The sequence below is a fragment of the Oryx dammah genome, unplaced genomic scaffold (genome assembly GCF_014754425.2).
Source record: "Oryx dammah isolate SB20612 unplaced genomic scaffold, SCBI_Odam_1.1 HiC_scaffold_29, whole genome shotgun sequence".
NCBI classification, from domain to species: Eukaryota; Metazoa; Chordata; class Mammalia; order Artiodactyla; family Bovidae; genus Oryx; species Oryx dammah.
In genome coordinates this window covers 21,657,018-21,729,106 of record NW_024070213.1, presented here as the reverse complement: position 1 = coordinate 21,729,106, position 72,089 = coordinate 21,657,018, and the positions used below count along the sequence as shown (strand labels likewise).

The window sequence follows — 72,089 nt, the reverse complement described above, 5'->3', positions numbered from 1 at the left end:
TTCGTGAATGTTTCTTGACATCTTCCAGCGGAGATGTTTCATGCCTTTCTGAGACTTTCAAGGACCTTCAACTCGCTCATGATTCAGAATGACTGCTTTACAGATTTATTATAAGCCTCCAGATGTTAAGATACTCTGTGAAAAGAACAAATATTATGTAACTAATATGTTCTAATATTAGTAACATATGAACTAATATGTAAACACATAGAATTCTCCTGTTCTTTGTTGCCATCTATCATGGAGGCATGCCATGACCTTGGGGAACAGAAGTACCCTCTCCCGCTTTCATTCTCCCCTCTGCTCGAGGAGCGTCAATCTGTTCTCGAACAAAAGGACTGGTTATCCAAGCTACTCCATCTAAGGCCCTTGACTGAGTTGGAAGGCTCAGAAACTGACTGACCTCTTCTTTAGCCTCATTCCCTTGGTACTGTTGCATGTGTGCACGCCAAGTCACTTCAGTTGTGTCCAACTCTGTGTGACCCCATGGACTGTAGCCCACCAGGCTCCTCTGTCCATGGGATTTCCCAGGCAAGAATACTGGAGTGGGTTGCCATGCCCTTCTCCAGGGGATCTTCCTGACCCAGGAATCAAATCCACATCTTTTGGGTCTCCTGCACTGGCAGGCAGGTTCTTTACCACTACTACCAAGCCGTTACTCCTCAGAAATCACTGTTTAGTTTGTGTCCTTGGTAGACTGCCTTGAGTGAAAGGAGTCATCAAGCTAAGCAATTTTAAGTACATACACACAAATACACACACAGACACACTCGCGTACATATTGTAATTTAAGTCAGCAGACACACTGTTTAGCCATTCGGTTCATTCATGCATGCATTTAATCAACATTTATTGTCTTATCTGGAACCAGGCTCTGGAGTTAAGGACAGAAGTCAAGTAAGTCCTGGTCCTTAAGGCTTTCACAGTCTACTGAGAGACAGACATCTAAGCATATGACTTATGAGACAGTGGGTTAAATGCAAAGAAGTAAATAATTGGGAATTCAAAAGGAAGAGGGTGATTTCTCCTGGAGGGATGAAGGCAGGAAAGGCTTCACAGAAGTGACTTATGAGCTGAAATATAAACGAATGAAAATGGGTCATTTGTAGAGACATGGATGGCCCTAGAGTCTATCATACAGAGTGAAGTAAGTCAGAAAGAGAAAAACAAATATTATATATCAACACACACATGTGGAATCTAGAAAAATTGTACAGATGAGCCTATTCACAGAGCGGGAACAGAGAGGCAGACATAGAGAACGGACGTGTGGGCATGGAGAGGAAGAAGGGGAGGGGCGGGCGGACTTGAGACAGTCGCACTGACATAAACACACTGCCGTGTGTAAAATGGGCAGCTCGTGGGAAGCTGCGGCGCAGCACAGGCAGCTCAGCTCGGTGCTCCGTGATGACCTGGAGGGGTGGGGTGGGGTAGGGGGGAGGGAGGTTCAACAGGGCGGGGACATAAGTATGCATATAGCTGATTCATTTTGTTGTACAGCAGAAACTAACACAACATTGTAAAGCATTTATACTCCAATTTAAAAAAGAGAAGTGATTTACGAGCTGAAGAATAAGCTAAGACCAGACGTAACAAAGAAGACACAGTGTGTTTTGCCCCCCACAGAGGGGCATCTCCTCCTTGGAAACACTCAACACTAGCTAATCTAACACCCGTGGGTGCTGAGCACTAAACACCCAGTCTTCCACTCTGCAATGGCAGTAACACATAGTCAAAGCATCCATGGGCCTTGCTCCTTTTCCCGGAGTGAGAAAAGCAATTTGCTTTGCAAACATCTCGGCTGGGGTGGAGGGCACTTTACAGCAGGTGTTCCCGAGCCTAAGTATTTTATAATCCAATTCAAGTCTGCTCCCATCTCTGGCTAAGTGAAAGCCAGCCTTTGACATGAGCTGTGTCAGGAAGGCCCACCTAACCCCCAAATCTCCTGCCAGAAAGAACCCTGTCATCTGCCTGGAGGTGGACCACGAGCATCAGTCAGAGTCTTACTTTGAAATGCTAGTTTGCTGTCAAATGCCCCCTGCACTGGAATCAGAGTCTTAATCACAGGACCCCAGGGAAGTCCCCTCCTCTCCTCAGTTCAGTTCAGTCGCTCAGTTTCCAACTCTTTGCGACCTCATGAATCGCAGCACGCCAGGCCTCCCTGTCCATCACCATCTGACGGAGTTCACTCAGACTCACGTCCATCGAGTCAGTGATGCCATCCAGCCATCTCATCCTCTGTCGTCCCCTTCTCCTCCTGCCCCCAATCCCTCCCAGCATCAGAGTCTTTTCCAATGAGTCAACTCTTTGCATGAGGTGGCCAAAGTACTGGAGTTTCAGCTTTAGCATCATTCCTTCCAAAGAAATCTCAAGGCTGATCTCCTTCAGAATGGACTGGTTGGATCTCCTTGCAGTCCAAGGGACTCTCAAGAGTCTTCTCCAACACCACAGTTCAAAAGCATCAATTCTTCGGTGCTCAGCCTTCTTCACAGTCCAACTCTCACATCCATACATGACCACTGGAAAAACCATAGCCTTGACTAGATGGATCTTAGTCGGCAAAGTAATGTCTCTGCTTTTGAATATGCTATCTAGGTTGGTCATAACTTTTCTTCCAAGGAGTAAGCATCTTTTGATTTCACGGCTGCAGTCACCATCTGCAGTGATTTTGGAGCCCAAAAAAATAAAGTCTGACACTGTTTCCACTGTTTCCCCATCTATTTCCCATGAACTGATGGGACCGGATGCCATGATCTTCGTTTTCTGAATGTTGAGCTTTAAGCCAACTTTTTCACTCTCCTCTTTCACTTTCATCAAGAGGTTTTTTAGTTCCTCTTCACTTTCTACCATAAGGGTGGTGTCATCTGCATATCTGAGGTGATTGATATTTCTCCTGGCAATCTTGATTCCAGCTTGTGTTTCTTCCAGTCCAGAGTTTCTCATGATGTACTCTGCATAGAAGTTAAATAAGCAGGGTGACAATATACAGCCTTGACGCACTCCTTTTCCCATTTAGAACCAGTCTGTTGTTCCATGTCCGGTTCTAACCGTTGCTTCCTGACCTGCATACAGATTTCTCAAGAGGCAGGTCAGGTGGTCTGGTATTCCCATCTCTCAGAATTTCCACAGTTTCTTGTGATCCACACAGTCAAAGGCTTTGGCATAGTCAATAAACCAGAAATAGATGTTTTTCTGGAACTCTCTTGCTTTTTCCATGATCCAGCGGATGTTAGCAATTTGATCTCTGGTTCCTCTGCCTTTTCTAAATCCAGCTTGAACATCAGGAAGTTCATGGTTCACATATTGTTGAAGCCTGGCTTGGAGAATTTTGAGCGTTACCTTACTAGCGTGTGAGATGAGTGCAATTGTGCAGTAGTTTGAGCATTCTTTGGCATTGCCTTTCTTTGGGATTGGAATGAAACCTGACCTTTTCCAGTCCTGTGGCCACTGCTGAGTTTTCTAAATTTGCTGGCATATTGAGTGCAGCACTTTCACAGCATCATCTTTCACGATTTGAAATAACTCAACTGGAATTCTATCACCTCCACTAGCTTTGTTCATAGTGATGCTTTCTAAGGCCCACTTGACTTCACATTCCAAGATGTCTGGCTCTAGATGAGTGATCACACCATCGTGATTATCCGGGTCATGAAGATCTTTTTTGTACAGTTCTTCTGTGTATTCTTGCCACCTCCTCTTAATATCTTCTGCTTCTGTTAGGTCCAGACCATTTCTGTCCTTTATCGAGCCCATCTTTGCATGAAATGTTCCCTTGGTATCTCTCATTTTCTTGAAGAGATCTCTAGTCTTTCCCATTCTGCTGTTTTCCTCTATTTGTTTGCATTGATCGCTGAAGAAGGCTTTCTTATCTCTTCTTGCTATTCTTTGGAACTCTGCATTCAGATGCTTATATCTTTCCTTTTCTCCTTTGCTATAGTTGCTAAATATTGTCCCCATTTGGAGTCTGCTCTGCCTACACCTGTGAAGTGCCAGCCATATCAGGGCACAGACATCCCCAAACTGAGAACCCAGGCCTGGCTGCCCAGGGTTCTGGAAAGATGAAACAACACATGGAAGGGAGCTGTTTAACTGGGGATCCTTCTGCTCAGCTCCTGAACCCAGGCCAGCCTTTACAACTTTGAGCAGGTGGCTTAACCCTTTCCTCCTCGGCTTCCCAGTCTGCAGGTTGGGACTAACACCTCCTCCAGACTTCTAGATCTGTCCATCCACAGTGGTTGGCTGGAAACTCTGAGAGGTGCTGTGGGGACGAGGGATGGAAAACCATCGGCCCTCAGGGGACTTCAGTAAAGCTGGGAGATGCTTAGAGTAGTGCCCTGTTGGATGGAGATCTTACACAGAGTGTGAGAAAGTGCTGCTATATGGCGCCCACTCTTCCTCTGGGGTTCTTTAAAGGTTGGGGGGATGGAGGTCTGGGGGAGTGACCCACAGTGGCTAAAAGAGTGAGGAGAGGCTCTTGCAGATCTGAGACATGAGCTGTGGACTTTGCCATTCAAGGCCCCATGTGGAATCGGGAGCAAGCATGGGGTGTTCCTGGACAAGAGGTTAGCATGGGTCCTGTCAGAGGTCAGTCATTTAAAACATAATCTTAGGGCTTCCCTGGTGGTCCAATGGTTAAGAATCCACCTGCCCACACAGGGGATGTGGGTTCAATCCCTGGTTGGGAAACTGAGATCCCACATACCACAGGCAACTAAGCCCATGTATGGAAACTACTAATCTTATGAGCTCTGGAGCCCAGGCACCATCACCAAAGATATCTCATGACGCAATGAAGATCCAGTGTGCTGCAGCAACCAAGACCCAACACAGTCAAATAAATACCAGTAAATAAAAATAAAATGAAGCATAATCTTAGAACTTCAGTTCAGTTCAGTTCAGTCGCTCAGTCATGTCTGACTCTTTGCGACCCCATGAATCGCAGCATGCCAGGCCTCCCTGTTCATCACTATCTCCCGGAGTTCACTCAGACTCATGTCCATCAAGTCCGTGATGGCATCCAGCCATCTCATCCTCGGTCGTCCCTTTCTCCTACTGCCCCCAATCCCTCCCAGCATCAGAGTCTTTTCCAATGAGTCAACTCTTCGCATGAAGTGGCCAAAGTACTGGAGTTTCAGCTTCAGCATCATTCCCTCCAAAGAAATCCCAGGGTTGATCTCCTTCAGAATGGACTGGTTGGATCTCCTTGCAGTCCAAGGGACTCTCAAGAGTCTTCTCCAACACCCGAGTTCAAAAGCATCCAAATAGGAAAAGGTGTACGTCTAGGCTGTATATTGTCACCCTGCTTATTTAACTTATATGCAGAGTACATTATGAGAAGCGCTGGACTGGAAGAAACACAAGTTGGAATCAAGATTGCCAGGAGAAATATCAATCACCTCAGATATGCAGATGACACCACCCTTATGGCAGAAAGTGAAGAGGAACTAAAAAGCCTCTTGATGAAAGTGAAAGAGGAGAGTGAAAAAGTTGGCTTAAAGCTCAACATTCAGAAAATGAAGATCATGGCATCCAGTCCCATCAGTTCATGGGAAATAGATGGGGAAACATTGGAAACTGTCAGACTTTATTTTTTTGGGCTCCAAAATCACTGCAGATGGTGACTGCAGCCATGAAATTAAAAGACGCTTACTCCTTGGAAGGAAAAGTTATGACCAACCTAGATAGCATATTCAAAAGCAGAGACATTACTTTGCTGACTAAGATCCATCTAGTCAAGGCTATGGTTTTTCCTGTGGTCATGTATGGATGTGAGAGTTGGACTGTGAAGAAGGCTGAGCGCCGAAGAATTGATGCTTTTGAACTGTGGTGTTGGAGAAGACTCTTGAGAGTCCCTTGGACTGCAAGGAGATAATTCAGGAGATGAGACACCACCAGGCTCATTCTTTGCCCAAGGTCCCCTTTGCAGCCACTGGAGTCCCCTTTTGCCAGCTGTTCCCAGAACTTCTAAGAACTGTGGGCTACATGGCCAACATGTGTCCCCAAAGAATATTTGAGAAACACAGCACCTGAAAGGCCAAGGATGCCCCAGCAGAGTAGCTAACCAGATCTTCCTAGTGTTTTACACACCAAATAAACCAGAAAAAGCAAATAAACACTCCCAGTCTGACCCATAGGAGAACAGATGAGGCAGTTATGAAAGATGGGGTGTGACTCTTCCGGTACAGCTGGGGAAAAAACTCTCTCTCAGAGAGAATCATTATTTAGCTTGCTTGGTTTCCCTGGCGAGTAGGGGTAGGGGGTGGGGGGCAGGGAGGTGGGAGGATACATCAATTAATGATCAGTAATTGCAGGCATAAGCAGTGGAAATGGGACCTATCCTTCCTAGCTAAACTATCTCTACCCAGTTACTTGTAGCTACTCATCTGCTTCTATCAAATTGTACCCTTTTAACTGGTGCCTAAATAAACAAGCGGAAAAAGTTAATTTCCTGACAGGAAATTCCTGTGTAATTAGTCAGCAGCTTCAGCCCCTGCCCTGTCACTCACCAGCGCCGTCTCCTTTATCAGGGCCACTCTCTCCATCCCTGAAACCGTCACCTTAAGCCAGGTCCCTCTCCCGGGCCACACAGCTTCCTATTGATCTCTGTCTCTAGTTCTCTTTCCTCAAGTCTCTGCCACTCTGGAGATCTTCAGTATAGAGACCTTCCTAAATCCCAAATCTGGTCCACCCTCCCGTGTTTAAAATCTGCAACATCTCTTCATTTACTCTAGGATAAAATTCAAACAACCTTGCACAACTTACAAAGCCATGCTCTAGCCCCTGCTTACCATTCCAGACTCCTATCCCCCCTTCCCCATCTGGAGTCTATGGGGTCGCAAAGAGTCAGACAAGACTGAGTGAGCACACACATGGCTAATTACAGAAAAAGAATACAGTCCAACAATAACCCGAGCTTGTCAGCCTTCTTGTCAAACTCACACAGTAGAAAATTTCCTCTAGACATGTGACTTTACAACCACATTGTATATTTTGTGACTGAATTAATTTATTCATTATATTCCATTTACTAGAAAATCCATTTTGTCTTTGCTTTGGGACAGCATGAGAGAGAAATTATTCCTTAGACTTTGCTGCATATTAAACTGTAGACTGGCTTGCCTTGGTGGCTCAGTGGTAAAGAATCCCCCTGCCAAAGCAGGGGACATGGACTCAATCCCTAATTCAGGAAGATCTCACAGGCCAAGGAGCAACTAAGCTCGTACATGCTTAGTCAATCAGTTGTGTTCAACTCTTTGTGACCCCATGGACTGCAGCCCACCAGGCTCTCTGTCCAGGGGTTCACCAGGCAAGATTGCTAGAGTGGGTTGCCATGCCCTCCTCCCAGGGATCTTCACAACCCAGGGATTGAACCCAGGTCTCCCACCTTTCAGGTGGATTCTTTACCATCTGAGCCACCAGGGAAGCCCAAGAATAGTAGAGTGAGTAGCCTACTCCTTCTCCAGGGGATCTTCTCAACCCAGGAATCAAACCAGGGTCTCCCGCATTGCAGGCGGATTCTTTAGCAGCTAAGCTACCAGGGAAGCCCAACTAAGCTCATGCGCCACAACTACTGAGCCTGTGCGCTAGAGCCCAGGAGCCACAGCTATTGAGCCAACGAACCCTAGAGCCCCTGCTCAGCAACAACGACCCAGCACAACCATAACTAAATAAAAATTATCAACAGTAGACTGGACTAGCCACTCTTTGAGGGCAAAAGTGAATCTTGTTCAGCCTCATATCTCCATGCTGATAAAAGCACCTGGTATGAGGTAGCTGCTTATTAAGGATGAGCTGAATGAATGAATAAAGGAGGAGGTTAACTCACACTACAAAGTGCAAGAACTAGGCTGAGTGTTTTACCTAGAATACCTCACTTACTTCTCACAACCATCTGTGATACAGGCGATGTAGCTACTTCTGATTGAAACCACTCTCTAGCATTCAAACGTCGTTTCTTTCTCTTTCATCAGCGAGCGAACCCAGACCTTCGGCCGGGAAAGTGCAGAGCCCTAACCGCTGAACCACCAGGGCATTCCCTCAACACCTTGCCTCTCACTACTTGCATCATGGAGTCAGGCTGATCTTTCACAGAAAGGGAAATTGTGGTATCATTTAACTGGCTAGAGAGAAGACTTTCACTGCCACACAGAATTTATCTTCCAATCATTACAGAAATATGTAAATAAACTTTGAAAGGTAAGATAAGCTGGTGAAGGCAATCTAGCTGAGATAACCGTTGAACAACAGGAGCAGAATGAGGGCCAGGTACGCAGATGCCTTCAAGACCATAACTGAATATTTGCAATTCATGGATGAAAGGAATCCTAGTCTGGGAGATCAAACAAGATGTCAGGAGACAAAGAACCTCTGTTGTAAAAGAGAAGGCTCTGCATTTTAGCTCCCTGTCAAAGAGATGTATGTATATCAACCTAGGTCCCATTAGGAGGGAAAAACCGATGTCAACAGGAAATGTTTAACATAAAGAATTATGAGAACTTCCTGGTGGTTCAGTGGTTAAGTCTCCGCACTGCCAACGCAGAGGGTGCAAGTTCAATCCCTGGTCAAGGAACTAAGATCCCACATGCTGTGCATCATGGCCAGAAGATTTTTTTTTTAAAAGAGTTATGAAGCTATGACAGGAGTGCAACTATAAGTTGTAAAAAGACCTCTAGAGTATACTTCAAGGCTGAAGGAGAATACCCAAGGAAAGACAAAGGTGGAGGGGAACTCCCCACCAAAGGCTGGGCTTCTGATCTCATTGGAGAAGCTGTAATTGCAGCCCATTGGGTGGTGAAATTCACCAGGCTGATCAGACCAGAGTTGGTCCACAACTGCTGGGCAGGCAGGAAACAACTCGCCAGGGTGCCGGCCCGCTGAAGCTGGTGGACAGGAGAGCAGAGGGGGTTTGGGCACCACTGCAGGCCTGGAGTGGGCAGAACCACGTAGGAAGGGCTGCAAGAAGGCAGTCACTGGGCTGGAAGTTCTCCAAGAGACCAAATGTTCTGGGCACACTGCTGAGGCCCAGCACCGCTGTGCTCTCAGACCTGCACCACTGACCATCCATGTAACAAGAGACAGAAAGGAGGGAATTCCCTGGAGAACCAGTGGTTAAGATTCTATGCTCTCACTACAAAGGGCCCAGGTTCAGTCCCTGGTTGGGGAACTAAGATCCTGCATGCTGCAACTAAGAGTCTGAACGTGAAACTAAAAAGGTCCCATGTGGCAAAGAAGATCCTGCGTGCCACAACTAAGACCAGACACAGCCAGCTAAATAAAATAGATAAATAAATATTTTTAAATAAAAAAAATTTAATTAAAATAAAAAGAAGAAGTGAGGTGGATGAAACTGGAGCCTATTATACAGAGTGAAGTAAGCCAGAAAGAAAAACACCAATACTGTATACTAATGCATATATATGGAATTTAGAAAGATGGTAATGATAACCCTGTATGCAAGACAGCATAAGAGACACAGATTATAGAACAGTCTTTTGGACTCTGTGGGAGAGGGCGAGGGTGGGATGATTTGGGAGAATGGCATTGAAACATGTATAATATCATATATGAAATGAATCGCCAGTCCAAGTTCGATGCATGATACAGGATGCTTGGGGCTGGTGCACTGGGATGACCCAGAGGGATGGTATGGGGAGAGAGGTGGGAGGTGGAAGGGGGGTGCAGGATGAGGAACATGTGTACATCCATGGCAGATTCATGTTGATGTATGGCAAAACCAATACAATATTGTAAAGTAATTAGCCTCCAATTAAAATAAATAAATTTATATTAAAAATAAATAAAGTACATTATAAAATTGAAAAAAAATAAAAAGAAAAAGAAGAGCAGATGCCAGAGTGCACTTAGAAACTAATGCTCAGGACCCAGAAACAGAAATCATCATCATCATTAATATGTACTGGTGTCTGTTCTTGGGCTTCCCTTGTGGCTCAGACAGTGAAGAATCTGCCTGCAATGCAGGACACCAGAATTCGATCCCTGGATAGGGCAATGGCACCCCACCCCAGTATTCTTGCCTGGAGAATCCCATGGACAGAGGAGCCTGCTAGGCTACAGTTTATGGGGTCATCATTATCATTAACATTTATTGGTGTCTATTTTTGGTTAGTTGTTGTTTATTTGCTAAGTCATGGTCCGACTCTTTGTGACCCCATGGACTGTAGCCTGCCAGGCTCCTCTGTCCATGGGATTTCCCAGGCAAGAATACTGGAGTGTGTTGCCATTTCCTTTTTCAGGGGATCTTCCCGACCCAGGGATCAAACCCATATCTCCTGCATTGGCAGGTGAATTCTTAGCCACTGTACCACCAGGGAAGTCCAGCCACCCCCATTTTATAAGAAAGAAAGGCACAGCAGTGCATAGAGCTTAAACACCCAGTGTGACATAACCCACACGTAGCACAGCCGTGTCACTGAAGCATAGAGGACTCGTGGTTTCTGTCACCGCCTTAGATCCTCACAGGACTCTGTTCACCTCTCACAGGCAGCAGTGTGGCCCAGGGCAGTCGAGGTTGTGCTCTGCTCCTCTTTGCTAGAGGTTTAAGGCAACGCACCTGAATTCTCCACTTGCTGTTTGCTAATTTGAAAAACAAGAGGTGAAAAGAAGGGATATCATCAGAAATCGGCAGTTCCACAGTGCAGAAGTGAGCCAAAGCTGCTCTCCATATTTACCTCTCAACCATCGGGGTGGGCTCAGACAGGCTCTGGTGCCATCTATTTCCAGAATTTCCCAGCTTCCATAATCCCACTGCATCCCCTGCAGCTAGTGACTGGGTTTAGTGCTCTGCTTTGGCATCTGATAAAAGTTAAATCCGAAAACTCTAATGTGGCATCATTGTATTTATTTTGGCTTCTAACTTACAAAGGAGAGACTCATTTTATTTTTCCAAAGTCAGGTGATGAGGAGGAAAATGAGCCAGATCACTCCAAGCTGAATTAACAGAGAGTTGGAGGTGGAGATGAATGAGTAGTATTAGCACCCACTCAGGCAGCTCTTCCAAAGGAAAGTGGGAGGGTCACGCACCATTTAACATGGCAACAATCCCAGGTTCAGGTTCAACATCAGCCAAACCTATCCTGACTCACAAGGTGTGGCAAAAGAAGAGGCTGCCTACAGGATAAACTGAGTTGAAAATAACAATATGAATTCAGAATTTTTTCCTCTTTAAAAAATATGCAAGGAAAGGCAAACTGATAGAAACAGAAGGCAAATGACTGTAAGGAAATCTATGGGGGTTGTAAGTGTTCTAAAACTGAATTATGGTATGGCTACACAAATTACCAGACTAGAAAGGAGAAGGATGAGGTAGGGCAGGAGGTGGAGTGAGGGGAAGGGGTGTCTGGAACAGAGCCAAATCAGCCTAAGCTCCTAAATCTGCTAATCAACCAAAGGTAAATGTCCCAAACCATTAGCAAATGGATCATATAACTAACCCACTTCTAACTAGGGCTTCCCTGGTAGCTCAGACGGTAAAGCATCTGCCTGCAATGCAAGAGACCCTGGTTCAATTCCTGGGTTGGGAAGATCCCCTGGAGAAGGAAATGGCAACCCAGTCCAGTATTCTTGCCTGGAGAATTCCACAGACAGAGGAGCCCGGTGGGCTACAGTCTATGGGGTCACAAAGAGTCGGACATGACTGAGTGACTAACTTTCACTTTCATATAACTAACAATAAGCCATTTGGGAGACTTTTGCCTCTATAGTTTTTCATCTTTCTTTGATATAGCCAATTATCACTGCATCCACTATATTACAGTAACTTGCATACTTATCTTTTTACTCTCACTAGGCTGTAATCCTCTTAAGTGTAAGCACTGGGAGTAACTGGGTTTTATTATTATTATTATTTATTTGGCTGAGCTGGATCTTAATTGCAAAGGATCATTAATCTTTGTTGCAGCGTGCAGGATCGTTAGTTTCAGCATTCAAACTCTTGAGTAGCAGCATGTGGTATTTATAATAATTCCCTGACCAGGGATTGAACTCAAATCCCCTGCATTGGAAGCACAGAGTCTAAGCTACTGGACCACTAGGGAAATCTCAGGATTAACTATTTATGTATTCCACAGTGGCTAGGTAACTGAGAATATTCATTCAATAAGTTATATTAATATTTACATATCACTTATTTTTATTTGTTTATAAGTAAATGTATTCACATTGTTCAAAACTCAAAAGCTACTTACTTGAGTTCAGTTCAGTCGCTCAGTCGTGTCCAACTCTTTGCAACCCCATGAATTGCAGCACGCCAGGCCTCCCTGTCCATCACCAACTCCTGGAGTTCACTCAGACTCACATCCATCGAGTCAGTGATGCCATCCAGCCATCTCATCCTCTGTTGTCCCCTTCTCCTCCTGCCCCCAATCCCTCCCAACATCAGAGTCTTTTCCAATGAGTCAACTCTTCGAATGAGGTGAACAAAGTACTGGAGTTTCAGCTTTAGCATCATTCCTTCCAAAGAAATCCTAGGGTTGGTCTCCTGCAGAATGGACTGGTTGGATCTCCTTGCAGTCCAAGGGACTCTTAAGAGTCTTCTCCAACACCACAGTTCAAAAGCATCAGTTCTTCGGCACTCAGCTTTCTTCACAGTCCAACTCTCACATCCATACATGACCATTGGAAAAACCATAGCCTTGACTAGACGGACCTTAGTCGGCAAAGTAATGTCTCTGCTTTTGAATATGCTATCTAGGTTGGTCATAACTTTTCTTCCAAGGAATAAGCATCTTTTAATTTCATTGCTGCAGTCACCATCTGCAGTGATTTTGGAGCCCCAAAAAATAAAGTCTGACACTGTTTCCACTGTTTCCCCATCTATTTCCCATGAACTGATGGGACCAGATGCCATGATCTTCGTTTTCTGAATGTTGAGCTTTAAGCCAACTTTTTCACTCTCCTCTTTCACTTTCATCAAGAGGCTTTTGAGTTCCTCTTCACTTTCTGCCATAAGGGTGGTGTCATCTGCATATCTGAGGTGACTGATATTTCTCCTGGCAATATTGATTCCAGCTTGTGTTTCTTCCAGTCCAGCGTTTCTCATGATGTACTCTGCATATAAGTTAAATAAGCAGGGTGACAATATACAGCCTTGACGTACTCCTTTTCCCATTTAGAACCAGTCTGTTGTTCCATGTCCGGTTCTAACCGTTGCTTCCTGACCTGCATACAGATTTCTCAAGAGGCAGGTCAGGTGGTCAGGTATTCCCATCTCTTTCAGAATTTTCCACAGTTTCTTGTGATCCACACAGTCAAAGGCTTTGGCATAGTCAATAAACCAGAAATAGATGTTTTTCTGGAACTCTCTTGCTTTTTCCATGATCCAGCGGATGTTGGCAATTTGATCTCTGGTTCCTCTGCCTTTTCTCAAACCAGCTTGAACATCAGGGAGTTCACGGTTCACGTATTGCTGAAGCCTGGCTTGGAGAATTTTGAACATTACTTTACTAGCATGTGAGATGAGTGCAATTGTGCAGTAGTTTGAGCATTCTTTGGCATTGCCTTTCTTTGGGATTGGAATGAAAACTGACCTTTTCCAGTCCTGTGGCCACTGCTGAGTTTTCCCAATTTGCTGGCATATTGAGTGCAGCACTTTCACAGCATTATCTTTCAGGATTTGAAATAGCTCAACTGGAATTCTATCACCTCCACTAGCTTTGTTCATAGCGATGCTTTCCAAGGCCCACTTGACTTCACATTCCAGGATGTCTGGCTCTAGATGAGTGATCACACCATCATGATTATCTGGGTCATGAAGATCTTTTTTGTATGGTTCTTCTGTGTATTCTTGCCACCTCTTCTTAATATCTTCTGCTTCTGTTAGGTCCAGACCATTTCTGTCCTTTATCAAGCCCATCTTTGCATGAAATTTTCCCTTGGCATCTCTAATTTTCTTGAAGAGATCTCTAGTCTTTCCCATTCTGTTGTCTTCCTCTATTTCTTTGCATTGATCGCTGAAGAAGGCTTTCTTATCTCTTCTTGCTATTCTCTGGAACTCTGCATTCAGATGCTTATATCTTGGGCATACATATATAATGAAGAGTTTTCTTTCCTCGTCACCCCCAGATGTACTGGCAACAAATTTCCTCAGTGTTTGACTACGAAAGTCTTTTATTTCTTCATTTTAAAAAAATAACTGTATTCATTTACTTATTTTTGACTGCGCTGGGATACTCTCTAGGTGCTAGCTGAAGCTTCTCATTGAAGTGGCTTCTCTTGTGGAGCATGGGCTCTAGGGTGTGCAGGCTTCTGCAGTCACATCACGTGGGCTCAATAGCTGTGATTTCCTGGCTCTAGAGCCGAGGTTCAATAGTTGTGGTGCACAACTATTTCATTGCTCTGCAGCATGTGGGAGCTTTTCAGACCAGGGATCGAATCTGTGTTCCCTGCGTGGGCAGGCAGATTCTTAACCACTGGACCAGAGGGAAGCCCCTATAATCAAACTTTTAAAAGGCGAAGACAAAGTTGAAGGCATCAAGAGAGACATGAATCATCACATACAGTAAGATTATCAATATTATTGATCTTCAATAAAATAAGATGATCAGTATAGTTCTCATCAGAAACTCTGGAGGCCAGAACACAGTGGACTGATAGACATATTCAAAATGCTAAAACAACAGCAACCTGTCAACTATGAATCCTATATGTGGCAGCTGTCCTTCAAAAGTGGAGAAACTAAGACATTCCTAGATAAACAATAGCTAAGGGACTTTGTGGCCAGTAGACCTGCCCTGCAAGAAATGTTTAAGAGACTCCTGTAAGGTGAAATGAAAGGACACTAGATAGTAGCTAGAAGCCATATGGAGAAATAAGGACATCGATGAAAGCAAATACATGGAAAATTATAAAAGCTAGTACTATTGTAACAATGTTTTGTAATTGTACTTTTTATTTTCTACATGAGTTGAGACTAATACATTTAAAGAAAAAAAATTGTATAAAAGCTATTATTGCCATAACTTTGGTTTGTAACTTCAAATCTTGCTTTCTACATAATTTAAGAAACAAATGCATTTTAAAGAATTATTAGCTCATGTTTTGGGGCACACAATATAAAAGGTGTAATTTTGTGACATCAACAACAGACAGGACTGGGGACAGACCTGTAAAGAAGCAGAATTTTTTATGTTATTGAAATTAAGCTGGTATAAATTCAAATTAGAGTGTTATAACTTCAGAATTTTAAATGTAATTCTCATAGTAACCAAAAAGACAATAGCTAAAAGGAAATGAGAAGGGAAAGTAAACACTTCACTACAAAAAATCAACTAAGCACAAAAGAAGACAGCTATCTGGAAATAAGGGACAAAAAAAAAAAAAAAAAACCTAAAGCATACTGAAAACAAATAGCAAAATAACAGAAGTCCCTCCTTATGAGTAATTACTTTAAATGTAAATGGGTTAAACCCTCCAAGGACAGAGATTAGCAGAATGGATAAAAGCATATGATCCAACCATATGCTGTCTACAAGAGACACACTTGAGCTCCAAAGACACAGAGATTGAAAATAAAAAGATAGAAAAGACATTCCATCCAAAGAGTAATCAAAAGAGAGCAGAGATGCTATACTAATGTCAGACAAAATAGATTTTAAATCAAATAAGTTTACAAAGAAAAGCATTATATATTATAAAATGTTCAGTACAGCAAGATGATGTAACAACTGTAAACATTCATATGCCAAATGACAGACCATCAAAATAAGTGAAGCAAAAGTTGGCAGAATTTAAGAGAGAAATAGTTCTAAAAAATACTGGCAACTTCAATACCCCACTTATAATAATGGATAGAACCACCAGACAAATGCAAGGAAATAGAGGACTTAAAATAAACCAATTAACTCTAACATACATAGTATACGGAACACCCTACCCAATAGCACATACATCATTCTCAAGTGCAGGCAAGACACCGTGCAAGCCAGGCCACAGATTCAGGCTCAGTATGGTATCTGACCGTAACCAGATAAAGTTAGAAACTGGTAACAAAAGGAAAGCTAGAAACTGATGAAACTGTGGAGAAACCAAATGACACATTTTTAAACAACCAATGGATCAAGGAAGAAATCACAAGGAAAATCAGAAAGTAGTTGCAGGTGAGTGAAAATGAAAACACAATTTACCAAAACGTATGGAAAGTGGCAAAAGTGGTGCTTTGGGGGGAAATGGTAGTTATAAACATAGTTTTTTTAAAAAAAGGAAGGAAAGAGGCAGAAAGAAAGGAAGACTAAAAATGGATCAAAGTACAGTACAATGATAAGAAAATAGTGAGGGATTTCCTTGGTGGTCCAGTGGTTGAGAATCTGCCTGGGCTCGATCTCTGCTCAGGGATCTAAGGTCCCACAAACTGAGGAGCAACCAAGCCAACGTGCCACAGCTACTAAAGCCCAAGTAGAGAGTCTGTGTGCCGCAAGGAAGGGTCCTTCATGCTGCAACTAAGACCCAGATGCAGCCAGATAAATAAATATATTTTTTAAAAGAAACAAAAAACCAGAAAACAATAAGTTTTGCTGAGGATGTAGAAATTGGAATGCTTGTGCACTGTTTGTATAAATAGAAAGTGGTACAGCTGCTATGGAAAATAGTTTAATGCTTCTTCAAAAAATTAAAAATTATCTATGATCTAGCAATTTCACTTCTGGGTATATATACCTGAAAGAATTGCAAGCTGGGTCTCAAAGAGATATTTGTATACCCATGTTCATAGCAGACTAACATGGAAGCAATCCAAGTGCGTGCTTAACAGATGAGTAGATAAGCTTAAAGGTGGTCTATACATACCATGAAATATTATCTTGTCTTTGTTTTTTTTAAGGAAATTCTGCAATATGCTAGAACATGGATCAACCTTGAGGACATTATGCTAAATGAAATAATCCAGTAACCAAAAGACAAATACAGTAGACTCTACTTACATGAGGTACTTAGACAAGATCATAAGGATGAATAGTATAATGGTGGTTTGAGGGGAGGGGAGAATGGGGAGTTGTTTAATGGGTAGAGTTTCAATTTTGCAAGATGAAAGAACTGTGGGGACAGATGGTGGTAGCGGTTGCATAACAATGTGAACGTGTATAATATCACCTAACTGTATACTTTGGGCTTCCCTGGTGGCTCAGAGGTTAAAGTGTCTGCCTGGAATGCAGGAGACCTGGGTTCGATCCCTGGGTTGGGAAGATCCCCTGGAGAAGGAAATGGCAACCCACTCCAGTACTCTTGCCTGGAGAATCCCATGGAGGGAGGAGCCTGGTAAGCTACAGTCCATGGGGTCGCAAAGAGTCAGGCACGACTGAGTGACTTTAATTACTTACTTACTTACTTAACTGTATACTTTAAAATAGTTAACATGGTAAATTTTATGTGTATTTTACCACATTAAAGGAGAAGTGGGAGGGGAAAAAACCTGCCCAGGAATGTTTACAGCAACTTTATTCATAATTCCCCAAACTTGAAAGCAACCTAGGTGTCCTTCGATAGGTGAGTGGATTAACTATGATACATCCAGGCAATGGAATGTTATTCAGTCCTAAGAAACGAGGTATCATGCCATGAAAGCTAATCTCAACAGCTAGAGAGGTGGACCATAAAGAAGGCTGAGCGCTGAAGAATTGATGCTTTCAAATTGTGGTGCTGGAGAAGACTCTTGCGAGTCACTTAGACAGCAAGGAGATCAAACCAGTCAATCGTAAAGGAAATCAACCTTAAATATTCATTGGAAGGACTGATGCTGAAACTGAAGCTCCAACACTTTGGCCATCTGATGTGAAGAGCTGACTCTTTGGAGAAGACCCTAATGCTGGAAAAGCTGAAAGGCAGGAGGAGAAGGGGATGACAGAGGATGAGATGGTTGGATGGCATCAATGACTCAATAGACATGAATTTTAGCAAGCTCCAGGAGATGGTGAAGGACAGGAAAGCCTGGCATGCAGCAGTCCATGCAGTTGCAAAGAGTCAGACACAACTTAGTGACTAAATAGCAATAAATATATATATATTATGCATATATATATATACTGCATGATTCCAACCATATGACATCCTGAAAAGGGCAAGACTATGGAGACAGTAAAAATAATAGTGGTTGCCAGGCTTTTAGGGCACAGGGAGGGACAAACAGGTGGAGCAAGGATTTATAGGGCAGTGAAAATAAAATATTACAGTAGTAGACAGATACTAAGTCATTACACATTTGTCCAAACCCATAGAAGGTATAATACCAAGAGTGACTTCTAAGATAAACTATGGACTTCAAGAAATTATGATGAGTCAATGTGGGTTCATTGATTGTAAAGTATGTCCCCCTCCAGAGGGGGATGTTGATAATGGAGGAGGCTATTTCATGCATTAGAGAAGGAAATGGCAACCCACTCCAGTATTCTTGCCTAGAGAATCCCAGGGATGGGGGAGCCTGGTGGGCTGCCATCTAAGGGGTCGCACAGAGTCGGACACGACTGAAGCGACTTAGCAGCAGCAGCAGTAGCATACACACATGGGGACAGCAGCATATCTCTATACCTTCCTCTCTATTTTGCTGTGAACTTAAAACTGCTCTTAAAAATAATTTTTTTGTATTATTATACAAAATAATACAGTTCAGTTCAGTCACTCAGTCATGTCCAACTCTTTGTGATCCCATGAATCACAGCATGCCAGGCCTCCCTGTCCATCACCAACTCCCGGAGTTCACTCAAACTCACGTCCATCGAGTCGGTGATGCCATCCAGCCATCTCATCCTCGGTCGTCCCTGTCTCCTCCTGCTCCTAATCCCTCCCAGCATCAGAATCTTTCCCAATGAGTCAACTCTTCACATGAGGTGGCCAGAATATTGGAGTTTCAGCTTCAGCATCAGTCCTTCTAAAGAACACCCAGGGCTGATCTCCTTTAGAATGGACTGGTTGAATCTCCTTGCAATCCAAGGGACTCTCAAGAGTCTTCTCCAACACCACAGTTCAAAAGCATCAATTCTTTGGTGCTCAGCTTTCTTCACAGCCCAACTCTCACATCCATACATGACCACAGGAAAAACCATAGCCTTGATTAGATGGACCTTTGTTGCCAAAGTAATGTCTCTGCTTTTGAATATGCTGTCTAGGTTGGTCATAACTTTCCTTCCAGGGAGTAAGCGTCTTTTAATTTCATGGCTGCAGTCACCATCTGCAGTGATTCTGGAGCCCAAAAAAATAAAGTCTGACACTGTTTACACTGTTTCCCCATCTATTTCCCATGAACTGATGGGACCAGATGCCATGATCTTCGTTTTCTGAATGTTGAGCTTTAAGCCAACTTTCTTTAAGCCAACTTTTTCACTCTCCTCTTTCACTTTCACCAAGAGACTTTTTAGTTCCTCTTCACTTTCTGCCATAAGGGTGGTGTCATCTGCATATCAAAACTGCTCTTAATAATAATTTTATTTGGCTGTACTGGATCTTCATTGTGTGATCTTCAATCTTCGATTTCGTTATATGGAATCTAGTTCTCTGACCAGCGATTGAACCCCAGCCCCCTGCACTGGGAACTCAGACCACCAGGAAAGTTCCCAAAATAATTTTTTTAAACCATAAAGATATATCAGAGTTTTGTTTGAAAATTAATTTCAGAATGAAACATAATATTTCTAAAAGGGCTATTATCAGAATAAGTCTCAAACTTTCCCAATATGCACCCCTTTTTGACATATTTTTATATACTTTCATCCTTGTATACATACAAGTTGTCATTAAAATAATGCTTTATGTGCATTATAAAAATATACAGAAATAGAAGTCCAAAAAGGATGAACTTTTAAAAATAAATAGAAGTAAAAATTCCAGTATCTACTGCCCACAACTCCTCGAGGTCAGAGGGAAAAGAAACCCCTGGCCGCAGGCCACTGGCCAGTGGGTGACTCAGGGAGTCTGCAGAGTCGGGGAGAAGGGGCAGGAAATGACTGCACTGCTGCTCAGTACCATAAACTCCAAGCCGACGTCAGACTGTCAGTCTCAGGAGACACAGTCTCCTTCTTCTCCCCTCCCTCTGGAACCCTACCCAGGTGACCAGCACAGAGGTGGCTCTGCTCTCTTTCCCACGTAAGCTACTGGCCTGAACTTTGTCCTGGCTGGGCTTTTGGCCTCCTTCCAGACCGCCCTTGGTGATCACACATCAGTTGGAGTTCACCTAGGCAAACACACTAAAGAGGTGAGCTGTGAAATAAGACTTTATCTGTACTCCTCCCAAGATAGCACCTGGAACCTGGCTGGGGACAATACTGGCATTTGTTAGGAAAATGACACTGACCAGAGCCATCTAAAATACATGTTTGTCCCTCGACATCTTCTACCACGCTTCTGAAAAAAAGGAGACTTCAGTCAAAAGCTGTTATCCTGAAAAACAAAAGTTTTTTTTCCCCTTAGGCAGGTTTAGAAATTTTTTGAAAAATAGTGTCTCCTTTTAAATTGCTATAACCTTGTGAGTACATTTGTAAGGCCTCCCCAGACATGAAATTAAAAGACGCTTACTCCTTGGAAGAAAAGTTATGACCAACCTAGACAGTATATTCAAAAGCAGAGACATTACTTTGCCGACTAAGGTCCGTCTAGTCAAGGCTATGGTTTTTCCTATGGTCATATATGGATGTGAGAGTTGGACTGTGAAGAAAGCTGATCACCGAAGAATTGATGCTTTTGAACCGTGGTTTTGGAGAAGACTCTTGAGAGTCCCTTGGACTGCAAGGAGATCCAACCAGTCCATTCTGAAGGAGATCAACCCTGGGATTTCTTTGGAAGGAATGATGCTAAAGCTGAAACTCCAGTACTTTGGCCACCTCATGCGAAGAGTTGACTCATTGGAAAAGACTCTGATGTTGGGAGGGATTGGGGGCAGGAGGAGAAGGAGACAACAGAGGATGAGATGGCTGGATGGCATCACTGACTCGATGAACGTGAGTCTGAGTGAACTCCAGGAGTTGGTGATGGACAGGGAGGCCTGGCGTGCTGCGATTCATGGGATCGCAAAGAGCTGGACACGACTGAGCGACTGAACTGAACTGAACTGTGAGTACATTATAAACCAAACATAAACTTACACATTATAAAACATATACAAACATACAAAGGTATACATATTGCCTTTAATTATCCTCAAAGGAAAAAATGAACAATCTGGTTGGTCACCAAAGTCCTCTCAACCCTAAAGTTCTGATTTGGGGTGAGGTTTCACATGAATATTAGAGCTTCCCTGGTGGCTCAGATGGTAAAGAATTTGCCTGCAATGTGGGAAACCTGGGTTTGATTCCTGGGTCAGGAGGATAGTAATGGCAACCCACTCCAGTATTCTTGCCTGGAGAATCCCATGGATGGAGGAGCCTGGCAGGTTACTGTTCATGGGATTGCAAAGAGTCAGACAGGACTGAGCAACTAACACTTTCATATGAATACTATGGCAGAGTCCAAACGTCAAATTCATTTATTTTCTAGAGACTTGCTGAAATATAAAACTACGGAGGAGAGAATCTTTTGCACACCCCACCTTACCCTCAGCCCTTTGAATTCCACTCAAATCAATGAAATGGACACAGAAGCCACAGATTAACTAGAATGTGATCAAATGTCAACTTCATTTTGTCAGTATAAGCTCACCATGCTAATTTCCTGAACATCCTTGGATGAATTTAAGAAATCATGGGGACTTCCCTTGTGGTCAAGTGGTTACGATTTTGAGGGGATGCAGGTTTGAAGCCTGTTTGGGGAGCTAAGAACCAAAAAACCAAAACATAAAACAGAAGGAATACTGTAACAAATTCAATAAAGACTTTCAAATAGTCCACATTTAAAAAAAAATCTTTAAAAAAAATCACTGAAGATGTTGAATAAGGAGTGACCACACCGTGGTTTTAAAATGCCATGAAGAAGCTTTTCTGTTTCCTCAAGAAATGACTCATTATGTCCAGTTACTGAAATAACAGATGCCAAGCAGCTAGCAGATGCCTAGCACACAGCAGGCTCTCCAAATCCTTATGTAAAGAACCACAAACAAGCCATTACAAATACACAAACAGAAGCATGTTGAATAAGAAACCTTCTCATGGTCTCCATGCTCTTGACCCACCCAGAAAACACAATAAGGATGTTGGTTTGAAGCTGGCGCTGGAGGGAACAGCTTGAGTTGGGGAGTTTCAAAGAGGTTGGATATTGGGCAGGAGTCACCTGTGGACTCCTCCCCTGAAAGGAATGTGTGGGAAAAGCCAGCACAGAAATCAGTTACAGTGGAGTTAGCACACCTCACCTGCATGCTGCTACCACTCTTCTTTTGGAACCGAAAAGACAATTCCCCATCACTTGGAGCTCAAAGACATGTTTTCAGGACAGAATGGACAAGCAAGTGACTCACTAGCTAACCAGCAACAGGCTTATTGGACAAAGGAGTAAGGGCTTAACAAAACTTGGTGGTGGTGGTTTAGTTGCTAAGTCATATCCAACTCTTGCAATCCGGTGGACTGTAGCCCGCCAGGCTCCTCTCTCCATGGGATTCTCCAGCAAGAATACTGGAGTGGGTTGCCATTTCCTTCTTCAGGAGATCTTCCTGACCCAGGGGATCTCCCCGACCCAGGAATCAAACCCAGGTCTCCTGCATTGCAGGCAGATGACTTACCAACTGAGCTATGAGGAAGTAGACAGATATACAGTAAAAGGGGGCTTCCCAGGTGGCGCAGTGGTAAAGAACCGACCTGCCAATGCAGGAGAAGCAAGAGATTCGGATGCAATCCCAGGGTCAGGAAGATCCCCTGGAGGAGGAAATGGCAACCCCCTGCAGTATTCTTGCCTGGAAAATTCCAGGGACAGAGGAGCCTGGCGGGCTACAGTCCAAGGGGTCACAAAGTCCTGGACACAACTGAATGACACACAACAGAAGAGGGATTCATGGCTTAGCGAATTTACATTCAGAAACACAAGCGTGTAGTAGGGCAAGTGGTGATACACGGGGTGGTGTGTGGAAAGATGAACAGTACTCTGAGGTTACAGACCGGCGTGGGGGCTGCAGGGGGCATAAATGGAGGGCAAGGGACTTTATCAAAATCCCAGGAGGGAAGGGCAGGCTTTGGAAAAGAACAAAGCTGCCTGTGGCCTGAAAAGGAGGGAATGTGGGCTGGGACTGTGAACAAGAGATAACAGAGGAATGCAGCTTTTCTTCTTACAACATCTAAATTTCAGTTTATTTTTATCTCCCAGTCCCCAACTTCTGGGTCAGCCTAGTAGATCCTCATGAAGGCTGACACCTTCAAATACCTGAAGGTGGTTTTCATAGCCACCCTGACCCCCAGCCCTTCATCACTGTGGGCCAAATATCAGACAAAGAGCCTTTTAAACAGGCCACAGTGAAAACCTCCCATTCTGGGGTATTTTTCTCCCTTCTGCCATCTACTGGTGAAAATGAAAATATCATAGCCTCCCACCTGAGCGTTCAGATCTGCAAATGGGTTTGAAAGCCCTATACTTCGTTAGGTGGAATACATTTTTTTAAAGGAAAAAAATATATAAATGATGATTCAATCTTCAATAAGTAAGCACTTGCTGAATGAATAATATGAAATTATACATGTACACATAATACACAAAAGTAATGAGGATAAAGAGTAGAAACTTGGCATCAAATTGGGTCCCTTATGAGCTGAATGACAAGCTGTATGGGTGAGCTATTAATGCTTATCCACTCCTCATCTGTAATAATACCAACAATAATGACAATCACAATGGCTAACACTTACTAATCATTATAAGGAAGAGTATAGTTCATTTAAATCTCACAACGTAGCTTTATTACTATCTGTGTTTCTTCAGATAAGGAAATTGAAACAAGAAAAGGTTGAATACTTTGCCCGAGGTCTCACAACTGGATAGTCCAGCTCCTTAGCTTATAATGGGGACAATAATACCCACCTTTCAAGATTGTTCAAGAAACTAGAGACAAGTGTGAAGTTGCTGATACACAGTCTGTTACAGAAAATGACAGATATTGAAACTTCTATGTGCTGGGCCTGCAGGATGTTAAGAATCACATCCCCAAGAAGGCTGTGGTCCCTGCCCACTAGGCGAGCACAATCACAATACAACATTAAGACTGAGTTCAGCCCAGACAGCACCCAACTTTTCAGTATTGTCTTCCTGCTACCTGCCACAGTGGCTGCGAGAGAGCAGACGCTGGAAAGGAGAAAGGAAGGGGACAGAGTTAAAGAACAAATAAAACCCGGTTCAAGACTCTGTGAGGCAGGACTTCCCTGGTGGTCCAAGTGGTTAAGAACCCACCTTCCAATGCAGGGGGATGTAGGTTCAAGCCCTGGCCAGGAAACTAAGATCCCACATGCCTCGGGACAACTAAGTATATGGACCTCCAACCAGAGAGCCTGCATGCTGCAACTAGAGAAGGCTGGGCACCCCAACAAAGACCCAGCACGGCCAAAATAAATTTTTAATAATTTTTTAAATAATTTTTTTTTAAATTTTAAAAGACTCTGTGAGGCAGATGGGGGAGATGCTCTTATTTCTGTGTTAACAAGAGAGAGAAATCGAGGGTCAACAACTCTACAAGGTCACAGAGCTACGAACAGTCTCTTGACGGAGACTGTTCCCACACTCCACTGTGCTCCGTGTCCCTCCAGTTTCTTCCAGTCCCCGGATGGCACCCGTGGGTTAATGAAGGATGACATTTTGGGGAGGTACTGGGTGGACCATGAGCAGATAAAACCTTCAAGAATATGAACAGGTATCATGTCCACCTTGTAGAGATTCTAGTCTCTATATGAGCCCATATTTTCCCCCCATCTCTCTTCCACTTGACGCAAGTCAGCTCTTCACTCCAGGTGAGGCTGGTTAGTACGATTTCTCAGAGTTCAAGTTGCTGCAGTTATTTTTGGCTGGCGTCTTTAGTGCATACCTGGGACAGGTGAGGCATGAAAAGGAACGTGGGTGTGGGTAGCCCTTGAGTCTCTAGTGCCGGGGTCTGGGTCTCTTGTCGTTCCAGCTAAAGAGGGGTGACTCACACCCTGATTTACTATCGGCCCCGAGGCTGGATTTCACCTTAAGAACTATGTGGATTAAAACTTGTCCACTCCCTGATTCTGCATTCAAGTCTTTGGAGCGCATTTGCTTGATGTTATTTTGTTACCTGCTTTTGATAACACGGACGCCTTCATTTTCTGTAACCAACACCACAGTCCGTAGTTCTTTCTGGTCTCATTCCTCAGGGCTTTGAAGGACCTGGGGCAGATAGTCTCAGATTTGGATTTTGGGCTAGATCTGCAGGTAGGAACTTACCTGGAAAATACTCTGGCTATAAACCAGATGTTCCTATAGAGTCAGCCAAGTCTAGGATATTTTTCTTGGCATGCACTGGGTCTTCATTGCAGCACGGGGCCTGGTTACCCCGTGGCAGGTGGTATTTTATTTCCCTGATTAGGGATCAAACCTGTTGTCCCCTGCATTGGAAGGTGGATTTTCAATCACTGGACCACCAGGGAAGTCCTTCATCACATTTTTGAAGGACTGAGAAAATAATAATCTAGCTGAGTCTAGATCCCTCCCAGCAACTTCTAGAATCCTCTCAGACTGCCCTTAAATTCCACAGAGCCTGGAATTCTGGGCCTGCTTTAAGCTTAGAACCGCCTACTCGGCTGAAACCCCAGCACTGGGATCCTATGTTGTTATTCAGCTTCTAAGTCATGTCTGGCTCTTTGTGACACCGTGGACTGCTGCACACCAGGCTTCCCTGTCCTTCACTATCTGCTGGAGTTTGCTCAAACTCATGTCCATTGAATCAGTGATGCCATCCACCGATCTCATCCTCTGTTGCCCCCTTCTCCTCCTGCCCTTAATCTTTCCCATCATCGGAATCTTTGCCAATGAGTTGGCTCTTCACATCAGGTGGCCAAAGTACTGGAGCTTCAGCCTCAGCATCAGTACTTCCAATAAGCATTCAGGGTCGATCTCCTTGCTGTCCAAGGGACTTTCAAGAGTCTTCTCCAGCACCACAATTTGAAAGCATCAATTCTTCGACACTCAGCCTTATTTATGGTCCAACTCTCACAACCATACATGACTGCTGGGAAAAGCATAGCTATGTTTGGGATCCTAAGACCCCTCCCTTCATAAGGTAAAGATACTTTCCTCATTTCACTTTGGCTCAGCACAGAGGAAGGAAGTAAAACCAGGTTGGTTCGTATCATGAAATCATGATACAATGAACACTGTATAAAGTGGCTCTATGATTCAGATGAGAAATAAGGGAGAATTTTCTCTGGGGCAGCATCACTGACTACTGCAAGATAATCCCTCTAAGTCATATAAGTTAGGTGTGGGAATTGATTGCAACTGGGAGGCAGAGGAAGGTGGTTGATTATTTTAAAGCCTTCAGTGTCCTAAATCAGGAAAGAACTAAGAAATTACACCAAGATGGGATTAGAAGAAAGGCTAGAGACCTCCTTCCCCACTTCTAAAACTAGAACTTTGGGGCCTTGACTGCAAAAACAATTTACATTTAAGAGGATGTCATTGTATTATTTTAAAGCCTTCAGTGTCCTAAATCAGGAAAGAACTAAGAAATTACACCAAGATGGGATTAGAACAAAGGCTAGAGACCTCCTTCCCCACTTCTAAAACTAGAACTTTGGGGCCTTGACTGCAAAAACAATTTACATTTAAGAGGATGTCATTGTAAATTGCTGTACTTCTAGCCATCCTACCATTTCTGAAGACTTGTGTGTACGCATGCTCAGTAGTATCTGACTGTGAAACTCCATGGACTATAGCCCACCAGGCTCCTCTGTCCACGAGTTTTCCCAGGCAAGAATACTGGAGAGGGTAGCCATTCCCTCCTCCAGGGAATATTCCTGACCCTGGGATTGAACCCACGTCTCCTGCACTGTCAGGCGGATTTTTACCACTGAGCCACTGGGGAAGCTACTTCCTGTCTTTTCTCCACTTTCTTTGTAATTAACTCTATCTACCAGTTGTACTCCACAACACAATCTTAACCTCCCCCCACCCCAAATGTAGCAGTCCAGAAAGACAGTCTGTACTGGGTTGAAGTGTCTCCCCAAAATCCATGTCTACATGGAATGCCAGAATGTGACCTTATTTGAAACTAGGATCTTTGTAAATATAATGAGTCAAGATGAGGTCATACTGGAGTAGGGTGTGACCTAAATCCCCAATGCTGGGAAAGATTGAGGGCAAGAGAAGTGGGTGACAGAGGATGAGATGGTTGGATGGCATCAACGACTCAATGGACAGTTTGAGCAAATTCTGAGAGATAGTGAGGGACAAGGAAGCCTAGTGTGCTGCAGTTCATGGGGTCACAAAGAGTCAGATACAACTTAGCAACTAAAAACAACTAAACTCAACCACTGCATCTTTACAAGGAGCCCACGTAAAAAGCACAGACACACAGACGGGAAGGTTATGTGAAGATGGGGGCAGAGACTGGAGCTATGTTTTCACAAGCCAAGGACCACCAGCAACCACCAGAAGCTAGAAGAGGCAAGGACCTTCTCGGGAGGTTTCAGATGCAACACAGCCCTGGTGACACCTTGATCCTGGACTTCTAGGTTACAGAACTGTGATCCAACAAACTGCTGTTCTTTTAAGCCCCCCTCTGTGATACTTTGTTACATGTACATTGTACTCTGTGACCCCATGGACTGTAGCCCGGTAGGCTTCTCTGTCCATGGAATTCTCCAGGCAAAAACACTGGAGTAGGTTGCCATTTCCTTCTCCAGGGAATCTTCCCAACCCAGGGGTTGAACCTGGGTCTCCTGCATTGCAGGCGGAGTCTTTATTGTCTGAGCCACCAGGGAAACTCACTGTTACAAGAGCCCCAGGAGACTCAAGACTTCACAATCTTGCCTTGGCAGACAGGGAGCATGAAGAACAGCTTGATTAGTGATACACACCCACAGTTTCATCCTCATTTGCACCTGGATCACATTCATTTCTGTGCCTGCTGCCCTTCACAAGGGTATCTCTACTCGTTCTGTCTGAGACTCTCGTTTATGGGCTGGTCCCACCAATATGCCTGAGACACATCATCCACCTTTCTTCCCTCAGTGGCCCATCTTCCCAACCTAGCAAAGCATACTCTAAAGCACTTCGGAGAAAGCAGCTAAGCTTTAGAATGTTTCTACCCTTTTTCGTCTCTGCAGAAATATGCATGTACCTGAGGGGTCCACACACCCTAGGTTTGAGGTCCTATTTAAAAAATTCAGATTTCTTCAGAATAATTAGTCTCTTCTTACGCACCACCCACAAAGTGAAGTTGCTCAGTCGTGTCTGACTCTTTGTGACCCCATGGACTATAGCCTGTCAGGTTCCTCCATCCATGGGATTTTCAAAGCAAGAATACTGGAGTGGGTCGCCATTTCCTTTTCCAGGGGATCTTACTGACCCAGGGATCAAACCTGGGTCTCCAGCACTGTAGGCAGACTCTTTACCAACTGAGCTACCTGGGAATCCCACCACCCGCAACCTGATTCAAATTCAGCCTGCTTCTAAAGCCTTCCACTGAGTTGAAATAGCAATCATCCATTGGCTTCTATCCACTGGCTCAGAGGGAGACAGAGCTACCATTATCTAAGCTGCTCTGGAGAGTCCCAACAGGAAATACACTAATGGAGAATTAGCCCCCAGTGGTGGGCAGCCCACCCACCATATTTACAAAGATCTTCCTGCAATCAATGGTCCACATTTGATTCCCACAGAGAATTTTACTGACATCTACTTTTCACTTCTTACTAAACACTTCAAGAAACACAACATGTACTTTCCATTAAGATGTATATGGAAGACTCCCCTGTTGGCACAGTGGGTTAGGAATCTGCCTGCCAATGCAGGGGACACAGGTTTGATCCCTGGTCCGGGAAGATTCCACGTGCCTTGGAGCAACTAAGCCCACGTGCCACAACTACTGAGCCCGTGAGGTGAAACTACTGAAGCTGGGCACCTCGAGCCAGTGCCCAACAGGCAAGGCCACTGCAACGAGAAAGCTGTGCACCGCAGGGAAGAGCAGTCCATGCTAGCCGCAACCAGAGAAAGTCCACCCAGAGCAGAGTTTCCTTCTATGAAGTCTTTAACAAGATTTTAACAAGTCTAAAAGGTCTTGAAGGAGTCTGAATTTTTTAAATAATATTTAAATTTATGATTTCCCATTCAGAGTCATGAAACACAAGCTGAGACTGCTTAGTACCACTGTTTTTTAGACAGAAACATCCCTTTACTTTACGATTACAGGCTGAGGGCTTCGTTAACCCAGTCCTTGACTTGCGGCTGAAAAAAGCACAGGTCTGTGTGAAGGGTGTGAAAGGACAGGAAAGCACGTGCTCCTCATGTCAGGAACCAGTAACCACAGTGGAAGGCCAGTCCGAGTCTCGACATCAGCACTCTGTCAATGTCCCACAGCAGCAACGCTCGAACACTCGGAAGGGGCCCGGCACTGTAGGAGCCGGGCCGTCTGGACGCAACGCTGACAGACTGGCCTGAGGAAGAGGTCCCGTTCTCTCCAATCCTCTCCACAGAGCAGAAGGCAGAAACCAAGTCTTTACAAAAGAGATTAATGGCCTTTCCGTTTCTTCATTTTTCCTCCAGCCACCTTGTTCCTGACACCGATCGCGCCCTCCGTGTCATCATTGTCCCCAGCATCCTCCCGCGAGCGCTTCTTCTTCTCTCCGTGCTCCCTTAACTCCTGCAACAAACAGAAAGGATGGGGTTGATCGTGAACTACTGTCACTGAGGGTAACACATCCTGGTCTCCACTCCATCAAATCAAACCCTCTGCTTCCCTGGCGGTCCAGTGGCTAAGAGCCCCTGCTTCCAGTGCAGGGGGCTCGGTTGGATCCCTGGTCGGGGAACTATTAACAGACCTCACACGCTGCAACTAAGAAACCTGGTGTAGCTGGCAAGCTAGATAAATAAAATCTTGATAAATTAGAGAATTCATTTATTTAAAAAAAAACAAACAAACCCTAAGTAATTCCCTAACATCTCACATTAGCAAATAAATAAAACCAAAATCCAAATATACAAAACTGTTAATCTAACTAGTCATCAAAGATAAAAAAATAAAAACAAGAAGCTACCATTTTCATATGGCAGACTAGCAAAGATTTAAGAGAATGGTAATACCTAGAACTGGTCAGGGCAGGGGGGAGGCACAGACACTGTCCCATATACAATGTCACATACATTGTGTAAGCTGCTATAGCTTTCCTGGAGAGCAACTGGGCATTCTGTATGAATTTGAACTGTGTATTCTCCACTCAACAATTGATTCTACTTCTAGGAATTTATTCTAAGGAAACAAGTGTGCAAAGCTGTACATAGTAGGATACTCAACACAAGTTATTAACTAAAAGTCATAAAACTGGGAAAAGCATGAACACGTATCAATGGAAAGCATGTTACATATTCATAACAGAATCATTAAGAAAGGATGGCATGAGAATTTTAAGATGCTAGCATCTAAGGTAACAGTCTCTAAAACCTACAAGTGGTACTGTTTTTAAAAAACTGAATTCATCCTCCTCGGCTACTAATTGTCTAGAATACATAATCTGACTTCCCTTGCCAATTCAGAAGGTAGTGAAGGAACTTTCAGTGACTCTAAGAAATTAGTCCTGCCGCTATGTTTAGGCAAGTTTGGTAACTGAATCAAATGAGTGCTAACATGCAGCCTAGATGAAGATTTTTGAATAGAGTTTAAAATGTGAAAGAAAAAGAAAAAAATGTGATCACATGAATCTCAATTAGTTGAAACAGGAAAAACAATACACATTTAGATAAAGTCATATACAAATTGGATAAAGTCTCATTATGGCTAAAGAAACACAGCCAAATGTAATCGATGGTTTTCTGTAGGGGGTGGCTTATGTGTTTCACTATTCTAATCCTTTCTGTATTTTCTAAAAAATGTTTTCCAACACACATCAAATTTTTTATAAACAAAAACACCAAGACTTCCATGTGGGCAAAAACAAGCCCATACCTCAGCTACTCAGAAAGCGCCCCATGTACTAAGTCTCCTCACCCCTCAGAGCAGCACTCCTGGGCTAATGGGGCACTGGCAAGCGTTCTCCTCTAGACCCTTCTGTCTCCACTGCTACCCCTACAGGTGCCCTCAGGAACTACACTGTCCACCCCGGCTTATCTGATGCTCATAAACCCTGTCTCCAAGGTAACTTACTCTTCCTCATCTACAGGTGAGGGACTGACTCTGAGAGGTCAGACACCTTGTCCATACTCACAGCTCACAGCTGCGTCTTCTCATCTCAAGTTCAAAGGTTCTCCTGCCTCACTGTTCCTGCCACTACGAACGGTGGCTGGGAATGAATGTAGTCACTGTGATCAGACTGAGTCCAAACCCTGATGTGACCATTTAGTTACAGGGTCAAAAGCAAACTGCCTGCACCTCTATGTTTTAGTATACTCATCTTACACTTGGAATAAAATAATACCGTTTATTGAGGATTAACACGATAAAGTGTCTTGCATGCAGTTAAGTTGTATAGAAGCTGGTGAGAAAAGGCGTTGTAGGGGTTTCCCTGGTGGCTCCACGGTGAAGAATCTGCCTGCCAATGCAGGAGACATGGTTTCGATCCTGGTCTGGGAAGATCCCACAAGTCTCAGAGCAACTAACTAACCCCCTGAGCCACAACTACTGAACCTGTGCTTTAGAGTCCATGTATCACAACTACTGAGGCTCGTGCACCATAGAGCCGATGCTCAGCAGCAAGAGAAGCCGCCACAATGAGAAGCCCTCGCATAGCAACTAGAGAGTAGCCTCGGCTCGCTGCAACTAGAGAAAGCCTGTGCAACGACGAAAACCCAGCACAGGCAAAAATAAACAAATGAACGAGTTGCATACCATTCGGGCAAATCTCTGGGCCTCAGCGACACGTTCTGTCAGCATCATGACTTCGTCGTCCTGGGTTGGAAAGACAGGCAGTTTCTTCCCTATCAAGTGCTCTATGCGCTGGAAGAGCTCCACGTCGTACCTGAGGAAGAAAGTTGACACGGCTCTGGCTGGCTGACAACATACACGTCCGTCTGTCCATCCGAAAACGATGACACAACAGAAGCCGCGGTTTTCAGTAATGTCAAACCTATTATTCCTTTTCAGAACATTGATTAAATGCAATCTGCTGTGCAGAGCCCAGCAGAAAACCACCCCCCACATCCCTGACTCCCGAAAAGCCTAGGACACATGGCAGTTTGCTCCTTTAAAAACAAAATCAGAAGAACGGTTATTGTAATATGGTGAGCTGAGGGAACGGTCACTGTTCTCTGGCTCCCAATGTTAAAAGAAAGAACAGGGTTTTGGTGTATGTGCTTTTATACACCAAGTACTCTGCTACACACATGCAGTATATGCTCTTTACATATATGTCTTCAGTCTTCATTAAAACCCTGCTAGGTTGGTATTACTATTTCCATTTTACAAATGATGGAGGTGGGATGAGGAAGGCTTAGTGCCTATTACAGTAAAAGGTGAAGTCAGGTTCCAAGTGAGTTGGCCCCAGGGTTCTGCTTCTTTCTCTACATTGCTCTGCCCTGAAGTCGGGTCACTTACTGCGTGACAAAGGTAATAGCCTTTCCAGAGCGCCCAGCTCGAGCCGTCCGACCTACTCGATGGATGTAATCCTGAAACACAATGGGCAAGTAACTCTGAGTCAGCTGGAATATGAATTAAAAACTGTGTATGTAAAGTGTTCCTGCCAACCTTTGAAAAAAAAACAGATCTGTCCTGGAACGTGGAGAAACAGACTGGCAATCCATTGAAATTTATCTGCCTCACTTTTTAAATTCTCCTCACAGGACAAAACCGAACCTCCCTTTTCCTTTCTTTTATAGAAAGATGAATCCACGAAGCACATCTCCACGGATACAGTCACAGATAAAGGAAAACAGCCTGGGTCTACAGGTAGACCTGGGTCACAGCTCTCCTTCCCCCCATCCCAACCAATGACACTACTGTCTGCAAGTCCCAGAACCTCTCTGAACCATGGTTTCTGTCTATAAGACAGGGGCACAAACACACTGTCAAACTCAGGGTTACTGTGAAAATCCTATGAGAGAGCACCTTGCCTACAGCAGTTTAATACAAAGTCGAGACACACTGGTTGTTCTCTACTGGGGGCAGTTTTGTCCTCCCCAGGGAGCATCTATGAGCTGTCTGGAAATATACCTGGTGGCCACAGTCACCTGTGGGTAGGGGCCAGGAATGCTAAGCATCCTACAATGCAGAGGACAGCCATACAACAGAGAACTCCTGGCCTGAGGTGTTAATGGTGCCCAGGCTGCAAAACCCTGGGATGGCTGAGGACCACAAGCTGCCATTCTCATCAGTTAGACCAACAGAGGTCAGCATGCGGTACATCTGCTCCTCTGATGGTGAGCACCTTGCCCCTCTCCTGGGTTCCTTCCTTCACGTTCATTGGCAACACGTCCACAGGCATGTGCAAGATGAGGAGAATGAACAGATCAAGAGTTGCCTAATTTCTGATACTTAACTAACCAAGGACACACATACACACACAAACACACACACATCCCAATACTGTAACTAAAGGAAGACAAATAACATTAAGAAATACACTTTGGGGGCTGCCCTGATGGCTTGGATGATAAAAGAAATACACTTTGGATACAATGGACTATTTTTCAGCCATATAAATGAATGACACCTTCCTGTTTGTGACAACACTGGCTAGACCTTGAAGGTATTCGACTCAGTAAAATAAGTTAGAGACAAATACAGAGATCTCACTTATACGTGAAATCTAACAACAACAAAAAACTGAGCTCACAGATACGGAAAACAGGTTTGATGGTTGCCAGAGGCAGGATGGGTGTTTGTAAAATAGGTGAAAGAGGTCAAAAGGTACAAATTTCAGTTATAAAATAAGTAAGTCATGGGGATGTAATGTACAACTTGCGGACAAGAGTTAAAAACACGGTACTGCACATTTGAAAATTGCTAAGGAAAAATATCTTAGAAGTTCTCAGCAAAAGAAAAAAAAAGTGCAACTATGAATGGTGACAGATGCTACCTAGACCTACTGTGACCATTTTGCAATATATACAAATACTGAATCAACACATTTTATACCTAAACTAATATAATGTTACATGTCAATTATAACTCAATTCAAAAAAAAAAGAAAAGAAAGGGGGGAGAGAGAATTAGAGAGGAAGAAAGGAAACAAGATGGAAAGGAGAAAGGAAAAGAAAGAAAAAGAAAACAAAAATATTTTGGGGGAGAAAGTCAGGTCAGCAACAAGACTTACCTTGGAATGGGTAGGAATGTCAAAGTTAACCACTACATCCACATGGGGTATGTCTAAACCACGGCTTGCAACATCAGTTGCTAGAAGAATGGAACGAGCCTTCGCCTTAAATTTATTAAGGGATCCCAGGCGCTTGCTCTGAAACAATGAAAAGAAATGGAAAGAATTTTCATCTTGAAAATCTAAGGAATCTTGGAAATCCAAGACACACAAACTAGACACATTAAATAGATACAAGAACCAAGAAAGAAATTTTTTAAATGATGTTTCCCCTTCAGTCTAACTGGGCTTCACAAGTCAAAAGGAAACACGAAAGCAAAAAAAAAAAAGGTCTAAGACTAAAACTAGAAAATACTAACATAAAACATTGTCAAACATGACAGAAAGGTAAATGGGAAATGATTTACCACAAGGGCTGAACAAATCGGGCTTCCCAGGTGGTGCTGGTGGTAAGGAACCTGTCTGCCAATGCAGGAAATGAAAGAGACCTCCTCCAGGATCCCTGGCATGGCAACCCATTCCAGTACTCTTGCCTGGAGAACCCCACGAACAGAGGAGCCTGGCAGGCTACAGTCCACGGGGTAACATAGAGTCTGACACAGCTGAAGAGACTCAGCATGCACACATGCTGAATAAATCCACTCTGCAGCTTCCATACCGGACAACCACCTGTGGCATGTTCTAACTGGAGCCTCCTGCTATCCTGAAAGGAGGAGGCAGCACTGACAGCAACACTTTAAAGCCCGTAACACCAGGACAACTCCGGAAGGACGCATTAGTGTCCCATGCTGCTACTGCAGAAACCTCCTGCTGTGAGGCTTATCTTTCTCACTAATGATGCTGAAAAACAGTTACCTGACTCATCTGTCCGTGGAGGGGAATGGCGGTGAATCCAAGATTTCGGAGTAGCAGAGCTGTCCTCTGAGTGTTGTTACAGGTGCTGCAGAATATCATAAAGGAGTTCCCAGCCAACTCGTTCAGAATATAAACCAGGTAGGTATCCTAAGTCACAAAGCCAAAACAATATATGTAACTGAACCTGGAAGAAAATCAGAGTCCTGGGCATACAAACTACATAAAAGACTAAGCCTCTAGCTGCTTCTCAATTACCCAGACCCTCAGCTGGCAGCCCTGCACCCCTTAATCAGCTTTATTATTATCATATCTGAGAACCATGAGTAACACACACAGCCTGACACCAAGCACAAGGCGATCTGGGCTCAGCAAGCACGCAAAGCCCTTACATCCGAGGACAAGACTAGGTTCCACTGCCCACAAAAAAGCCACATAATAAGCAAACCAAAGAAAAACTACCTCAAGGATGGGGTTAGGAAGGGATTATATCACGACTTCATTACTCTGGTTTAATACATGGCAAATTCCCGGAATGCTCCGCGTTATCAGTGATAAATGTAAACACGGCATGAGCTCTAAAACAAACAGCACTTAGCTAATCAAGAGCTGACACTTTCAGACACTGTGGTGAAGGAGGAGAGGGAGAGGCAGGAATGATCAGAGTAAACACTCTACCTTGAACTTGGAAGGAATAAAAAGATAATACTGCTGCAACTTCTCAACCGTCTGGTACTTGGAGGAGACGGCACATTTCACAGGGTTCTTCAGCGCCGCTCGCTGAAGTTTTTGCACCTGGAGAAAGGACGCCTAGATTAGTACGTGGATTCCTAAGTCCTCTGTTTTCATTCTTGTTACCGGGACTGTTTCTACTTATCAATTCTTATAAAGAAGAAAAGCGAAGTCCTAGAAAAGTTCACCTTCTTGGTCATCGTAGCAGAGAAGAGAAACGTTTTCCGATCTCGGGGAATCACTTTGAGGATCTTGTCAACCTAAGGCAGAAAGAGCAAAGGATACCAACATGACATTTACGCTGGAAACGTGCAAATGTATTTTGTGAAGGAGATAAGGGATCACAAACTAAATACATCACAGTGGGGAATTGGGAACTCAAACCTTTGATTTAATTCAGCTAAAACTTACTGAACATATACTATCAGGTAGCACACCTGATGCGATCAAAAAATAATGCTAATCAGAGAAAAGAACGTTTTAAATCAGTACAGTATAGCTAATCTAAGAGAAAAGGAAAGAATAAGCATTAATCAACTAAGTAAGTTATAAAGAACTTCTTGTCAAAGAAAAGATAGAAGAGGTTGAAGTCAAATGAAACGGAAAAGAAAATCTGGTTTTGATATTTCTTATCTCTAAAATCAAAGTCAGACTACATATAATATATAGGCTTTTTGCCCAACTATTTGTTTTTTAATTGAAGTACAGTTGATTTACACCATTTCAAGTGTACAGCAAAGTGATTCACATATATATATATATATATACACTCTTTTTCAGATTTTTTTCCACTATGTGTATGTGTTCGTGTGTGTTATTCATGTGTCTGACTCTTTGTGACCCCACAGACTGTAGCCTGCCAGGCTCCTCTGTCCATGGCATTCTCCAGGCAAAAATACTGGAGTAGGTTGCCATTCCCCTCTGCAGGGGATCTTCCCAACACAGGGATCAAACTTACGTTTCCTGCATTGCAGGCAGATTCTTTATCGTCTGAACCACCAGGGAAGCCCCCCCAGCACAGGTTATTACAAAATACTGAATACCATTCCGTATGCTATACAGTAGGTCCTATTGTTTATTTTATATATAATAGTCTCTATATGTTAATCCTAAATTCCTAATCTATCTCCCCCTCAAAAGTCAGACTATATTCTAAAGAGGATGCTGAGACTAATTTACAATAGCCTGAGGGATAAAGTGGTGGTACATTATACAATATAATAGTACTCAGCCATTAAAAATGAAACGATGTCATCTGCAACAACACGGATAGACCTAGAGATTATTATCCTAAGTGAAGTCAGACCAAGACAAATATCCTATGATATCACTTACATGTGGAATCTAAAAAACAGTAAAAATTAACTTATTTGTGAAACAGATTCACAGACATAGAAAACAAACTTAAGGTTACCAAGAGGAAGTGGGGGAAATAAATTAATAGTTTGGGATTGGCAGATGCAAAATACTGTGTATAAAGTAAATAAACAACAAGGTCCTATTATATAGGACAGGGAACTATTTTCAATATCTTGTAAGAAACTATAATGGAACAGAATGGGGAAAAGAACATACACACACATATATACCCACATAGAAATCTGTGTAACTGAATTACTTTGCTATATACCAGAAACGCTATAAATCAATAATGCTTCAATTTCAAAATTAATTAAATTTAAAAGCAACAAAGATATCTTGTACCAGCACAGGGACACAGAGTCATTATTCTGTAATAATCTTAAATGGAGTATATGGAGCATAATCTACAAATATACTGAAGCACTATGTTGCACTCCTAAAAGCAATATAATATTGTAAATCAACCATCTTTCAATAAAAAAGAAAAGCAGCAGATATGTTAAATTAACTGACAATGCTAAATGCTCCAAAAAGCAAGTGAGCTATGAATCAGACTTTGAAACGGGGCACCTGAGAAGTTCTAAGAGGACGAAAGATGCTAAGAGCTCACCTCTGTCTCAAAATCCATATTCAAGATTCGGTCTGCTTCATCCATGACCAAGTACTTGAGGGCTCTTAAGTTGAAACCTTTCGTATTTTCCAAGTGGTCAATCAGTCGGCCAGGAGTTGCTAACAAGAAAGATTGAGGACATGTTTAAGAAAAAGGACAGAAAGGGAGTGACCTCCCCCTCCTAATCAGAATTCCAGAAATTAAAAAACAAACAAACAAACATTAAACAGGGTTACAGACAGTCACTCTTCAAACACTTTCCGTACAAATAAATTACGCATTGCATCAGTAGACTTTTCTGAAATTCATCCTCACCAGCACCTTTTACTGGTGTCAGTTACTCACCTATCACTACATGTGGTTTTTTGGCCAGGGCCAGAGATTGGGACATTGAATCAATTCCACCTACAATGACAGCTACAGAAATAAAAAGAATATTAAAAAGAGATCCTTAATTTTGTTTCCATAATGCAGTGGACATCTTTTAAAGCCAATGCCAGATTTCTACTTTCATTTATCTTCCCTTACAACAACAACTTTCCCCAAAGCTAAAATACCCAATCAGCTCTTTAGGTCGGTGAACTTATATTAACAACACTTCCTTTCATTCCCTTTCACATTCATGCTCAACCTGTGAAGAAACTGTGAAGAGTCCTTTCCTCCCAACACTTACCACACTGCACCCCAATAGAAGACCCCAGGGCTTCAAACTGCTCTGAGATCTGAAAAGCCAGCTCCCGAGTAGGGGTGAGAACTAAGGCAAACAGACGCTGAGGTGTCTCCAGCAATGCGTTGAGAATGGGCAGAGCAAAGGCACCGGTTTTCCCAGAGCCGGTCTCTGCTAGCCCGATGATATCACGACCTAGAAGACAAAGAATATACATAATATCAGATAAATGCTCTCTGCACCATTCCCATATTGGTGGAAATATGACTAAATGCTGGGTACAACACAGACCATGAATAAACATTTGATGAATTGAGGGGAGGAGGAGGTTGATCAGACAGAAGACATGGTCTCTGTGCTGAATAAGCTCAAAATCCAGAGGTAAAATACACAATACATAATAATATGGTAGGTCCCTGTAGGACAGGGTGAAAAAGGAAGGAGTCCCTTACTGCTTGGAGGAGTCAGGAAAGGCTAACAGAGGTGACAAGCAAATTAAATCTGGAGATCAGCAAAGAAAGGAGTCTCGTGTGAGGAAAGAGGCTTTAAAGAACATAGAATGAGTAAGGAAAGGGAAAAATACAACATAGCCAGAACACAGAAGTCAAGGGGGGAAAAGGAGAAGAATGAGGAAACCCACAGCCATGCTAAGGAGTTTGGATGTCTTCCTTTAAGACTGAGGATCTGAAGGATTTTAGGCAGGGAGTATCATGACCTTTAAGTATCAACACTCTTTAAGACATCCCTGGGTTCTATCCCTGGGTTGGGAAGATCCCCTGGAGAAGGAAATGGCAACCCACTCCAGTACTCCTGCCTGGAAAAGTCCCATGGACAGAGGAGCCTGGCGGGCTACAGTCCAGGAGTCACAAAGAGTCGAACACGACTGAGCGACTAACACATGACGTGACATGACTCTTTGAGAAGATAAACCCCAGGCCTGATGGCATAAGGAGAAGCCAAGGAGCTTAACAGTAATCGCTGTTTATACTGCTCCTCCTGAGGTAAGAATGCCAGAAGTAATTCCTTAAGAATGTTCTGAGAGACACAGACGTATAGAATGGACTTTGGGACTCTGAGGGAGAGGGAGAGGGTAGGATGATTTGGGAGAATGGCGTTGAAACATGTATACTATCATGTAAGAAACGAATCGCCAGTCTATGTTCGATACATGATACAGGATGCTTGGGGCTGGTGCACGGGGATGATCCAGAGAGATGATATGGGGTAGGAGGTGGGAGGGGGGTTCAGGATTGGGAACTCATGTACACCCATGGCTGATTCATGTTAATGTATGGCAAAACCAATACAGTATTATAAAGCAAAATAAAGTAAAAATAAAAAAAAATTTTTTTTAAATAGTCTGTTATTGCCAATCAAGCCATAACTAAGAAGATTTGGCAATTAATTCCCAAGCCAAAACCACTGTCTCTAGGTTCGCTGTAGCCCCCAAGGCAGCAGTCTTTGGCCAGGGCCAGAGACTGGGACACTGAATCAATGTCCCAGCACCCAGGGGAAAGGTTTCCTTCAAGTAATGACCGCCACACTTGATTGCTAAGGATTCCTCACAACTTGAACCTGACTCTCTTCGTTACACTCTGAAGTGACCTCAAGGGCCAAAACGGGGAAAGCACAGGAAAATGAGACCTCAGCGAGGATTCAAGGGGAGTTATGATGGTAGCCTGAACAGAGGCCAGGTGAAGTGAGAGACAGAGAGTAACAAAACAAAAATGAACAGTCACTGTAAATCAACTACATTTCAATAAAATAAAAATAAAAGACAGAAAGTAATGAAAGAAAATCCGACTGGCACAGAGGTTTCTACCTTGGGAAACTCAAAGGTCATAAACTGAGATACAGGTGACATACAAATTAGTTCTGGTGAGAAAAATAAAGACTCTGGTTTGGATACAGGGAACTTGAGATTCCTGCAGGAAGCCTGGAAAGAAGTATCCAAAAACCAGTTGGACAAACTCGTTTGGAGTTCATCCAACAAAATATGGGCTAGAAATACAGATGTAGGAGGCAAGAGCATCGGACCAGTGGTGCTCCCCCAGGGGCCGACACATCAGAGTAAACCATGAAGTTTTATATCTATATATGCCTAGGTCCCACATCTGGAAATTCCAATTCAGAAGGTCTAGGCTGAGCTCAGAAATCACTAGAGTTTTAAAAGATCCACAGGTGATTCTAATGAGCACTGGCTGAAACTCACTGATGCAGACAGCATTAAAGCTTCAGGACTGGATGAGAGTAGAGTTTTACAGTGAGGGTAAAAAAGGATGAAAATAGAATTAACACTGCAAGGCAAAGGAAAAGAACCAGAAGAAACTGAGAAAGAAATGCTAGAAAGACAAAAGACAACAAACCACCCTGCAGAAAGTAAGCTCATTAACACCGCAGAATTACTTTTTAAAAAGGCAAAAAGCCACAAACTTTTTATCTTTACTGACCATACTTTATTTCACTTGAAATAGGCAAAGCAATAGCTCTCAAACGTGGTTAAGTATTTCACTGAGTATGTGAAACTTTACACTGAACCTGAAACAGACCACATACTCAATTTCAACCTACCTTGTAAGGCCAAAGGAATAGCTTCAATCTGGATCTTTGTGGGCTTTGTCCACCCCAATTGGTCACAAGCTTCACACAACACATCTGTCACACCCTTAGAATTCAGAAAAACACAGTTTAGCAAAGAACAACACACTCGCCTCCCACACAACTAAAGGACTGTCGGGCCAGCCTTGCTGGTGACACGTGCATCTTTGCATCATTTTGATTCAAAAGGTATTTACTGCAGATGGTGACTGCAGCCATGAAATTAAAAGACGCTTACTCCTTGGAAGAAAAGTTATGACTAACCTAGACAGCATATTAAGAAGCAGAGACATTACTTTGCCAACAAAGGTACATCTAGTCAAAGCTATGGTTTTTCCAGGGATCATGTATGGATGTGAGAGTTGGACTATAAAGAAAACTGAAAGCCAAAGAATCGATGCTCTTGAACTGTGGTGTTGGAGAAGAGTCTTCAGAGTCCCTTGGACTGCAAGGAGATCCAACCAGTCCATCCTAAAGGAAATCAGTCCTGAATACTCACTGGAAGAACTGATACTGAAGCTGAAACTCCAATACTTTGGCCACCTGATGCAAAGAACTGATCATTGGGAAAGACCCTGATGCTGGGAAAGATTGAAGGCGGGAGGAGAAGCGGACGACAGAGGATGAGATGGTTGGATGGCATCACTGACTCAATGGACATGAGTCTGAGTAGACACCGGGAGTTGGTGATGGACAGGGAAGCCTGGCATGCTGCAGTCCACGGGGTCGCAATGAGTCGGACACCACGGAGCGACTGAACTGAACTGAACTCTCAGTCTCCTCCTTAACTTTGAGTACTGGGACAGTAACTCAAGGCTGTCATCACTCTCCACTCACCAGGGACCAAGCCAAGTTCTTTACGTGGGTTAATTCATTTAATCTGCACAGTTCTATGAGATACTTAGCATAATCCTCAATTTACAGAGGTGGAAAGTCAGGCACCGAGGTAACTTGCAACTAGTTATGGGTCAGAATTCAAACCGGACTCATCGGAATCCTAAACCCAAATCGGACAGGTCGCACTGGACAATATCCTGCACAAACACAGCGTTGCCACCCCAAGTGGGCAAATGAGGCTCCAGGGCCCGGCCTCCCTCCCACCACCCAAACTCAGAGTGGAGGGTAGGCCCTCGTCCTGAACCTGAGCCTCGGGTACCCCGGGGGAAACCTGAGCTAGGCCCCGGCTGCTTCCGCACACCACAGGCCTGATGGAAGGCAACCGGACTCTGCCCGCGCCTGGCGCCGGAAGAATAAAGGGCAGCTGGCATCATCCACTCTTACCAGGTCTTTAAATGTTTTCGTTTCTTCCACCTCCACCGCCGTCTGGGGCGCATCCATGCTTTCCCGGGAATCGTGCTCCACGGACGCCTCCATGCCGTCCGCGAACTCCGGAAGTGGGCCGGCGGACGCAGGATTCTGGGAAATGTAGTTTTAGCTCTCTCCGGCTGCGGCGCGGGTTGTGGGCGCCCTGCTGAGGGTTTGTCCAGGATTTGCACCCCCCGGCCTGGCAGGCGGAGCTTCGCGAACAAGTACATATTTAAAAAAAAAAAAAAAAAAGGATGGATATAAACGTTAGGACTTGTGGGACTGAGCCAAAAGCAGAAGGACTTGATGACCAGGGTCTGCCCTCCTTTTGTTTTTCAGTCGCTAGGTCATGTCTGACTCTCCGCGACCCCATGGACGGCAGCCTGCCAGGTTACTCTGTCCATGGGATTTTCCAGGCAAGAATACTGGAGTGGGTTGCGATTCCCTTCTCCAGGGGCTCTTCTGGACCCAGGGATTGAACTCAGGTCTCCCGTGTTGCAGGCAGATGGACTTCCCTGATAACTCAATTGGTAAAGAATCCGCCTGCAATCCAGGAGACCCCGGTTGGATTCCTGGGTGGGGAAGGTCTGCTGGAGAAGGGATAGGCTACCCACTCGATTATTCTTGGGCTTCCCTTGTGGCTCAGCTGATAAAGAATCCGCTGGCAACGCGGGAGACTTGGGTTCGATCCTTGGGTTGGGAAGATCCCCTGGAGAAGCAAATGGCAATCCACTCCAGTTCTCTTGCCTGGAAAACCCCATGGACGGAGGAGCCTAGTAGGCTACAGCCCATGGGGTCACAAAGAGTCGGACACGTCTGAGCAACTTCACTTTCATTTTCACTCACTCCAGTATTCTGGCCTGGAGAATTCCATGGACTGTATAGTCCATGGGATCACAAAGAGTCAGACAGGCTTTCATTTGACTCTGTGCTAAATAAATCCTGTATCTGGTGTTTACCCTTACAACACTCTTCCCCTTATAGTTCTTCTTTTTACATATCAGTAGGAAGGCAGCAGAGACACCGAAATGCCAGATTCAATTACTGGGTTACTGATGCCAGCCTATGACTGTCACTGAAACAATGCAAGAGGAAGAAGTCAAGATCCTAATACCCTTGTTCCCCATCGCCAAGTCCTGACCGGGAGCCCTCCTCTTATAGAAGCCTTAGACTCCTCATGGAGGGGGGCACAGTTTTTAAGACAAGAACCTACTGTGTTCCCCTCTCCGCTGGCTGAGAATTAAAGCCACCTTTCTATTTCTTCCAAATTCTGTCTTTGTATTTCTTATTCAGCTTCGGTGGGCAGAGAAGGCCTAGATTTTGGCCATTAACACTCCTCCTGTTATGAAAAAACAAAATCCACCTGAGTATGAGACAGGCTAGGACCTGGGACCCGGGACCCTTTGCTGCAGTGCTGACACCTTCCTTTGTTGAAGAAGAGACTTTCAGAAACATCATTTTCCATGATCACAAGCCGCTTTTCCCAGCACAGAATTCCTCTGCCATACAGATTTTTCTGTAAAAGCAAAGAGAGAAGGATTTACTTTGCTTCCCTGAGGCTCATGCTCTGATTTCACTAGGAGAATGGAATGGAATTAAAAGTTCTGGGAGAAGGTGGAAGACTGGATTGGAAAGTTCAAGACAGCAGAGCAAAGAGGCCTGGAAAGGGGACTCAGATGGAAATGATTGAGAGGACTGTATATAATACAGGGTCTAAAGTTATCCAAGTTTTATTAAAATCTGTTACAGGAACAACAACGACAAAAATCACACAAGATTTCTGGGGCTCTTGTTCAGTTGCTAAGTTGACTCAGACTCTTTTCGACCTCATCAACTGCAACACACTAGGCTTCCCTGTCCTTCAATATCTTCCAGAGTTTGCTCAAGCTCATGTTCATTGAGTCAGTGATGCTGTCTAACCATCTCATCGTCTTCCACCTCGTTCTACTCTTGCTTTCAATCCTTCCCAGCATCAGGGTCTTCTCTGGGGCTCCTCTAAAGGGAAACGGATTCAAACCAACAAGTTGCTATTATCATAGCAAATTCTGCCCACTTTACCCAAGGGAAAAGCACTTCTATGTGTTCTTGTTTTGTTTTGTTTTTTTAACTTTTTAGTTTGTATTGGAGTATAGCTGATTAACAATGTTGTGATAGTTTCAGGTGGACAGCTAAGGGATTCAGCCATACATATGCGTGTACACTTCTGTGTGTTCTTGGATAATTCAGACATGGGCTCTTTTTCAAACTTCCTCTGGTGCCAACACCCACCTTGATGACAGAGTTCATGTCAGATCAACAGGGTGAGCACAGGCGGGTCCAATCAAGAGGACTGTGGGCTTTTGACTGTTCCTACTACGTCTGGAGTAGTTTGGATATTCACATTCTGGTCATGGAAATAATAGAGGTCCGTTCTAGTAACTGAACCGTGTCATATCCTGTACTTTCAGAACAATGAGAAACGTTAAAGAGGAAATCCAAATAAACACTCAAAATAAGGGGCAAAGCAGCCCTGAAACAATACACTGGCTCCAGGAGGAGAGGTCAAAGTGACTGACCCCCACCTCCCTTCCCGCGGAGAGGTTTTTTCTTTGCTTTCAATTTTTTTTTGTTGAAGTGGCTTACAGTCTTGGGTTAGTTTCAGGTCAAAAAAGTGATTCAGTTTTATATGTATATATATATTCTTTTTTAGATTTTTTTCCATTGTAGGTTATTATAAGATATTGACTCTAGCTCCCCATGCCATACAGTAGATCCTTGTTGTTTATCCTGTTTTATACATAGCAGTGTGTATATGGTTTTTTTTTTAATTGGAGGGAAACAGCTTTACAATGTATGTTGGTTTCTGCTGTACAACAACTTGAATCAGTCATCATTATACACACACACACACACACACACACATATATATATCCCCTCTCTCTTGAACCTCTATTTCCTTCCCACCCACTTCCCACCCCTCTAGGTCATCACAGAGCACCAGGCTGAGTTCCCTGTGTTACACACAGCAGCTTCCCTCTAGCTATCTGTTTTACACATGATAGTATATATACGTCAACGCTACTTACTCAATTCATCCCACCCTCTCCTTCCCCTGTATCTGTTAATCCCACAGTCCTAATTTATCCCTCTCCCTCCAAAAGGTTTTCCAGGCCTTCATGCACCTCTTCCTCTACACATACAAAAATATATATTAAAAACTATAGTTTATGGCTGCATTAACATAAAGATAAACATGTTAATATTATATATTAAAATATTTTCTTTGTCTTAAAAGTTATCTTTTTCATTTGATATTTTAAAAGAAATGAAACCTTTATGTGGGCCTCTAAAAGTATACTGGGCTCCCAGGCACAGTGGCTCCTGCACCTGGTGGATAAGGGAAGGGTGTGAGGACCACAGGGAAGCCTTCAACAGGCCAGTGACATGGGCTGCTGCAGGGTAAGAGCTTGTGAGGGTAGAGGTGGCTCCTGGACCAAAGTAACACAAGCTTTTCATTCAAACAAGAATCTGTTCTTAATCAGTGTCTGCTCAAGTTCTTCCCAGGAGCTACATACCCTGTAGTCTATTTTGGAGAAAGCTCTCTCTAACACAGTGCTCTATACTCATCAGGAAGCTAGCAATCCAAAATTTAATCTTTAAAAAAGTTATCTTTAACTTATGAATTCTTCTTCTTCTTTTTTTTTTTTAAATTTTTTGGCTGTCCCAGGCATCTTGAAGAATCTTAGTTCCCAGGCCGGGGATCAAACCCATGCCTCATGGAGTGGAAGCGTAGAGTTCTAACCACTGGGCAATCAGGGGAGTCCCCATAACTTATGAATTCTATAATTCTGTTATGGATATGTATGTCCAAGGGAAGAAAGGACACTACTGATGTAATAATGAGGACAGAGAGAGATTTCAGTCTCCATGGAATCAATAAAAAGATGACATATAAAATACTTTGTTATCTAAGCAATTTGTGTTTAGAGAAAAAAAAAGATAACTAGTCCTGGTTATTTATTTATTTCCTTCTTCTTTTGCCTATAGTTTGAAAAGTTTTTTAAAATATAGAAAATCTGTATGTTTCTTTCTTTATGTTTAATAAACATTCTCAAACACTATGGCAGACCATGGACCACACACTAGGAACTGGAAGTAAGCATGAAATTTATACTCCAGTGAGGGGGGACATCCTATGTTTTAAATAACAAAAGTAAGTAACTAAATAAATCTTCACAATCAAGCAGGAAGAACAGAAACAAAAGAAGGAATCAAAAGTGAGATGCATGGTTAAAAGGGGAAAAGCAAGATGCTACAGCAATATATGATGGGATGAACTGGCCTTCCTCTTCGAAGCAGGGACATTCTTCCCTTAGAAGGGACTTTTAAACTGGAATTTGGAAGATGAGCATCATTGACTGGCTGTGTAGAGTGCAGAGAGTTGTTTACAGGCAGAAAGAATCTTCCAGGCTAAGCTTTGCAGTGGAGAAAAATCAAATGAAACTTATAGAGATTATAATATGATGATTTATGATGATGAGGGAGGTATACGTGGGGACCTGAATATTTAGGGCCTTATTTCCCTGGTGCCTCAGACAGTAAAGAATCTGCCTGCAGTGCAGGAGACCTGGGTTCGATCCCTGGGTTGGGAGGATCCCCTGGAGAAGAGCATGGCTGCCCACTCCAGTATTCTTGTTACTGAGTCCAAACTATCTGCTCACCACACGGTGGGCCAATGACTCCTAGAGACCAGAGTTTGAGGCAAGGAAGAGACTTTAATCAGGGAACCAGCTGACTGAGAAGATGGCAGGCTACTGCTTCAAAATTTCCATCTTGTTGGGATCTGGATGCCAGGTTCTTTTATAGATCAGAGATGGGGCGAGATGAGGAAGCAAAGTAAAAAGGCCATTAATCTTGCAAACATCTTCTAGAATGACAAGCCTCAGGCAAGGGATGTGCTAATTTCTTCCTTGCCATCTACTGGTGGATAGTGTTCTGAACAAAGCCACTTTAGTTTACTACAGGGGCAGGATTCTCTGAGACAGTCTGTTCTGTATGATTATAATAACAAAAGCAATGAAAAGCAAGTCGAAGAACCAGTTCTAATATGCAGTCTTTTCTTGGCTTCTTTTCTGCAACATTCTTGCCTAGAGAATCCCATGGACAGAGGAGACTGGTGGGCTTATAAAGACTCAGGCACAACTGAGCGACTGACACTTTCACTTTCATATTCCAATGAACATTAAGACATGAGCATCTGGCTTTCTCCTCCACACTTGTTTCTCTCTGCATCTCTCAGCCTCCGCATCCGCAAGTGCTGTAGACTCAGCTGCCTAAATTTATCCTGAGTCCCTCTACTTCTCCTGCCTTTCCATCACTACCACCACTGTCGAAAATGAACGTTATCACTGTCTGATTTCTTAGTAGATTTAAACATTAGGCGAGCAGTGACTACATTGGTGGTCACTGCCATTCCCAGCGCCTTGCACAGAACAGGCATTCAGTAAACTGTTGTTCAATGAATAAATGTGAATGGTTTGTAGATTAGTCTCCTGTGAGCATGCTTGGCATGAGTATCCCCCGAGTTATTTATTTGCTAATTAGATGAATCACAGGGAATTTCTGAATCACGAAAAAAAAAACAAAAACAGAAACTGACCTTGGAGTGTGGTCATTTAACAAGGCAGGCTGCAGCCACACCTATGGTAGTAGGCACCACCCCATCCTCCATGGCCAGGAGCAGCTCAACATGGCAGTAAAGCCAGCTTCTCTACCTGTCATTTGGCCCCTGGAACATTAGTCAGAAACCCTTGGTCCACTACCATCCTTAAGTCTTTAGGATAAAAGGTTTTCACGTCCAGCACCTGAGAAAACCTGATGTCTGAGGTTTCTGGGAGTTACAATGACGATGTCATAGATATACGGAGATGTAAATAAAATCTGGGGAAAAGAGGGTTTAACCTGAAGTAAACAACAAGCAGGAAATTCAAATGTTATAATTCTTACAAACCACAAAGGCTAGAGTTTCAAGGTCACTTCTTCCTAAGGAGTGGATGATAAAGGAAAGGCAACTTTAACTCATTTCCTGATTTCCTGGTTGTTTGGTATTCCTTTCACACAAGTGTTCTTTTAAATGCATACACAACTTTTTAGAAAACAAATTGCTAGAAATGGAGGTGTTTAAGAGATTCATGGGAAATAGATGGGGAAACAGTGGAAACAGTATCAGACTTTATTTTTGGGCGGGGGCTCTAAAATCACTGCAGATGGTGACTGCAGCCATGAAATTAAAAGACGCTTACTCCTTGGAAGAAAAGTTATGACCAACCTAGATAGCATATTCAAAAGCAGAGACATTACTTTGCCGACTAAGGTCCGTCTAGTCAAAGCTATAGTTTTTTCCTGTGGTCATGTATGGATGTGAGAGTTGGACTGTGAAGAAGGCTGAGCGCCGAAGAATTGATGCTTTTGAACTGTGGTGTTGGAGAAGACTCTTGAGAGTCCCTTGGACTGCAAGGAGATCCAACAAGTCCATTCTGAAGGAGATCATCCCTGAGATTTCTTTGGAAGGAATGATGCTAAAGCTGAAACTCCAGTACTTTGGCCACCTCATGCGAAGAGTTGTCTCATTGGAAAAGACTCTGATGCTGGGAGGGATTGGGGGCAGGAGGAGAAGGGGACGACCAAGGATGAGATGGCTGGATGGCATCACGGACTCAATGGGCGTGAGTCTGAGTGAACTCCATCAGATGGTGATGGACAGGGAGGCCTGGCGTGCTGCGATTCATGGGGTCGCAAAGAGTCGGACATGACTGAGCGACTGAACTGAACTGAAGAGATTCCTTTGGAAAAGGAAATGGCAACCCACTCCAGTATTCTTGCCTGGAGAATCCCTGGTGGGTTGCCGTCTAGGGAGTTGCACAGAGTCAGACACAACTGAAGCGACTTCACAGCAGCAGCAGCGGCAAGAGATTCCTTGGGACACCTCTGGTGGTGGTCCAGTGGTTAAGAATCACCTGCCAACGCAGGAGACATGGGTTCAATCCTTGGGGAAGATCCCACATGCTGCAGGGCAACTAACCGCATAGCCTGCAACTACTGAACCTGTGCTCTAGCACCCTCAAGTCGCAACTACAGAGCCCAGTGCGGCAAGGCAGAGCCCATGAACTGCAACGAAGCCCCAGTACAGCCTAAAGTAAATAAGGAAAAAGTCAATCCAAATATCATTGCCACAATGAAATAGTAAGTATAGTACATGGCAGCTTCCAGCCACACTTTCCAATGGAAGCCTTTGAATTTAAGTAAAACGGTTTGATGTCTAAATGTTCAAAATAAATAGATAAAATAAAACATTAACTGCTATCCTGGACAATTTCTCATGCATGGTGATAGCCTGATATCTTTTGAACAGTTTTCCTGCGATGAGCAAAATTCACCCAGTTCAAGCCCTTCTCCCTAAGTAGAAACCAGAAATTCACTCTCCCACTCACCCTTGCACCCAAGTGTCTCTTCCAAGCAGACACACCTCTCCAGAGCAATACAAAGAAGTGGATCCTGGCATTGGTATAAGTGTCCAGCTTGAGGGGGCAGACGTGGCAAAGGGTCTGGTGTCCAGAGTGTGTGAGGGACATGCACTCCAAGGCATCCTCGCTTAGTGACAGCAGCAGTGGAGTTTTTGCTGGCGTGCTGATCTCCAGGTTTGGGCTTTGTTCTTGGCTGCAAGGCCCCCAAACTTGATCTTCACTTTCCTGGAGATTCTTCCTCATTATGCTTTAATAAATTAACAAACAATCAGTTCAGTTCAGTTCAGTCACTCAGTCATGTCCAACTCTTTGCAACCCCATGAACCGCAGCACGCCAGGCCTCCCTGTCCATCACCAACTGCTGGAGTCCACCCAAACCCATGTCCATTGAGTTGGTGATGCCATCCAACCATCTCATCCTCTGTCGTCCCCTTCTCCTCCTGCCCTCCGTCTTTCCCAACATCAGGGTTTTTTCAAATGAGTCAGCTCTTCTCATGAGTTGGCCAAAGTATTGGAGTTTCAGCTTCAACATCAGTCCTTCCAATGAACACCCAGGACTGATCTCCTTTAGAATGGACTAGTTGGATCTCCTTGCAGTCCAAGGGACTCTCAAGAGTCTTCTCCAACACCACAGTTCAAAAGCATCAATTCTTCAGTGCTCAGCTTTCTTTATAGTCCAATTCTCAGATCCATACATAACCACTGGAAAAACCATAGCTTTAACTAGACAGACCTTTGTTGGCAAAGTAATGCTTTTTAATATGCTGTCTAGGTTGGTGATAACTTTCCTTCCAAGGAGTAAGTGTCTTTTAATTTCATGACTGCAATCACCATCTGCAGTGATTTTGGAGCCTAGAAAAATAAAGTCAGCCACTGTTTCCACTGGTTCCCCATCTATTTGCCATGAAATGATGGGACCAGATGCCATAAAGGCTAAACACAAATTAATAAATTTCCTTTCTGCTTAACTAGTTGAAAGACCTTCTACTCTTTGAATGTAAGAAACCTGACTAGCCAATCTGCTGAAGGAAAGGAACTGCACTTCCCTAATGATACATCAGTGAAACACCTGCCCCATACCACCCCTCTGTAAGCGGCCCTTCATGTTGCCTGGCAAGCCCAGGGTGCTTCCTCAGCCCGCTCTCTCCCTCTCTCTCCCGAACATCCTCTCAACCATCTAGTGCTCCTCTTCCGCTGTCACTTCCTATTTCATGGGAAAATGAAGGAAACGTCAAGTTTTCCAGCACAAGGAACCACGCCCATCTGATAACATGCCCTACTTCTCCTCTCATTGAGCAGATGCATTTTTGGGGGGTTTTTTGGTTGGTTGGTTGGTTGGTTGGTTTGTTGGTTGGGGTTTTTTGTAATCAAAGGGCCCTAAAAGTGGAAGAAAGGCAGAAGGTCAGAGTGGCACAGTAGGGAAAGATTCAATTTATCATTTCAGGCATTGGAGAGGGTGGACGAGGGTCACAAACCAAAGAATGCAGCAGCCTCTAGAAGGTAGAAAAGGCAGGAAAACGAGTCCTCTCTGAGATCCTCCGGATAGAATCGTAGCCCTGTCAGCTACTTTATGTTAGCCCAGTGAGACCCACATTGGACTTCTGCCTGTGAGAAAATTAGTTTGTGTTATTTTAAGCTGCTAAGCTTGCAACAACTTGTTACAGCAGCAATCGCAAACAAATACATATCATCTCACAAACCAGACATTTATTTTCTTTATGTCTGTGCTCCCTATCATCACTAGAATACAAAGTCAAGACATTTGACTGTTTTTGTTCACTACTCTATGCTCAGTTGGAGAAGGAAATGGCAACCTACTCCAGTATTCTTGTCTGGAAAATTCCACAGACAAGAGGAGCCTGGTGGGCTACAGTCCATGGGGTTGCAAAGAGTTGGACACAACTTATTGACTGAGCACGCGTGCGTGTATGCTAGGCTCAGTGCCTAGAAATAAACTTAGCAAATAGTTGGCAAATATTTCCCCAATAACTATTTTGTTGAATGGAGGAATATCCATGTTGTCTGTAGTGTGTGTGCAAGGGGATGAGGAAGGACAGATGAAGCAGCCACTGTGATATGGAAAGGACATAGGCTTGTGTGTAAAGGATATCATAAACTAAATTGGGCTTCTGGAGCAGGTTATCACCCGGGGCCAAGATTGCTCATCCCTAGTGCAGACAGAAGAACAGCTTTCCAAGTGTAAGGCAGTTGTGTAGTGACAAAGTTCAATCTGACGGTGGAAAGGGAAAACCTCTCTTGGCAGCTCTTGCACACAAATGTCCCCTGGTCCTGTTCTGAGAGGTAAATGTGGATCTGCAACTTAACAAAGCTTACAGAACTGGTCATGCTGGAGAGGAGGGACAGGGTACCCCGGGTCACTCTAAAGTCTTCTCCTTTTCAGATAACATGCCTTTAAAAGGAGGCCTCCCAGGGGAGGAAGGCTATCGGAGGTCAGGAAGTTCATTGTCAGCACCATAGATTTATGACTCAGCTGCAGAATACTGCTGACCTAAGGCTGGGCATGTATTCTTTTTTTTTATGCCAACCACACAGGTTTAAGAGCCTATGAAAGTAAGACATCAATTTCAACTATCTTTCCTTGCTGCTTATTTCTCACCATCGAAGCTCCTGCAAACTGGTTGGTTGGTGTGTGGTGATCTGATTCTTCCCTCCTGGTCACTCAAAGCCAGCAAACCTGTAGTTTCATGGAGAGTATTCCCCTAGTCACCGCCCATCCTGCTTATTGCTGCTGCTCACCTTCTGCTTTCTATCTTCCTCCCCCCAGCCCCCGCCCCTGCCACCCTCAGACTTCTAGATCTGGCCCTTTTTGTAAAGTCCATAAACTACTTTATTATTTTTTCCATTAAAACCACAGGATTAAGTTCTTCTTAGCCTGGAGAGTCGCAGGGACCCAGGAGCCTGGTGGGCTGCCGTCTATGGGGTCACACAGAGTCGGACACGACTGAAGTGACTTAGCAGTAGCAGCAGCAGCCCTTCACATCACCTTTCATAACCCACTGTTAAAATGAAACAAACATCACAGGAACTCATCTCTGGGGTGTGTGTTCAGAGTCTTCTAAGAACTAAGTAGTCAACAATGTTGAAACTACAGAAAAGTTAGAAGAAGTCCTATTATTTGACCATCTGCATGTTTTTCTTTTTTCTTTATTGTCTGTTAAAAAGAAGGCGAGTCTTTTCATGAAATATAAATAAATCTGAAATAAATGAAAGATAAAGTCATTTTCTTATACTATTTCACATTTTTACAATGCCACCTAAAACATTCAATATACTCTAAAATTCTCCTTAGGGCCAGAAAGTCTTAAATATAAATTAAATTGTAGTTTAAAAGGTTAGGAGGGCTTCCCTGGTGGCTCAGTGGTAAAGAATCTGCCTGCCAATGCAGGTGACATGGGTTTGATCCCTGATTCCAGAAGATCCCACATGCCTTGGAGCAACGAAGTCCATGTTCCACAACTATTGAGCTGTGCTCTAGAGAACGGGAGCCACAACTGCTGAGCCCACATGCTGCAGCTACTGAAACCCACGTTCTACAACAAGAGAAGCTGTCACAATGAGAAGTCGACATGTTGCCAAGAAGAGTAGCCTCTGCTCACTGCAACTAGAGAAAGCCCACACAGCAACAGTGACCCGGCACCGTAAAAATAAAATAAATAAAATTTAAAAGGTTAGTAAATTTTCTATACGGCCACATCAGTCTTAAGATAGCTGCTTCAGATTTTCCAAGACTTCAAACCCAGTCCCGCTCCAGCACTTTTCTTTCTTTTTTGGCGATGCCACGTAGCTTGCAGGATCTTGGTTCCCTGACCAGGGGTCAAACCTGGGCCATAGCATTGGAAGCGTGGAGTCCTAAGCACTGGACCATCAGGGAATTCCCTCCAGTGACAACTAGATGATGGTAGAATGTGAGTTGCCTGAGGTACTCAAACATCAAAGAAAGGTTACTGGGGACCAGCCCCGGTGGATCCAGGGAATTCAAAGGTGGGGACGGCGTTGGCATCTTTGGAAATAACTTATTTAATTACAGATAGAGAGATATTAGAAGATTAGCAGAGAAAAAGAGGCCGAATAACTTGGTTCACATGGGATACCAATCACCACCTACGTAGGCTGCAGGCGTCTTCCCGTTCTCCCTAAGGAGAGGAGGCACTGAGGCCTCCCTGGTCCGATCTTAGAAGCCCAGGCAAAATTAATAGGCTTGGTGGGTACCCATGTACCAGATGGAAATTCGGCCAGAAAATAGTAAGAGAGAGAAAGGGTCTGAATAACTTGGTTTACGTGAGATACCAATAAAATTCCAAGACAAGGAATTTGCACCATCTACGTTGGGCCGCCGGTGCCACTTGAATATCGAAAGTTGCCCCTCCTTGGGCTCCTTCTCATGTGGACTTGAAAACCAGGACAAATAAGTAGACTTGGAGGGCACTCACGCTCCAGATGGGAATTCAGACAGAAAAACGGGGAGCAGAAAAGGACGACATGAGGGAATCAGTCTTTCCGGAAACTGATCTGATTTTTTTATTTTGGGGTTTGCTTATATACCTTTTGTTACACATAGGGATGAATACAGAGTCACGCGGGGGTCTTAGGGATATTACATCATCTTCTGGCCTTGAGTGAGACCTGCTGACATTCTATGATCCTTTCTTTCTGATAACCAAAAACCTTATTTCCTCCAAGGGTGTTTTTTCTTAAACCAGGCACCACCCTCCAGATAAAGTTGCATTCCTATAGGGTGAGGGTGTAGTGAGTTACAATCAAGAAAGGAATTTATTTAACCCAAGGTTAACAGGATTAATCTTAAAGGTTAATACTTATTTCTCCTATATGCTTAAAGGTTAATACTTATTTCTCCTATATTGTTAGTTATATTCATTATAAGGACAGGGAATATGGAGATTTAGCAGCAAACATCAGCCTGACAAATGAAAAACCCTTCACCAATATAATTCCTAACCAACTCACTATACTAATAATTTCTAACTCCCCAAAAGAATTTGCCTTTAATAAGTCTAAAACATCTCATGCCTCTCAGATTTGGAGGCTGTAAACAATCACATGTGGCTGGACAAACCTGTACAGGCGGGCTAGATAACCTTCAGAGGAGTCCATAAGCTGAAACACTCTTGTCACGCCCAGGAATTTTAATTGCCTTGGAGCTGCACGTTTACTCCTTCTCCGAGAGAAACGGTTATGGGGGAGAGCACCCCGTAAAGTCAGAGGCATAGGTGAGAGCATAAAACAGACTCTGGTTTTGGGGTTAGATGCTCGGGAACAGGGGGTTTCCTGAGGCTTGATCACGCCTTTGCGTATGCCAAGCCTCCTTCCTCATGACCTTTGCCATGGGCGGAGCTCCTCACGCTGGTTCCCGGCAAAAGGTCCTTTGAGTAACAGAAAAACCAACAGAAATGCCTTCTTTGAAAGATCTTGACAATTAGTAATAAATGGTTGTTGGGGAAAAAAAGAGTGAAAATCCAACAATAGTGTTCTCCATGCAAAATCTCAGGGAACTGTGTTAAAAACAAATCATTGGAAGACAAAGCATTATTATTTTGAGTAATTTTATTACTATTAGAATCTTATTCCTACACACACTTGTCTACTCACCCACGTGTCTAGCCCTTTTAGTCCATAGCCACCATACAGAATTTGAGTACACACCCCTATAAGGAAGAAAACTGACAAGCAGTTTCAGTGATAGTTTCAATGGAATGACCACAAGAAGTTTCTGAACCAGTAATTCCTTTATTCATGTCTGTGTGGTCTCTGCCCATACCTTTCTGTCTCAGCATATCAGTAGTTAGCAAAATGCTCTTATTAATCACATCCTTTTATTTCAGGTGTTGTATTCGCAAGAATCTTGCCATGCTTTGGACAATTGGCGTGTGGTTACAAAATACCTATGCACAAATTTTTACAATCAGAGCTGAAGTTTCATCATTTTCAAATTGTGCCTATGTTGCTTTTAGCAAATACTAGCCATTTGAAAAACTACATTCTAATTTCTTTTAAAATATATTTTATTATTTATTTGGGGTTTTCCTGGTGGCTCAGACAGTAAAGAATCTGCCTGCAATGCTGTAGACACAGGTTCGATCCATGGGTAGGGAAGATCCCCTGGAGAAGAGAATGGCAACCCACTCCAGTATTCTTGCCTGGAGAATCCCATGGTTGTTTATTTATTTATTTATTATTTGCCAAACCATGAGGCTTGTGGAATCTTAGTTTCCTGACCGGGAAGTGAACCCAGGCCCTCTGGAGTGAGAGCTTAAAGTCTTAACCACTGGACCACTGGGGAATTCCCCTAATTTCTTATTGATTAACCTACTGGCATCATCAGGGAGACCAGGCCTCCCAGTCCATCACCAACTCCCAAAGCTTACTCAAACTCATGTCCATCAAGTTGGTGATGCCATCCAACCATCTCATCCTCTGTCCTTCCTTTCTCCTTCTGCCTTCAATCTCTCCCAGCGTCAGGGTCTTTTCAAATGAGTCAGTTCTTTGCATCAGGTGGCCAAAGTATTGGAGTTTCAGCATCAGCATCAGTCCTTCCAATGAATATTCAGGACTGACTTCCTTTAGGATGGATTGGTTGGATCTCCTTGCAGTCTAAGGGACTCTCAAGAGTCTTCTCCAACACCACAGTTCAAAAGCAAGAATTCTTCGGCACTCAGCTTCCTTTATAGTCCAACTCTCACAACCATTCATGACTACTGGAAAAACCAGAGTATACCCCACCCAAATTGTCAGGGCCATAAAATCTAGAATCCTGTCTGTATTGCTCACAAATGACAGTGGGAGATACACGGTGAATACTCAATAAATGTTTTCTAAATGAATGAACCTGTCAGACTTGTAACTAATGTTGTCACTCTTGTTAGTTTTTATTTTATATTAGGAATAAACTTACTCTCAGAAGAACTAAGAGTATAACCCTGGAGTCAGGCTGCCAGGATTCAAATCCTGGGGCAGCCTTTGCTAGCTGTACAACCTTCTAGTTCTTTCTTTTCTTTATTTAATAATATGGGGTAATTATAGTGCCTACCTCAAAAGATTTTTGTAAATGTGATAATCCACACCAAATTGTACTTAGGACACTACTTAGTAAATCTTCCACAAATTTTAACTATGATTATTATTTTCAAAAATCCACATTTATTTTATAACTTTGTTATCTAAATGTCACTTACTTAAGCACTTAGGAAAGTACTGTTCTTTAATGATATTTTGACAGTGCAGGTTTTTTATTTTTATTTTATTGAAGTATAGTTGATTTACAATGTGGTATTAGTTTCAAGTGTACAGTAAAGTGATTCAGTTATACAGGTACCTATATTCATTCTTTTCTAGATTCTTTTCTCATATAGGTTATCCCAGAATACTGAGTAGAGTTTCCTGTGCTATACAGTAGGTCCTTGTTGGTTATCTATCTTATATACTGTAGTGTATCTTCATCCCAAGCTCCTGATTTACCCGTTCCCCACCACCACTGCCCCTGCCCCCCACCACGTTTCCCCTTTGGTAACAGTAAGTTTGTTTTCAGTATCTGTAAGTTTGTTTCTGTTTTGTAAATAAGTTCAGGGCAGTTTTATAATAAGGTATTGTGTGCATGCATGCTCAGTCGCTTCAGTCATGTCTGACTCTTTGCAACCCTATGGACTGTAGCCCGCCAGGCTCCTCTGTCCGTGGGGTCTCCAGGCAAGAATACTGGAGTGGGTTGCCATGCCCTCCTCCAGGGGATCTTCCCGACCCAGGGATCAAACTCCCGTCTCTTATGTCTCCTACATTGGCAGGCGGGACTTTTACCACTAGTGCCACCTGGGAAGCCAAGTAACAAGGTCAGTTTTACTGAATGTCCCCATGTCAACCAGGGAAACTGGGAAAAGAAATCTGGGGCCTAAAAGAAAGATTTTAGATGTCACGGCTGCTGCTGCTAAGTCGCTTCAGTCGTGTCAGACTCTGTGTGACCCCATAGATGGCAGCCCACCAGGCTCTGCCGTCCCTGGGATTCTCCAGGCAAGAACACTGGAGTGGATATCACTACCCATCTCCAATTCCATTTACACCAAAAGTCTCTCCCAGTTACAGCTGTTTTGTTTAATTTAGCAACTGGACCCACACAAGTGCTGGCACAAGTCCTCTTATGGGTGCCCTGTACACTTGGGAGGCAGAAACCTTGGCCAGCCTCACTGCTAAAGTTCTGGTGAAAATCAGGTTGCAGACCTGCCTGCACTCCCACCCCGTGGGGTTACATTGGAAACGTTAATATAAATGGGAGTAAACATCACTCTTTGCCGGTAAGCTTCATATGGACAAGCTTTACCTGTGCAGGCAGGACCACGTCGCAGGGCCTGCTCTCCACCACCCTGTGCTAATGCCAGAGTCTGAGGATGCTGAAGGTCCCTAATAATCATTCCTGGGCCCTGAGGGCTTCATCAGCACACTTTCCCCTCTCCTACCAACTTGTTGTTTGCTAAGAGATTATTTCCATATTTTAGGACTCTTTGTCCTAGTCCTAACCACAGCAGGGTTTACTTTCCCACTTAGGAGTTTGCCAGGAGCAAAAAGTAACAACATCCCAACCCCCTGTCAACTCAACAAGGAAAGATTTATTGCAGTTAACTAAAAGGATACTTGTTACCACAGGAATACCATATGCTTCAGCAAAGATAGAATCCAAGCTTATGGCTGGCCTTTGCAAACAGCCAGGATCCAACCTGCCAACACAGCCTTCTTTTTTTGTTGTTGTTGCACAGTCATTAACAGTGCAACATCCGGACCCAGAGATATTTCCAAGGTGGGGCTTCAGGTTGGCACTCAGATAATGAGATTACCTCCAGCAATAGTTCTCAACAGACTGCAGCAACCACTATAGGCTCGTTGTTTGGACTGTTGGCCTCTTCAACCAATGTCCATCCTCCTTTTCGTTAATTACAAACAGAAACCTAGGTATTTGGGGAACAGTTAGTTCTTAGCTAAAAGTACTACATTTCCCAGCCTGCTTTGCAATTAAAATTAGTGACTTGCCAGGTGAAGACCACTGGAGACTTCTGGGAAAGTTTTGCCATCCTAATGTAGGGCTGTCTCTTGTCCTCCCTCTTTACCCCTCTCTAGTGTTTGGGTTTTCTGAAGCCTGATGTGCCTATGAGAGCTGGACTGTAAAGAAAGCAGAGTGCCAAAGAATTAATGCCTCCTAACTGTGGTGCTAGAGAAAACACCTGAGTCCCTTGGACAGCAAGGAGATCAAACCACTCAATCTTAACAGAAATCAGCCCTGAATATTCACTGGAAGGACTGATGCTGAAGCTCCAGTATTTTGGTCATCTGATGTGAACAGATGACTCATTGGAAAATCCCTTATGCTGGGAAAGATTGAGGGCAGAAGGGAAAAGAGCATGTCAGAGGATGAGCTGTCTGGATGGCATCACCGATGCAATGGATATGAATGTGGGCAAACTTCGGGAGGTGGTGAGGGACAGGGAGGCCTGGCATGCTGCAGTTCATAGGGTCGCAAAGAGTCGGACACGAGAGGAGATGAACAACAAGCATTCTTTTCAATTACTTCTCAGGTTGTAGTTATAGTCAAAGGTTTGAAACTGCTGGAAGTCTTATTTTTAGATAAGCAAATTCCTGTACATGAATTGATTAGTCTTTAAAAATTGTTTTATACAGTTTGATGCTGAATATTCTAAGTAAAAATGATTAAACCTCTACCTTTCCTCAAAGTTACTAATTTATACACAGGCAAACATGAGATTAGGTAACTAATTAGAGAAGTTTGAATAATTCAACTCTGCTTCAACAAAATTAAAAGATTAAGAATCATAAAAGTTTTTTTGAAAAGAAAGAGAAATAGGCAATTTATTTCAGTAAAGGGAAAGGACTGATTTTGCTACAGTGGGGAAAAAAATTAGGTTACAAACCTCTGAATTTAAATATATCCCATTTCTCTCTGCACAATATCATTCCTTCTACTTTCACGTCATACCAAGGCATCGACTGAGAAATATATCAAGTTGACAAATTGCTTGATATATCTGATCTAGTGGCTTCTACATCACTCTTCTCTCTTTCTCCTCCCAGTAAATACTCTGGACACTGACATTTGCCACATTGGAAATGACAGGCACCTGAGGACAAATGCATCAAAGTGATTAGGATCAGAATGTCTGTTAAGGATTATTTTTTTTAATAGAGTAGAATGTAGTTTTATTGAATCCTTGAGATGCAGAACCAAAAGAAACTCCTTTCTTGTGAAAGAAAACAATCCAAACGATTGTAAACCCCGGAAGCCAACAGAAGCACTTAAACCTTCAATATGAACGTGTTTATTTTTCCAACTCGGATTTTGTTCTGAAGTACTCTTGTAATCTAAATACCCCTTTCTCTCCTTCCCTTTACAACATACCATTTCAGTCTGTTTGTTTACAGAACGATGGCCTTAAGGAAAAAGCCTTATTCACATTCCCACAAAAGAAATAAATAAAATACTTGTCTCTAGGATCCATTTAACTAAACTTGACTTAAATCCTGGTAGAGGCTTCCATCTCTATAACAGACACAAAAGAGAATGAATGATCTTTCACTATCAAAACAAACTCCTATTAATACAGCTAAACAGTTTATTAAATTATTCAAATACATTTACTATGCTCCTATAATGTGCAAAGTACTGTTCCAAAGTAGACACCCTTCCTTGGATGTACAGTGGGCCACTAAAATAATAATTTCGGGAGCTTAAGACACTGGTGCAGTCAAAATACCCTAATGATATGAAATGGTCTCTGTTGCTGCTGCTTCCAAAAGTGTCCGGTTTATTTCTAAGGAACAGCTCAGGCATTTGGAAGAATAATTCAAACTTAAGCTTTAATACAAGATGGAGTTAGGCAGTGATTGTACCTTCATAACATAATATAACAATGTGAAGTACATTCTGGTGATCTAAAATGCTACCATTTGTGCAAGGTAACCTAAGAAATTTGACACCATTTTTTTTAAAAGGTACCAATTTCAAAATAAATCAGGATACAAATCAATTGCCATTTTAGGAAAAATAAAAATATAGAAACACCAACTCCTCTCCCAGCACTGAAATTACACTTCCTCAGACACACTGCCATCATTGGTAAGCATGGGGGTCAACTGGGTAAATTTAAATCACATTAGATAATTACATAATTCGACCTAGCTGGGGTATCTGTGTGATTCCAAAGACTTTTTAACATATTTTTTAGCAATACAGTGGTAGCAATAGAAATTGAAGAAATTGAAAGTATTTTCTTAGAGACAGCTTACAGATTTCTTACAGGTTCCAAAGCGAAAATATAACACACCATCATCATAACACAAGCTACTTTGTCACTCCTAAGACCCAACTTCGCAGGACATCAGGCTTCCTAGTGTTTCCTTCATATGCCTGTACTTGGGTTTTCTTTCCCCTGAACTAAATAGGGAGGGCCTTTCAGGTCAAGTGTTATCTGCTGGCCAGTTACCTTCAGGATAGATATGATCGCATCATTTCTATATTGACAAGTCAAGCCTCCATTTATGAGGCTTAAATTCAGCTCCTGGTCTCTTTATTCAGAACTTCCCTCATTTACTTATAAAAAGAACAGCAACTAAAAAAAAAAAAAAGAGAGAGAGAGAAAAAGAACTACCTCATTTACTTAAAAGGATCATTCAAAACACTAGGGAAAAAATTTCCCTCTGAAGGAGACTTATTTAAGGAACACAATACAGTTTACAGCTCATGACCCACCTTAGAAAGGCAAACTCAACTAAGTCTCCTGAAAAGAATCTCAGTAGTCTCCCATTTGGAAACTTGCTATTCCTATTATTTTCTAATGTGGTTAAATAAAATTAAATGTTAATAATAAAAAGTAATTAAATAATAAACTTAAAATAAATAATTAAAAAAACATGGTCTGGAGGTTTTTAGAAAAGGTAATAAATGTCAATTTTCATTAAATTCACATTCCTTTCTGTACCACTTTCTACAATGAGCAGGCAACACTGCCCTCTAACGGGCTGATTCTGTCATCTCTTATTCAACTGGTGGGAAATTGCTCAGGGAAGCATTGACACAAAACCGCCCCCACGCACCTTCTTTCTTTTATTTCTGGGACAGTCTGTTCTGGACCGTCTGTAAATGACACTAAAGACGGAGCAGCCCCTAGAGAGACTATAGACTTAGAGAACGCTCATCAGGGGATTACAAACTAACACCCATTGCAATGGTGTTCAAACTTTAGCAGGCATCAAATTACCCCCAAGGGCTTGTTTAAACACAGCTTGCTGAGCCCCACCTGTGTTGCTGACTCCTTAAGTCTAGAGCTGAGTCCAAGAATTGGCCTTTCTAACAAGTTCCCAGGTGATGGTACAAGCCCAGAGACCAGTCTTGACCACCCAGACACTGTGCTTGGCTTTATCTTACTCAATACTTCCCAATAAGGTGGGGTTTTAGCATCCATTTTATAGACTAGGAAGCCAAGTCTCACACAGAAGAAACCCAGGATTAACTCAAAAGCCATTGCTCCCTTCTCTACAGTATGAAGTCAGTATACGGAGCTGTTAACCATTTCCTCTTCCTTCAGTTTCTTCCGCAAGGGGGCGGGACTTAGTGGATTTCTCCTCTCAGAGCACCTTGGAGGTCTGGCTATGAAGTCACTTAGGAAGGTCCACTCCAACCCCAGGTTGGATCTGTGAGCAGGGCACGCTGAGAGAGAAGGGGGCGCATATCAGCGGGAGGTGCCTCCCTTTGGTCCTGAACCCTTCTACACAGTTCAGAGAGAGTCTGATTAGCTCTAGATTCTGGAGTTCTTCATACTCAGAAACTCTGCCAGAGAGGTTTTAGAGCTAGTGTCTCTTCTCACGGGTGTTTTTGAGGACCTCAAAGCCTAGTGGGGCTCGAAGAGGACCCAGAGTGTGAGAGTCTGCACCGCTCTCCAGCCTCGGCTCAAATCACCCGCCGAGGCAGGGACAGGCACGTTGCGACAACTTTAAATCAGGAGTGCCCAAGGGTGTGAAGACTGAACGGTTATGATAAAATATAAAATACTTTTCAGGTCATATATCCCACCAGGATCAGGGAGGTAAAAATCCCTAGCACTCAGCCCCTGGGAGGATGTCAGTGATGGGTAAAGAAGAGTTGGGAGAACACACCCCCAACCCCCATCCTCGAACAGTTTTTCTCATCCTTTGCATTCAGCTCCTAGCCCAACTTCGTGTTTTCCTGAGGGAGACACAAATATGGAGCACCCCATGGGGATGATTTTCTGGCTTCGGTCATTTGATGGGAAACGATGTTTTCAGAAAAACTGCCCCGTGGGCCGGTCAGCCGAGATCTTGAGGTCGTGGCCGCGGCTGCTCTTCGTGTAGAGCTGGACTCTGAACTCCAGCTGCTCGCTCAGCTCGTCCAGAGCCCGGGTGCAGGACTCCAGGCTCTCGGCCAGTTTCTGAATCTTGGCCTTTAGCACCGCCTGGCTAACCCTGGTGGCCCCCTCGGCCCGTCTGGGGACTAGGAAGCCGCGAGAGCCAAAGAAGACGATGAAGTATACCGAGTTGTACAGCGCGATGGAGGCGTTCCTCCCACACTGCAGCAGCTGGCGGTCTCCGCCGCCCTGCCCACGGCAGAAGAAGTCGAGGCAGCTCAGCATCTCGCGCATCTGGTCCTGGCAGGTGGCCGCGATCTCCTGCACGCGCCGCAGCTCCCGGGAGTTGCAGAAGATCAGGGAGAGGTCGGACGTGATGGTGACGACCCCGCCGGCGGTGGCCACCCCCAGCCCCACGGCCGACGCCAGCAGCGAGACCCCCAGGGTGACAGGGCTGAGCGAGAGTCCCACGATGGCGGCCACAGCGCCCGCCGCGCTCAGCGAGCTGCCGGCCACGTTGGCCGCCAGGGAGCGCCGGCGTAGGCGCTCTAGGCGCCGGGCCACCTCGCGCAGACGCAGTAGCTGGCCGTGCAGCCTGCCGCGGCGGTCCAGCAGCAGCCCCTGGAAGCGTCGCAGAGCATCCGCGCCCTGCAGCTCCCGGGCCGCCGGCCTCTCCATGTCCTGCGGGGATGAGACACGCGGTTAGCCCGAAGTCGAGCGCAACAGCTACGGCCACCCAAGGGGAAAAGGGTCATTTTCCAGTGAGTCACGTGTCAGGTTCCCAAAGACCCATTCTGTCTTCTGGGACAAGTCCTCCACTTCCCAGGACCTTAAATTCGAGTAAGCCAATAGGAATAATCCTCTCGTCCACTTTTCTCCCAGGGAATGCCAAGGGTTGATTTTTTTTTTTTAATCTGTTAAATAAGGGAGTGGTGCTATTAATATTTGGAGAAGAAATGGCAACCCACTCCAGTATTCTTGCCTAGAGAATCCTGTGGACAGAGGAGCCTGGTGGGTTGCTGTCCATAGGGTCACACAGGGTCGGACACAACTGAAGCGACTTAGCATGCATGCACACATGCATTGGAGAAGAAAATGGCAACTCACTCCAGTGTTCTTGCCTGGAGAATCCCAGGGACAGAGGAGCCTAGTGGGCTGCCATCTATGGGGTCACACAGAGTCTGACATGGCTGAAGCACTTAGCAGAAGCAGCGGCAGCTATTAATATTATAAGTCTACTGCAATACTGAAGGGCTTCCCAGGTGGCTAAGTGGTAAAGAATCAGCCTGCCAATGAAGGAGATGCAAGTTCGATCCCTGGGTGGGGAATATCTCCTGGAGAAGGAAATGGCTACCCACTCCAGTATTCTTGCCTGGAGAATTCCATGGATGGAGGAGCCTGGCAGGCTACAATCCATGGGATCAGAAAGAGCCATCCAGGATTAAACAGGCACGGAATACTGAGCCCTCATCTCTGCAAGATGACATGTGGCAAGCAGTAGGTTGTACCCCTTTACAAAGCCCTTTCCTTACAAGAAGACTAAGATCTTAAGAGTTTTGCAATACAGTTTTTTCCCCTCTCTGATGAGTGAAAAATACAAATCACCAAAAACTCAAAAAGCATCAAATGTAAGAAACTAATTTTTCTAAGTTAGATGCTCACCTGAAGCAACTCTACTGCTTGTTATTTTTCCCAGCTCTTAGAATCAATCCTAAGATTTCTTAGGCTTGTGCTATTTCTTCTAACTAGAGCTCATCAGGTCTTCAGAAATCTCACTCTTTGATACATGCTTAATTAAAAGTAAATTACACTAGCACCAGTATGTCCCTTTATAATGAAAGCTCCCTTTAAAAATGAGTAACAACTGAACAGAATTTTAAAAGGGACCACAATTTTCCTTGAACAGCTCACAGCTCACATAGGGCTACCTATGTAGCGAGCTGAACGGAAGCCAATTGAAGATGACTAACAGAGAAAACTACATCCTGAGTAAAAGTACATCCTTTCTAGTTGCCAAAGATTTCTCCCTTCGTAGCCATTGTACATCTCATTATTAGGAACTTCTCAAAAGTGACAAAGCTATAGAAATCCAACATTGACTACTGTGAGATATCAGAACAGAAATCATTATTCTCATGTGGAAGGTGAGGAAATTGAAACATAGACAAGTTCTACCTGCAGCTGATACTTCACAGAGCCCAGTGTAGAATCTTCCTCTCTAGACTCCTAGATCTTAATTTTATTAGCATGCCTCCATAATTGTACCCACCACTGACAAATTGCCAGATAAGAACACCTCTGAGCAAAAACGAGGCAAAGTTACTCAAAATATATTACGGACCAAGGATACAATCCCAGTATTACCAGTCCAGTGGCTATTTTTTCAGATAGCATCCCTCTGGTCTCCCCACTTACCATTCACTTCTGGCTATCTCCAGGAAAGAAGAATCTGAGACTGTTTCTGGATGAGCAAGCTTTATAGTTCCAGAGAGCCAATGACGGCCCTGGGAAAGCCTTGTCTTTTCTGAGAATTTGCCATTTCCTGTCCTGGCCCCTGCTGCCTTCATCCAGAAGGATATGACATGGTGGAAAATGACCCGCCAGCCTCGCAGCACATCCCGTATTTAGGAAATGAACATTGTGTGTTCGCTTTCCCCCAAACGCAGGAAAAGAACCACAGGCTCTTCCCCAACTTGAAACAAGTGCTGTCATTGTCCCGGGGGCATACTCTGCCTTCCCTTTCCTGAAAATAGCTAATGACGTTATCTGAGAGGACATAAAACGCACCCCAGGCTGACCAATTATAGTGTTTCTTGGGAGGCCACCAGTACACAACTACTTTTTGAAAAGAAAAAGGGAAGAGACTCTCTTATGTCTGATAGAGCCACTCACAGTCCACTCCCGTATTTTTTTTTTAAAAAAAGCATCTTGAATCTGAGCATTTGAAACACGTGATTCAGTAGGCGCGCAACCTTCAGAATGCAAAGCCACGCCCACAGGAAGTGCTGCGTGCAGTTTTGAGCATCTCCAGCTGCGGAGAAGCTCTTGGAGGTCTCAGAAAGGGCACACCTCGGGCCAAATGCGTCAGAAAAATCAGTGGGGTCAGGCTGCACGAGGAGCTAATTATACACTTTCAACAGCAGCGGGGATTCTGTTTCCTGGGTTTTCATAGGAAGCAACCACTGTAGCCCAGGCAATAGTTATATGAGTGCATTCTACCCCCAAGGAATGAAGCACCGGCTGAAGGGCAATATTCTGGATCATTCAGGAGAGGAAAACAAGGATAGCGTCTGTGGATGCTTTCTGGGACATTCAGATAGTTGTTGGCTGTTCAGCCAGGAAGACTCCTACCACAGGTTCCCAGATACGAATTACTGTCTCGACTCTCTGGTTTGTCTGGAAAGCCTTAGCAACCATATCTTTCTTGAACACAAGTCCCCCACCTTTATAAGTAGACATGGTATTGAGGAACACAACCCAGTTTTTTGTTACTCACAATCATGGGCCTTTTGAACTTGCTTTTTCTGAATCTGACCCATGTCCAAAAATTCTGGTTACAGCTCCTCAAAGGATAAACATAACTCTCAGTCGGACACCTTCAGTGCCTGCCTGTGCTTTTGAGGCAAGAGGTGGGAAAATGTCTTCCACTGAACCCACAGATATAGTCATTCCAAATAGAATGTAAAGCAGGGTGAATTGGGGGGGCGGTCAGACGGTGGGCGTGGGGGGGCGGGGGATGGGGAGGGGCGTGGCTTCGGCGGTGGTAGGGTAGGCAGGGAGTGAGGCAATGTACCCTGATCCTTCAACTCTCATTTGCTCCTCCAACTTCCCTGGACATTTTCTTGTGTTTGGGGTTTTGTTGTTGTTTAGTCACTGAGTGGTATCTGGAGCATGCCAGGCTCTTCTGTCCATGGGATTCTCAGGCAAGATTACTGGAGTGGGTTGCCATTTTCTTTCCCATTCCCAGGGGATCTTCCTGACCCCGGGATCGAACCCTCATCTCCTGCATTGGCAGGCAGATTCTTTACCATTGAGCCACCAGAGAAGCCCGTGTTTGGGGTTTAGATGAACACAAATAAATCTTTATTTCATGAATGGGTGAATGTTGCTGGGATACAGAGAGGATCACCATCTTCAGAGCATCAATAATCATAGTACAGAAGGATGAAGAGGAGAAGGTCCAGGAGAATGGGCAGTACTGACCTCAGTCAATATCCAAGAATTCATTTTTATCTGTTATAAATCCATTTTCTTTGGGTTTTTTTTTTTTTTAATGGAACAAAAAGCATTCATTTGACAGTTTGGGTTTGTTGTAGTTTTACCACCTATAAAAATCTGGTACTTCACATCATTTCTAAAGATAGACACATGAACATAATACTTTTGGCTCAGTATTTATTTACTTTCATATATTTAAGCACAATAAGAAATTTAAGGAGTAATTGAAGGTATTTTGATCAAAAGTATTATTGAGGCAGTTCCCCCAACATCTTGGGGACTGCACCCTAAAACTTCTTTTTTACACTGTTTTATGGGCACCTGTAACCCATCACCCCGGACACGTTACATTGAAAGTGGTGACTGACCTTCAGATTAAACGTGCAACCAGGGCTGTGAACCACTGCTGTAGAAGCTGTGAATTCTCTGACCACTGGTTACATGGCAGCAGAAACAGTATAGCTAGTAGATAGCAGTTTGTGAGTCAGGTGTTTATACAGTTATTAACAACTCATTAGCCTGGGGCCCCTAGCTAAAATTATCACATTTTAAAAATAAAGTGATAACTATGTTCTGGGCTTCCCAGGGTTCTAGAAAGGTCTGGGCCACTTCTATTTTTTTTAATGGTCTCAGCGAATTTTTTTTTTAAAGAAGAAATTTTATAAATGAGAAGGTCCTACTATATAGCACAGAAAATTACATTCAGTATACTATGAGAAACCAAATGAAACCAAATATTTTTTAAAAGAATGTATATATAGGGCTGACCCAAAAAGTTCATTCGGATTTTTCCATGATATCTTATGGAAAAACTCAAATGAACTTTTTGGCCAACCCAGTATATGTATAACTGAATCACTTTGCTGTACAGCAGAAATTTTTAAAATTAATTTTTATTGGAGTCTAGTTGATTTATAATGTTGCATTTGTTTCTGCTGTACAGGAAAGTAAATCAGTTATGCATATACATGTATCCACTCTTTTTTAGATTCTTTCCATATAGGGCATTACAGAGTACTGAGTAGACTTTCCTGTGCTATAGAGTAGGTCATTATTAGTTATCTATTTTCTATATAGTAGTGTGTATATGTTAGTCCCACTCTCCCAGTTTATCCCCTCTTCTTTCCGCTTTTGGTAACCATAAGTTTGTTTTCTACATCTGTGACTCTATTCCTGTTTTTGTAAATAAGTTCATTTGTACCCTTTTTTTAGATTCCACATACAAACAGTATCTATGATATTTCTCTGTCTTACTTCACTCAGTATGACAGTTCATCCATGTGGCTGCACCAGAAATGAACATAACACTGTAAATCAGCTATACTTCAATAAAAATAAAATAAATAAATTTAAAAATGAGATCTAAAAATGTGTGGCTTATTTCTTTTAATTGCCATATGACAGATCTTCAGTTCAGTTCAGTTCAGTTGCTCAGTCGTGTCCGACTCTTTGCGACCCCATGAATCGCAGCACACCAGGCCTCCCTGTCCACCTCCAACTCCTGGAGTTCATTCAGACTCACGTCCATCGAGTCAATGATGCCATCCAGCCATCTCATCCTTGGTCGTCCCCTTCTCCTCCTGCCCCCAATCCCTCCCAGCATCAGAGTCTTTTCCAATGAGTCAACTCTTCTCATGAGGTGGCCAGAATATTGGAGTTTCAGCTTCAGCATCAGTCCTTCCAAAGAACACCCAGGACTGATCTCCTTTAGCATGGACTGGTTGGATCTCCTTGCAGTCCAAGGGACTCTCAGGAGTCTTCTCCAACACCACAGTTCAAAAGCATCAGCTCTTCGGTGCTCAGCCTTCTTCATAGTCCAACTCTCATATCCATACATGACTACCGGAAAAACCATAGCCTTGACTAGACAGACCTTTGTTGGCAAAGTAATGTCTCTGCTTTTCAATATGCTATCTAGGTTGGTCATAAGTTTCCTTCCAAGGAGTAAGCGTCTTTTAATTTCATGGCTGCAGTCACCATCTGCAGTGATTTTGGAGCCCCCCCAAAATAAAGTCTGACACTGTTTCCCCATCTATTTGCCATGAAGTGATGGGACCAGATGCCATGATCTTCATTTTCTGAATGTTGAGCTTTAAGCCAACTTTTTCACTCTCCTCTTTCATGTTCATCAAGAGGCTTTTTAGTTCCTCTTCACTAATGTCACTATTTCTCTATTCATAAGATAATCACTGATTTATAAAATAATACATTTTTAAATAGTACATTACATTGGCAGTGGGACGCAAATTTAGGGAGCTCACACTTGGTGCTCTGTGACAACCTAGAGGGGTGGGATGGGGTGGAAAGTTCAAGAGAGAGGGGACATGTGTATACCTATGGTTGATTCATATTGATGTATAGCAGAAACAAACACAATATTGTAAGCAATTATCCTCCAATTAAAAATAAATAAATTTTTTAAAATTTAATATTTATTTATTTGGCTGTACTGAGTCTTAGTTGCAACACAAGGGATCTTCAGTCTTCACTGTGGCATGCAGAACCTAATTACCTGACCAGGGATCTAATCCGGGCCCCCTGCATTGGAACATGGAGTCTTACCCCTGGACCACCAGAGAAGTCCCCAATGATGACTTTTTTCTTTTAGCCTTTCTTGGTGTATCTCAGTGACTGTGCATAGAACCCTTTTCGGAGACAATATCAAAAGTATAAAACTGAGACAATTTGTGAATGTGAGATTCAGGCCAAAGGTTTTTCAGACTTTCCTTTCTACTAGGTCCTAATGTGTACAGTCATCCAAATAAACCTAAGTAAGTTAAAATAATACCACCACTGGTGAGGATCTTTGCCCTTTTTTTTTTTTTTTTGTAAATTACATGAGCATATAAGTGCTATATAGCACATAATTAGACTCAAATTACTTGCTGAATGTAAAGTATTTTGTTCTCTTCAAGAAGTGTTGTTATTTTCATAATAATTTGATGAGAATTATGGTCCAGTGGTTAAGAATCTGCCTTGCAATGCAGGGGACACAGGTTCAATCCCTGGTTCAGGAGTTAAGATTCCACGTGCCTCAGAGCAACTAAGCCATGCCACAATCAGAGAGTCTGTGTGAGCAACAAAAGATACTGAAAGATCCAGCTTGACATAATGAAGATCCTGAGTGCAGCAATTAAGACCTACACAGCCAAGAAATTTTTTTAACTTTTTTAAATTAATAAAATAGATATCTATGTTGCATGAGAGCTAAACTATTAATGCCAGAAACTTATGGAATTGCACAGGAAAGAAAGTATTGAGCTCCAGCCATTTTCAGTTTCTCCAGATTAGCCTCTGATCATTAATGCACACACACATCCTTAACCACTCGTGTTTAAACACTGGCCTGTGTTCTTTTCTCTAACGTTCCTGCAGATACACACTTCTCCATGTTGACATAGTCCTCACCTCTGTCATTTTTAACAGCTCTGTTATAATTCCATTGTTTGCTTAGTCATTTCCCTATTAGACACTTGGATTGCCTCCAGTTTTTTTTTCACTATTTTAACTAGAGTTACTGGGAACATCTGTGTAAATTTTCCCCCTTGGGATCATTTCTTTGGGGAGTATTCACAAACAGGAAAATACCAAGTAAAAGAGAATGAACATTTTCATGGTTTTTGTTGCACGTTTTTGTATTGCTTTCCAAAAAACCAATTTATTGATATAATGTGATAAGCTTTGTAAGAATTCCAGCTGCAGGCTACGAGACTACTCAAAGACTACTTAATTTGTTTGCTTTATTTCAGCTCCACAAACGTATCAAATACCTGGGTGTATCAGACACCATGCTAGATTCTGAAAATAAAAAGCTGAGTAAGATACCATGTCTGCCATCCAGAATGAAGACAATCCACTGGAGAGAAAAATACAGAAGAGATCATTTCAATTCTATGTGGAAAGTGCCAGAGGTGTGTGCACCAAAGAAGCGCAGAGTCCTACGAAGCACTAGTTATGACTATCTAGAAGCACTGCTATTGAGCTGAAACTTGAGAGTGGAACAGAAGTGGTATTTGGACAAAAAATAGGAGGGAGAGGAGAGTAAGCTAAGGGAACAGAATGGACAAAGGTGTGGTATAGCATTAGGATGCTTTAGGCAGTTTTCTATGGCTGAGCATAAAGTGGATGCTGCGGGTGTCCAGGGATGAGGCTGAAAGGATACACAGGAGGCAAGTCACCTGAAATTTATTTATTTTGGGAGGAATCAAACCATTTTATTGAGGGGTTTCAGGGGAGGGTTGAAAGGCTGGAAGGACAATGAGATCTGACATCTGTCTGCTGGCCAGGATCTCCCCAGCTTCACAGCCGCTGAAAGTGGAATTTGTTATAGTGCGTGGTGGGAGTTGGGGCTTCCCTGGTGACTCAGATGGTAAAGAATCTGCCTGCAATGCAAGAGACCCAGGGTTTGATCCCTGGGTTGGGAAGATCCCCTGGAGAAGGGAATGGCAACCCACTCCAGTATTCTTGCCTGGAGAATTCCATGGACAGAGGAGCCTGACAAGGAATGCAATTCATGGGGTTGCAAAATTTTTT

At 43.5% G+C, this 72,089-nt stretch overlaps 2 protein-coding genes and 1 non-coding gene across 3 annotated transcripts; 1 reads left to right on the top strand and 2 right to left on the bottom strand.

Annotated features, from left to right (window-relative positions):
* The first annotated feature begins 17,120 nt into the window (after positions 1-17,120).
* Positions 17,121-17,192, top strand: TRNAS-GGA. The gene has a single exon. It is a non-coding gene; the product is annotated as a tRNA-Ser (tRNA).
* An 11,533-nt stretch (positions 17,193-28,725) lies between these two features.
* DDX47 (DEAD-box helicase 47) lies at positions 28,726-42,593 on the bottom strand. The gene is made up of 12 exons (XM_040235216.1): positions 42,422-42,593; positions 41,114-41,207; positions 38,549-38,737; positions 38,221-38,292; positions 37,876-37,994; positions 36,092-36,163; positions 35,850-35,966; positions 35,175-35,321; positions 34,320-34,457; positions 32,603-32,673; positions 31,898-32,027; positions 28,726-29,719 (listed from the first exon to the last, which is right to left on the bottom strand). Exons 1-12 carry the CDS (start codon positions 42,512-42,514, stop codon positions 29,588-29,590), a joined length of 1,374 nt encoding a protein of 457 aa, XP_040091150.1. The 5' UTR covers positions 42,515-42,593; the 3' UTR covers positions 28,726-29,587.
* Positions 42,594-60,273: 17,680 nt separating this feature from the next.
* On the bottom strand, positions 60,274-66,143 carry APOLD1 (apolipoprotein L domain containing 1). Its single transcript, XM_040235215.1, has 2 exons — positions 65,754-66,143; positions 60,274-64,019 (listed from the first exon to the last, which is right to left on the bottom strand). Exons 1-2 carry the CDS (start codon positions 65,754-65,756, stop codon positions 63,276-63,278), a joined length of 747 nt encoding a protein of 248 aa, XP_040091149.1. The 5' UTR covers positions 65,757-66,143; the 3' UTR covers positions 60,274-63,275.
* Positions 66,144-72,089: the final 5,946 nt, after the last annotated feature.

Excerpts from the sequence above, each read along its gene's own strand:
- DDX47 (XM_040235216.1), bottom strand. The coding sequence starts at position 42,514 with ATGGAGGCGTCCGTGGAGCACGATTCCCGGGAAAGCATGGATGCGCCC. Across the intron at positions 38,738-41,113 it reads TATTCCTTTGGCCTTACAAG|GTCGTGATATCATCGGGCTA; the intron begins GTAGGTTGAAAT and ends TTTGTCTTCTAG. Across the intron at positions 34,458-35,174 it reads TCCACGGACAGATGAGTCAG|AGCAAGCGCCTGGGATCCCT; the intron begins GTAACTGTTTTT and ends TCATTGTTTCAG.